Source organism: Lactuca saligna, chromosome 5, assembly GCF_052625555.1.
Source record: "Lactuca saligna cultivar CGN05327 chromosome 5, ASM5262555v1, whole genome shotgun sequence".
Taxonomy (NCBI): Eukaryota; Viridiplantae; Streptophyta; class Magnoliopsida; order Asterales; family Asteraceae; genus Lactuca; species Lactuca saligna.
Window position 1 is genome coordinate 58,629,290 of NC_136421.1, and position 72,089 is coordinate 58,701,378.

General features: G+C 38.9%; 3 protein-coding genes across 5 annotated transcripts; 2 read left to right on the forward strand and 1 right to left on the reverse strand.

Moving 5' to 3' along the window:
- The first annotated feature begins 28,668 nt into the window (after positions 1 to 28,668).
- LOC145045333 (uncharacterized) lies at positions 28,669 to 31,747 on the forward strand. The gene is made up of 4 exons (XM_078993674.1): positions 28,669 to 29,424; positions 29,507 to 30,334; positions 30,421 to 30,670; positions 30,754 to 31,747. The coding sequence occupies exons 1-4, from the start codon at positions 28,669 to 28,671 to the stop codon at positions 31,539 to 31,541; spliced, it is 2,622 nt and encodes an 873-aa protein (XP_078849800.1). The 3' UTR covers positions 31,542 to 31,747.
- Positions 31,748 to 32,828: 1,081 nt separating this feature from the next.
- LOC144998474 (Tetratricopeptide repeat (TPR)-like superfamily protein) lies at positions 32,829 to 36,148 on the forward strand. 3 transcript variants are annotated; one of them, XM_078958226.1, is made up of 6 exons: positions 32,829 to 32,992; positions 33,123 to 33,274; positions 33,719 to 33,916; positions 34,000 to 35,562; positions 35,715 to 35,848; positions 35,918 to 36,148. In XM_078958226.1, the coding sequence occupies exons 1-4, from the start codon at positions 32,984 to 32,986 to the stop codon at positions 35,426 to 35,428; spliced, it is 1,788 nt and encodes a 595-aa protein (XP_078814352.1). In that variant the 5' UTR covers positions 32,829 to 32,983; the 3' UTR covers positions 35,429 to 35,562; positions 35,715 to 35,848; positions 35,918 to 36,148. The 3 variants fall into 3 exon arrangements, with proteins under 3 accessions (XP_078814352.1, XP_078814351.1, XP_078814353.1); XM_078958225.1 differs by having other exon boundaries at positions 35,929 to 36,148; XM_078958227.1 differs by having other exon boundaries at positions 33,728 to 33,916; positions 35,929 to 36,148.
- An 8,132-nt stretch (positions 36,149 to 44,280) lies between these two features.
- On the reverse strand, positions 44,281 to 47,050 carry LA1 (La protein 1). The gene is made up of 10 exons (XM_078958228.1): positions 46,869 to 47,050; positions 46,702 to 46,780; positions 46,121 to 46,270; positions 45,870 to 46,012; positions 45,629 to 45,777; positions 45,437 to 45,532; positions 45,091 to 45,358; positions 44,869 to 45,016; positions 44,671 to 44,749; positions 44,281 to 44,581 (listed from the first exon to the last, which is right to left on the reverse strand). The coding sequence occupies exons 1-10, from the start codon at positions 46,917 to 46,919 to the stop codon at positions 44,464 to 44,466; spliced, it is 1,281 nt and encodes a 426-aa protein (XP_078814354.1). The 5' UTR covers positions 46,920 to 47,050; the 3' UTR covers positions 44,281 to 44,463.
- Between the last annotated feature and the right edge of the window lie 25,039 nt (positions 47,051 to 72,089).

Below are 72,089 nucleotides of genomic sequence, written 5' to 3' on the forward strand. Positions count from 1 at the left end.
TTTCATGCTTTGTATAAACAAGGGTTTACCTTTTCGTTTAATAATGAAGTTGGTTCTATTGATGCTTTCTTTAATAATGTTCTTTATTTTAAAGCATTACCTTGTGATGGTGTGTATGAAGTTGTGTCTGTTGTAGATAACTTAGGAAATAATGTTTTGTGTATTGATTCTACTAATAATAATAACTTGGATAAAGCATCATTATGGCATTGTCTCCTTGGACATATAAGCAAGAAACGCATAGGCCAACTCCAAAAGGATGGAGTCTTGGAGTCGTTTGACCTAAAGTCAGATGATAGTTGCAAATCATGCTTACTTGGAAAAATGACAAAGTCACCCTTCACAGGCTCGTGTGAAAGGGGTGAAGGTTTGTTGGACCTTATACACACGGATGTGTGTGGACCATTCAAACATGCCACAAGGGATGCTAATCATTATTATTTGACTTTTACTGATGATTATAGTAGACATGGATATGTCTACTTAATCAAACATAAGTCAGAGACTTTCGAGAGGTTTAAGGAATTTAAACAGGAAGTCGAGAATCAATTGGGCGGGAACATTAAGATGCTTCGATCCGATCGAGGTGGTGAGTATCTTAGTACAGAGTTCCTCGACTATCTAAGGGAATGTGGGATTGTCTCACAATTGACACCTCCCAGGACACCGCAGTTGAATGGTGTGGTTGAGAGGCGTAATCGAACCTTGTTAGACATGGTTCGTTCCATGATGAGTCGAGCTTCGCTACCAATCTCATTCTGGGGGTATGCCTTAGAGACTGCCACCCATATTCATAATCTAGTCCCTACAAAGAAAGTTGCCAAAACTCCTCACGAGATGTGGACTGGTAAAGTACCTAAACTAGACCACATCAAGATTTGGGGTTTCGAGGCTTTCGTGAGACGCGAGACTCATGATAAGCTCCAACCTCAAAGCGAAAGGTGTATTTTCATCGGCTACCCACAACAATCCTTTGGTTACCTCTTCTACAGACCTAGTGACAATGTGGTCTTTGTAGCAAGAAGAGGAGTCTTTCGAGAAAGAGAGTTTATAAGCCAAGGAGACAGTGGGAGGCAAATTGATCTTGAAGAAATTCAAGAGTCAAGTGGTGAAGGAACTTCAAACTCTAGCCCTCAACTTGAGGAGGAAACTCCTGTTGAGCCAATTGACGAATCTGTACCTCTGAGGTTTCCACGAGAGTTAGGAGTGCACCTGAGCATTACTATGGATTCCATATTACTGCAGAAGGTGAGACACTTATTAGTGATGGGACACTAGTAAGTCAAGATGACCCTAACAGCTACGAGGAATCCATGGTAGGCCCCGAGTCTGCTAAGTGGAAAGAGGCTATGGATAGCGAGATACAATCCATGTATGACAATCAAGTTTGGAACTTGGTTGAAAATATACCAGGTCGTAAGACGGTGGGATGCAAATGGATCTTCAAGAAGAAGACTGACATGGATGGTAATGTACACACTTATAAGGCTAGACTGGTTGCAAAGGGGTTCTCACAAATTCCTGGAATGGATTATGATGAGACCTTTTCTCCGGTAGCCAAGATTAAGTCTATTAGGGTTATGTTAGCCATAGCCGCATTTCATGACTATGAAATTTGGCAAATGGATGTCAAAACCGCTTTCCTTAATGGAAAATTGGCTGAAGATGTTTACATGAGTCAGCCAGAAGGTTTTGTCAGCAGCAAGTACCCTAATAGAGTGTGTAAGCTTGAGAAATCCATCTATGGATTAAAGCAAGCACCTCGCAGATAGAATCTTTGCTTTGATGAAAAGGTCAAGGAATTTGGCTTTTCTAGGAGTGAAGATGAATCTTGTGTGTATGTCAAGGCTAGTAGGAGTATAGTTAGCTTTTTGGTATTGTATGTGGATGACATACTAATCATAGGAAATGACATTCCAACCCTGCAGGAAGTAAAGTCCTGGCTTGGGAAGTGTTTCGCTATGAAGGACCTTGGTGAAGCTGCCTATATTTTAGGGATAAGGATCTTGAGAGATCGGAGTAAAAGACTAATTGGACTTAGTCAGAGTACCTACTTGGATAAGGTGCTGAAGAGATTCAGCATGCAGGACTCCAAGAAAGGAGAGTTGCCCATCCAGAGTAATGCCAAATTGAGTAAGACACAAAGCCCTAGCACTGAGGCTGAGATAGCAGAAATGAGTCGAATACCTTATGCTTCGGCTGTAGGATCGATCATGTATGCTATGACGTGTACTCGACCTGATGTAGCTTTTGCCCTGATCATGGTTAGCAGGTTTCAGGGGAACCCTGGCAAGGCACACTGGACTGCGGTAAAGAATATTCTCAAGTACCTACGAAGGACTAAGGACTTGGTCCTTACCCTCGGTGGGAGTGATGACTTGAGAGTTGTAGGGTATAGTGATGCTAGCTTCCAGACTGATAGGGATAATTTCCGCTCTCAGTCAGGCTGGGTCTTTACCCTAAATGGAGGAGCAATTTCTTGGAAGAGTTCCAAGCAAGAGACAATGGTAGATTTTACTTGTGAATCAGAGTATATTGCAGCTAGCGAGGCGGCAAAGGAGGCGATATGGCTGAATAACTTCATTGGAGACCTTGGAGTTGTACCAGCTATTAAAGAGCCAATGGAAATTTTCTGTGATAGTGAAAGTGTTGTTGCCTTAGCCAAGGAACCAAGGGATCACGGGAGATCCAGACACATCGACAGAAAATACCATTTCATCAGACATCGGATCGAAGAAGGACTCCTCGTGGCAAAGAGGGTATCATCAGATGAGAATCCGACAGATCCCTTCACGAAGGGACTAACTCGGGTTAAGCATCTCCAGCATGCTCGGAGCATAGGGCTGAAGGATGATATTAGATTTAGTAGTTAGATAACCTCGAATTTTGTAAAGTGTAATTGACATTTGATGATGAATAAAAAAATGTTTTATTTATGAGTAAAGTGTTGCTATCTCTTGTCGATCGTTTACTATATTTCTTTTGCATGTTTTGACTTCCAGAATAATTTTTGTTTGGTATAACATATTATTCAAACCTCCACAGTCAGTCATATGTTAGAAGTAGGTATGAATCAAGACTGTCATGTTTGGTTGTAGAGGTCTTGGACAAGGCTACAACAATCATGAGTGCTCATAAGTTCTGAGCATTGGACTCAACCCACGCTCACTGGAATCACTTCATGGAATTCTATCTCGAGTGATCGTGAGACGGTAATATCATATAAGTCTTCAATCCTAGAGATATGATTTGTTACTTACAAGTTGGTTATGCATTGATTGTACGAAAACGCATTGGTAACTCGATGTTATAAATCGTGCTCTTGTGTGTAATTCAATGAGTGGTAGAACAAACATATGAGTCGAAGTTTATCTGTTCCTTCTTAGATTAGAAGCTGATATCTGGGCCCCTCGATGATTTTGTTTTGACCCATGTACCGGACTTGGTTAGAACTAAGTTGATGTGTTCAATTAAGTTCTTTGTCAAACAAATCGGAAATCGGGAAACAAACTGTTGGACAATAAGTAAGACATTGTTCCATGTATTTGTCCGACTAATATCTAAGAACAGAGGATTATATGATCACTTATCTTAAATGGCGTACCATCATCTTCTCAGTTCCGAGAAACCTTGAAAAGAGCTACGATTGCCGATCGGTTCTTGAAGTCATACTTGCAGTAATAGTTATTAGACTTATCCAAGTGGGAGACTGTTGGATAAGGTTTCTAAGTCCATAACTATTTCTGGTATGTACTTGACCCGACCCGGCATGGTCCATTTGGGTTGCATGGCACCATGCAATTGGATAGACTAAATGAGAGAAATAACACTTGGAGATTATTAATATATTATAAGTTCTAATATATTAATAATATTATTTGATTAGTTTGATCAATAATTAATTTAGAATTAATTAAGTGATCAAAAGAGAACTAATTAAATATATGGGTTGATTATGTAAATCATCCATATCTTGTATAGTGGGCTAAGAGGCTCCATGGATTATCAAGTTGGGTTCTACCCATAGGATGCTCCATGGGAGTTACAAACCCATGGGTCATGGAAATGAAGAGTCATGACACATTAGGGTTTACATGGTGTAACCCTAGATGTGTCAACACTATATAAGGATCTCATTCACCACCAAAATCGGCTACACTAAGAAAACAAGAGGGCTTGGCCGATTTCAAGAAGTGTGCATTCTCTCAAAACTCTTTCCAAGAGCATTTGGTGTTGTGTAAAGCATTTGAGGCATCACACTTGGGGTGCTAGGCTCATAAGGTTTCAAGGAACATAAGCAACAACAAGATAAGTTATTCTAGCTATCATTCAAGTTAAAAATTGTTCCCCATGTATGCTAGATAGGAATATAGCCTTGGAATTCAACTTTGCATGATAATTAGACAAACATAGATCCAAGGTTATTAGGGTTGCATGTACACTTAGGAAGTCTTAGTATGATCAAAACCCAACATTTATGACCATAAACCCATGGGGATATGGTCACAAAACCGTAAACTACAAGGGAGTTTACCCTTGAACCCCAAACACAATCGAAAGGTCCTACAACCCTTAGATACAATCCTTAGGACTTATAGCACTTAGATCAAGTGTTTTTCATGTCTTAGGATGTCTAATCTTGGTTAATTAGTTGTTTAAAGAGTAATTGGATACATATATGTGTTAATATATGTTAATTAGGATCCTTGTGTGTGCTAAAGTCTTCACTTGACACTTAGCATCCTATTTAGTCAGTTCAGTCAAACCACTTGCTACAGGTGAGTTCATACCCCCTTAATCAATATTTTAAATGTTTTTAAATGCTTTTATGTGGGGGTACAAGTTGAATCATACTAGTTATTATATTATGTATACATATATAGACATAAAAGTTCTATCAGTCAATTCAATACCCTTGGGTAGCAAGGGTATACGTTCATGTTCATACGTACAGGTCATAATACTAATAAACTACGATATGCGTAGTTTAGGAAGTTACTAATACTATTACTAGAACAAAGAATCATACAACGAGTCAGTTCATTCATGAGTCAATACTTTCCAGATACAGTGGGAACACACATTACAGCTAGTACACACAATACATTTCAATACTTGCTAGATAGAGAGTGTCACACCCCAAAACCAAGAACGGCGGAAACGTTCTGGGGCGGAGGACGTCATGTAAAGTATCACAACACAATAAATGTAAATAAGCAAACAACATCATCCATTGCATTAAATATATAATTTTAATACAAGCATGTTCTGTACAGTATAGACACCAAAAGTAATGTATATCAAATTAATAAGATGAGTCTTGGATGCGCTCCATCTTCTCAAAAGCTGGCCTCAGTACCTATCTACTGATGACCTGAGAATACAAGTTATTTTGAAAGAGTTTATCAGCATTAAGCTGGTGAGTTCATAAGTATTTTAGTGTCGGTATTTGTCATCCAAAAATGTTTGAACATGTATCAAGTATAAGTTTGTAAAATGTATGTAAAGGTTTGTGAGTGTTTGAAAAGTTTGAATCTCTCAGAAAAACCTATATTTTCTATTAAAGTAGCCTTCTACCAAGGCTTAACTGTTTTGTATGCTCGTTTGATGTAAAAGTGTGTAATTTCCCAAATGTAACTATCATTTAACAAAATATAGTTTGTACATTAACGTTTAAGTGAGGTTATCACTAAAATATGTAATGGGTAAATCATTGTAGTACTGTAGTTTTGTATTATAAGAACTACTGCTGTACTAACTACCTTAAACCGGATTTATATTAAGGTATAATGTGATAAATTGCACCATGCTATCGACTGGTAACAACGACATAATGAACGGTCGTAATAACGGAATGACGTTTGGCACCCGCAGACCTGTAGGTCCGGCTATAGCTAGCAGCAAGGTGTAGGATAGTCAATCCAGTATAGATCTATATGCAAACTCACGCTCTCCCTCCAAGAGAATTCGGGCTACAACTCGGGCCATGACATTTAAGGCATGCTCCGACACAGTGGATCACAATTGTTAACGTGTTCATGTATATGTAATGTTTCTCGTTCTAGTATAGTTGTATATGTTCTGTTTCTAGTATAGTTGTATATGTTCTGTTTCTAGTATAGTTGTATATGTTCTCTTTCTAGTATAGTTGTATAAGTACTCGTAGTAATAAGTATTAACTCATGAATGAACTGACTTATTTGTCTAGAAATTGTAGTAGTATGATCCTATGTTACCCCGATGGTAACTTACTGATGATGTACTGATAAGTATGAATATGGAAGTACTTTTATGTCTATATATGTATATTTGATATATAATTAATATTGAAACGACCTTCGGACGATTACCCGAAATCCCACCAGACCACATCTCAATGCGCGAAAAGGAAATAGGGTAGATAGCCTTCCTAAGCCTTTTAAATATTTCTTATATATCTATACATATATGGGCATGCAATTTATAAGAAGTAAAACAAAGTTTAATAAAAGCATTTGATAAGTAAAAAGAGTTTGTAAAACATTTTGAAGTGAAACAGTTTGATAAACAGTTTGAACAGTGATAAAATCATTGGTTTTCTAGTTATTAATCACATGTGATTGATGTAATAACTGTAAGTGTTTAAATTGTACCCCCCATAAAGTATTTAAAACATTTAAAAGCATTTCAAAGGTTGATTAAAGGGGTATGAACTCACTTGTGGTGAGTAGGTTGGATTGATGTATCGGGTACCGTGCTAGGTGGCAAACGGAGACTTGTTCACACGCACGAGCCTAGTTATCATATAATGAGCATATATATAACTAATTAGCCAATTAATAACTTAATGAAATACGTTGGGACACTTAGGAACATGTAAACACTTTGTATAAGTGTTATAGGTCCTAATGGTTGCATCTAAGTTGATATGGGACAAGGCAAAAGGGTTTGAAGCTTCAAAAGACCTTATATAAGAGTTCACCACCCAACAAACCCCACCTTTGGAGTTTACGACCATGAACCCATGAGTTTACGGCCGTGAACTCCTCACTTGGTGGTTTTGGGTGTTTTGAAGTGCTATATTGATCCTAGAATAAGCCTAGCTTTGTTGGAATAATCCTTGAAGTAGTTTAAGGCCTTAGAATGCTCCTTTGGGGAGTTTACCGCCAAAGGACCATATCCCCTAGAGTTTACGGCCATAAACTCCTATGGGGTGTTGGTTTTAATTCTTTTAAGTCACTTTCACATGTAGGATAGCTTCTATGTTTTTGTCTAAGGCTAAAGGGGACATTAGGCACACATTTGTGCCTTTACTTGGAGTTTACGGCCCAAGAGATGTTCCTTGGCCGTAAACTCCCTTTAAGGGATGATTTTGATGTCATTTTCTCCCCATTCAAGTTACAAGTATCCAAGGTTAATTGTCTTAAGGCCTTAGGGGTGTTTAGGGCACTCTTAGCCCTTGAAAAAGGGGTTTACGGCCCAAGAGCATATCCTTGGCCGTAAACTCCTAAAACTAGATGATCTTGAAGTGTTTTGGTGTCCAAATTAGCTACAAGCATTAGAGGGTAAATGCCTTAAGCCTTAGGGGTCATTTAGGGCTCACTTTGGCCCTTGGAAATGGTGTTTACGGTCCAAGAAACTCTTGGGCCGTAAACTCCAAAAGGTTGGTGTTCTTGAATGATTTCTAGCCTCAAATGTTTATACACAATGTCCTTAACTAGTTACCTAACAAGGAAACGGGACTAGATAGCCTTTAGGCTTCGTTTTGGAGTTTACACCCCAAGAACGTTCTTGGGTCGTAAGCTCCCGGATCTTGTATTTTAGACATGTAAACAATGTTATAAAGCATATAACAAGTATTAAAACACATTTAGGAAAGTAGACTCACAATCCGGGATGAAAACCCGAAGATCCGTCAGAGAGAAAATGGCTTTTCTCTAGTTGGAATTGTGAATAATGAACTAATTAAATTCAGAAATCTATTTATAGTCCTGAAATATTTTGACATAAAATATTTTTATTCCGGAAGTTAGACTATAACATTATGAAACTTGGAATGTTCAAGTTTCACAAATCCAGGAGCATCCACTCTCCTGATATCTCCTGAAACGTAAACCCTAATGTACACAAACTTGTTCGGAAAAGTCTGAAAATCACTGAAACTGGACTAGCTTCTATTGAATAAATAATGTTCGTACAAATGGAAATCTCGGGTTGTCACATCATCCCCCCGTTAGAAGGAATTTCGTCCCGAAATTAGAATTTAAGCAAATAAGAAGTTACAAATAACTAAGCGAAAAGATGAGGGTATTTCAGTTTCATCTGATCCTCGCGTTCCCAAGTGAATTCTGGTCCTCGCTTGGCGTTCCAGCGAACCTTCACGATAGGGATACAACTTTGCTTCATCTGCTTGACCTCACGGTCCATGATCTCCACAGGTTCTTCCACGAAGTTGAGTCTCTCGTTGATCTTGATCTCGTCGAGTGGGATTACGAGAGTCTCATCGGACAGACACTTTTTCAAGTTAGATACGTGGAATGTAGAATGTACGTTACGAAGTGTGTCAGGTAGATCGAGTTTGTAAGCTACGGGGCCGACTCTTGCGAGAATCTCGAAAGGCCCTATGTACCTAGGATTAAGCTTCCCACGCTTACCGAAGCGTATCAAGCCCTTCCAGGGTGAGACTTTGAGAAGGACTCGGTCTCCCACCTGAAATTCCAAAGGTTTTCTTCGCTTATCAGCGTAGCTCTTCTATCGGTCTCTAGAGGCTTTCAATCGTTCACGAATCTGAACGATTTTCTCTGTCGTTTCCCGAATGATCTCTGGACCGGTGAGAGTACTGTCAGAAGCTTGCCCCTAGCTAATTGGGTATCACCCACCTCAGCCCAGCACATAGGGGATCTGCACTTTTGGCCGTAGAGAGCTTCAAATGGAGCAGCCTTGATGCTCGTGTGATAATTGTCATTATAGGAAAACTTGAAAAGGGGTAAATGAGTATCCCATGCTTTCCCGAAATCAATCACACATGCTCGCAACATATCTTCCAGTGTTTGGATTGTCCTCTCACTCTGTCCGTCGGTCTGTGGATGGTAGGCTGTGCTCATGTCCAACCTTGTTCCTAGGGAATGTTGCAGTGATTTCCAGAATCTTGAGGTGAACCTACTATCTCTATCGGAGATAATGGATATAGGCACACCATGTAGCCGTACGATTTCCCTAATGTATGTTCTCGTAAGTTTCTCCATCTTATCGGTTTCTTTGATAGGCAAGAAGTGTGCAGACTTGGTCAATCTATCGACGATGACCCATATGGTATCAAGTCCACCCGTTGTCTTGGGCAACTTGGTTATGAAATCCATAGTGATCCGCTCCCACTTCCATTCTGGAATCTATGGTTGTTGCAGTAAACCGGAGGGCTTCTGGTACTCAAACTTTACCTTTGCGCAAGTAAGGCATTTACTTACGAAGGTAGCAATATCTGCTTTCATATTAGGCCACCAGTATAGCTTTTTAAGATCCAGATACATCTTATCTGAACCTGGGTGGACGGAATACCGAGTGTTGTGTGCTTCGGTCATGACCAAGTCTCGGAAACCATCGTGTTTCGGTGTCCAGATCCGGTCCATGAAATATAAGGCTCCGTCACCCTTGGCTTCTAAATTCTTGTCCATTCCTCTGAGGGATTCACTCATCACATTTTCAGGTTTCATGGCTTCAAGTTGGGCCGCCTGAATTTGTTTAGACAAGTGTGAATGGATGGTTATCGACAATGACTTGACCCTGCGACCAGAATATTCCTTCCGACTTAGAGCGTCTGCTACCACGTTGGCTTTACCCGGATGATAAAGAATATCGCATTCATAATCACTGAGTAGCTCTACCCACCGTCGTTGTCTCATGTTGAGCTCTTTCTGATCGAATATGTGTTGTAAACTCTTGTGGTCGGTAAAGATAGTGCTTTTCGTTCCATACAAGTAATGTCTCCAGATCTTCAGAGCAAACACCACTGCTCCCAGTTCAAGATTGTGGGTCGTGTAGTTAACTTCGTGTGTCTTCAACTGTCTGGAGGCATAGGCGATGACCTTACCTCGCTGCATCAGAACACACCCGAGCCCTTGGTTCGATGCATCGCAATAGACTACGAAGTCTTCTATCCCTTCAGGGAGAGATAGTATTGGCGTGGTGCACAAGGCTCGCTTGAGCGTTTGGAACAATCTCTCTTGTTTCTCTTCCCAGTCAAAGGCCACGCCTTTCTTGGGTCAGGGTTGTAAGAGGTTTCGCTATTCGGGAGAAGTTCTGAATGAATCTGCGGTAGTAGCCAGCAAGACCTAGAAATTGATGAATTTCTGTCGGCGTCTTGGGTGCTGACCAGTTCTCAATGGCTTTAATTTTGGATGGGTCCACGTGGATTCCTTCTTCGCTTACCACGTGTCCTAAGAATTCGATTCTTCGGATCCAAAATTCACATTTCGAGAACTTCGCATAAAGTTTCTCCTTTCGTAAAGTTCCTAGAACTTGTCGCAGATGATCGCCATGCTCTTCCTTACTTCGGGAGTAGATCAGGATGTCGTCAATGAAAATGATGACGAATTGATCTAAGTAAGGTCGACATACTCTGTTCATCAGGTCCATGAAAACTGCGGGCGCATTGGTCATTCTGAATGGCATCTCCACGAACTTGTAGTGTCCGTAACGAGTTCGGAAGCCTGTCTTTGGAATATCCTCCTCTAGCACCCGTAACTGGTGATATCCGTATCTTAGATCAATTTTGGAAAAATAGTTTGCCCCTTGCAGTTGGTCAAATAAATCGTCTATGCGAGGCAGAGGGTAACGATTTTTGACCGTCAGTTTGTTGAGTTCTCTATAGTCGATACACATACGGAATGATCCGTCTTTCTTCTTAATGAACAAGACCGGTGCTCCCCAAGGTGAGAAGCTTGGTCTTATAAAGCCCTTGCTGAGCAGTTCGTTAAGTTGACCAGATAATTCCTGCATCTCTGCTGGTACTAAGCGGTAGGGCGACTTGGCTACTGGGGTAGCTCCTAGGACTAAGTCTATTCTAAACTCGACCTGTCGTTGCGGAGGCAATCCAGGTAGCTCTTCTGGGAAAATGTCGGGGAAGTCGCTCACTACTGGAATGTTCTTTAGTTCTTTCGTTTCGAGGCTCGTGTCGACGACGTGAGCAAGGAATGCGTGGTATTCTTTGCGCATATATTTCTGTGCTTGAATACTTGATATAATGCGAAGACTCGCACCAGGTTTATGACCGTAGACAATAAGAGTTTCGTTAGACGGGAGGTTTAAATGGACTGCTTTCTCGAAGCACATGATGTCGGCGCGATGAAGACTCAACCAATCCATGCCGATGATAACGTCGAAGCTTTTTATTGAGACCGGCATGAGGTCGATTGGGAATGAATGGTTATCTAGAGTTAGGGTACATCCTAAGTATATGCTACTGGTGTTTTCTATTTTTCCATTAGCCATTTCTACTGTGAATTGTTCTTTAAGTGTGTGTGGTTGTTGTTTAAGCATGCGAGCAAATTTATGGTTCACGAAGCTTCGCTCCGCTCCACTATCGAACAGAATGCATGCATAGGAGTTATCGAGGAGTAATGTACCAGTCACCACTGTCGGGTCAGCAACTGCTTCCCCGTGGCCTATAGCTAGTACCCTCCCTGCTCCTCCAGCATTTCTCGCTTTGGGGCAGTCCCATTTATAGTGGCCTGTTTCGCCACATTCATAGCAAGTCGGGCTTGCGCCGGAGCTAGGGACTTGTGTGATCGGTTGTGCCGGGAACGTACAGAAACGGACGGTGTGTCCTTTCCTGTTGTAGTTAGAGCACTGCATTTCACGGCAGGGGCCGTTGTGGTGGAAGTTGCATTTGTTGCACTTTGGCAAACTTCCAGCATACTGCTTCATCGGAGCAGTAGCAGCAACAGGGGTTACTGCGGCATGCACTGCCACAATTTGCTACTTTTTGGCAGCTCGCTGCTTCTTCTTGTCATCCCAGAACTTCCGCTTAGTGTCAGCGGGTTTGGAGGGTTCCGGGATGGCTAGGGTTGTTGTGGTTGCAGGGGTTTTGACACCATGGTCAATGAGTCGCTGTGCCAGTCGCTTGGCACTGTCGAAGGTAGCGGGGTTTGATGATAGGACATTCCCCTGATACGGAGGCACTAGCCCCCATATGTACCTTTCGATCTTTTTCCCTTCTGTGGGAACCATATTACGGCAGAGGGCCACCAGTGCGCTGAATCTGGCGGTATAAGCAACAATGTTGGTGCCCTTCATGGTCAGGCTCCAAAGCTCCTGCTCTAGTTTCTGGATCTCGCCCCTCGGGCAATATTCCTCAATCATGAGGTCTTTCATCGTTTCCCAGCCTATGTCGTTGGCCACGACGAGAGTTAGAGATTTAACGTGGTCGTTCCACCACGTCAGGGCCTTTCCTTCAAAGGTGCATGCGGCATATTTGACTTTGCTCGCAGCAGGGCATGAACAAATTTCGAAGACTGATTCAGTCTTCTCGAACCATTGCGAGAGATCAATGACTCCACCGGTCCCATGAAAGGACTTCGGCTTGCAGTTGGTGAAATCCTTGTAAGACCACTCTCTCGAGCGCACAGGAGTTTCAACCAGAATAGAGTTTACAGGGGTTCCACCTCTGCTGGTATCAGTAAAGTGAATTGTGCCATGGCAGTTGCCACTGCTGCAGCTACGGCAACATTTAGGGTTGCTGTATCGATGACCGGAGGTGGAGGAGGTGGTGTAGGTGTAGGATTATTCCGGGGAGATTTGCGAGGAGGCATCCTTCAGCTATAAGTTTATAAAGATGAGAAAAGTGGTAAGAATCAATTTGTAAGCAAGGTGAGAATGACACATAGACTAACTAACCATAGCCCAACAAGTGAATGAGTGTTTGAGATCATAACAAGAAAGATGTGTAGGAAAACCCAAGTGTAAAGGTTCTTCCCACGGAGTAGGTAGTTGTCAATAATACTGGTATTACTGATGTAACGAGTTCAATGAAAATTGACCTAACAGTAGGTCTTACATCATACCATACAGAAAGTTTGACAGTTCTTAGATTCCTAATTAGAGTACTGAAAGTTAGGAATATTTTACAGATAAGTGCTACTTAGAGCACAGATGTTAAAGGCTAATCCTTAATCCAAAAGATAATGATGTACTAGACATCATCTAACGGCGATGAGTATTCCTCGGGAGAACTCTGAGGTCTCTCATTTGACGGACCACCTCTTGAAGGTGTCGCTCATGAGCCCTTTGACGAGCTCGAAGTTCCATCACTTCTGCTTGAGAGGCAACCAGATGTTGCTGTAGGGTTTCATTGGTTCTCCGGGTCCGTTCCATGTCTTCTTCGAGACGGCGAATGCGGACTGTGTTGACACCAGAGTTGGCATCAATCTCCACGACCCGGTCGATGGCTGCTCGACCTTGCTCGACATTACGAGCTATTCTGCGGATAATGACAGGTAGAGCTCGGTCAGCAGAGCCACCATCGCTGACGTTGTAAAAGGTTCGGTCCCCAAAGTATGCTAAGGGTTGACCTTGTTCGTCACTCCAGCAATTCAAGTTATCTACCCACAAGGGAGTGGGACCTGGAAAAGCTGGTCGAGGGTTGTTGTTCGGGGCTTGACCTACTGGAGGTAGGTTGTTGACTTCAGGCTCAGAGTCTGATCCATCCGAGAAGCCTTCAGCTTGATGATCATCCAATGGAATTTGGTGCTCATCATCAGACTCTGCTTCGAGCCATCCTGCGTTGCCTTCATTTGGAAAGTACGGGTCACCGTGATGGAATCCAACCATTTAAATCTACGCGAGAAGAGAGGTATAAAGATATAGTATATACGTAGTTAGTAGTACAAATACACCTATAGTATTTTAAGTTTAGGTTCTACTGATCTTCTTGTGGTATTGTTGGTAAGTTTTTGGACTTGTTAACACATCACAACCATTCTAGGGCATATGCTAATCACTCCTTGGAACAACATAGTTGATCAGGCTATGCCATTCCCAGGACTAACCATATATCCCCGAGCTTACCTGTGATATTTAACAATCGTAATACTTTTGTTCTTGTCGTTGTGACACTGGTTTTAGTATGAATGCAGACTAGTATACTTAATTAAATATTTTAATATTTAAAGTATAGACTCTTGGTCAGAGTGTTTTAATCCCAAATAGGTTTATAGTTTAGTATATCTTTTCTGGGTTGATATACTTGATTCACTATAAACAATGCTCTGATACCAATCTGTCACACCCCAAAACCAAGAACAGCGGAAACGTTCAGGGGCGGAGGACGTCATGTAAAGTATCACAACACAGTAAATGTGAATAAGCAAACAACATCATCCATTGCATTAAATATATAATTTTAATACAAGCGTGTTCTCTACAGTATAGACACCAAAAATAATGTATATCAAAATAATAAGATGAGTCTTGGATGCGCTCCATCTTCTCAAAAGCTGGCCTCGGTACCTGTCTACTGATGACCTGAGAATACAAGTTATTTTGAAAGAGTTTATCAGCATTAAGCTGGTGAGTTCATAAGTATTTTAGTGTCGGTATTTGTCATCCAAAAATGTTTGAACATGTATCAAGTATAAGTTTGTAAAATGTATGTAAAGGTTTGTAAGTGTTTGAAAAGTTTGAATCTCTCAGAAAAACCTATATTTTCTATTAAAGTAGCCTTCTACCAAGGCTTAACTGTTTTGTATGCTCGTTTGATGTAAAAGTGTGTAATTTCCCAAATGTAACTATCATTTAACAAAATATAGTTTGTACATTAATGTTTAAGTGAGGTTATCACTAAAATATGTAATGGGTAAATCATTGTAGTACTGTAGTTTTGTATTATAAGAACTACTGTTGTACTAACTACCTTAAACCGGATTTATATTAAGGTATAATGTGATAAATTGCACCATGCTATCGACTGGTAACAACGACATAATGAACGGTCGTAATAACGGAATGACGTTTGGCACCCGCAGACCTGCACGTCCGGCTATAGCTAGCAGCAAGGTGTAGGATAGTCAATCCAGTATAGATCTATACGCAAACTCACGCTCTCCCTCCAAGAGAATTCTGGCTACAACTCGGGCCATGACATTTAAGGCATGCTCCGACACAGTGGATCACAATTGTTAACGTGTTCATGTGTGACAACCCAAGTTGCCCCGTTACATTTCTCCATTATCGTTAACGGAATATTCCACTGTTCAAAAGTTCCGTTAATGAGAAGTCGTCAAGTTTAATAAACATTTTAAATAGTGTATGTTTATATGCCGTTAAGTCGTGATAAAAGGAAATAAAATACAAAGCACATATTTCCATTTACTTGGAAAATATTAGTTTATTATTACGACCACTAAATCGGGTGCGACCAAAAGCCCCGTTTAACGGTAGTATCGGGTAGAATTCCAATGTGCCCCGACTCAAAACCCTATATAAGGGTGAGTGGAGTCTATTGGAGACTTTTTACACTCTCTCTCTAGACCCGTTTTCGCCCCGAAACCGCAACCAAGTGCTTCCAAATAGTAAGTCCGCTTACCCTAGCTTATTCTAAACATATTGAATTGAGTTTATAGCCCAAAAATCGGACTTAGAAGCAATGAAAAAGGAGTTTACAGCCTAAGAACCTCCTTAGGCCGTAAACACCCAAAATGAGGCCAAAATGACCCAAACTTGTCCCTATAGGCTTGGAAATAAATTAAGGGGATTGCCTAGGAGTGTTTAAACATCAAAACACAATGATTTAGGGGACAAAATAGAGTTTACGGTCCAAGCACAATCTTAGGCCGTAAACACCTCAAAATCATGTTAAAAGGCCCCAAAAACACTCCCAAACCACCCTTAGGCTTCATACATAATTTAGGGACTTGGTATTTTGGGTTTAGATCACTAAAACACATCAAAATGAAGGATAAAAATGAGTTTACGGCCCAAGCACATGCTTAGGCCGTAAACTCCCCAAACATGCCCAAAATGTTGGTTTTTGTCCCCTAAATGGCCTTAGACTATTTCTATAAAATGCTAGGAAGGATTTAAGGACTTAAACACAATGAAATGAGGCTTGATTTGGAGTTTACGGCCCAAGCAAGTGTCTAGGCTGTAAACTCCCCAAAACCCCCTCAAATGTTGGTTTTAATCACCCAAAATAGCATCAAACTTCATAAGAAAATTCCAAGAAGGCAATAGGGGCTTAAAACTTCACTAAACTCAAAGGTTGAGAGTTTACGGCCGTAAACTCCCTTGGGAGAGTCCCTAGGCCGTAAACTCTTGTTTAGTACCCTTGGAGGCCTTAAACCCACACATACCTTTTAGGAAAAGTGCTTGGAATAATTCTATGAACAAGCTAGAAGCATCAAACACCCAAGAATAGAACCTTGGGAGTTTACGGCCGTAAACTCCCTTAGGTTGGGCCGTAAACTCCTTGTTTGGTCCATGTTGGTGTTTTAAATCCATTTACACACTTGATATGTGAGTATAGCAAAGTCCCACAACTGATAAGAGACCCTTAGTACCCGTAAACGCTACCCGGGACCCCAAACACTCAACCAAAAGTGTTTTCCACTCCTTTGAGTGTGTATAATTGTTTAATTAGTATATTATATGCTAATTGTATGTGAAAATATGTTATCATATGTTAAAATAGGTCCTTGTGTGTGTTCAAGTCCTTGCGTGACCCCGAACGCCCAATCGGCACTTTCGTCGGACCTACTTACACCAGGTGAGTTCATACCCCTGGATGAACCTTTTAAATGCTTTTAAATGTTTTATAGGGGGGAATACAAGTTAAACATGCCAGTTATCATGTCAATCGCATATGATTGATAACCCGCATGCACAAGATTTTACCACTTTTACACTGTCTTACCGAGTGGGACACTAAAATGACTTTTACCTGTTTCATAACTTTTACTTATACTGATTTATTCAAATTCATCCTAAATTGGTTTATGAAAGATCCTCTAAGGTTTTAAATGTATTTTACAAAGGAATACAATTTGTGATTTTCTCTGTACATAAAGGCTTTTCATTAAAGATTTCCCTTTTTGACGTATACTTTTACTTGTTAAACACTGCTGCTTCACTTATACTTATGTTATACTCTGACTCGGTAACACTTTCACTTATACCTATAGTCGCTTATACTTGATGACGCTTATACTTATTCACGCTCTTACTTAGTGATACGATTTCTCCTTCACTTATACTGGATAACGACTTTACTCCACTTATACTTGATAGACGTTCTTACATCACTTATTGTCGTCTCTACTTCGTGATACACTTATACTTGGTACGCTTATACTTCATGGTTCGATTATCCCACACTGTACACGTATACTTCACGACTCGGATGTTCCACTGTACTCTTATACTTCACGACTCAGATGTTCCACTGTACACTTATACTTCACGACTCAGATGTTCCACTGTACACTTATACTTCACTGTATGATACACACTCAAGCGTAGTTAGATGTATGTTTATGCTTGTATAGATGCATATAAATAATGATTGAAGGACTTAGGAAGGCTTGTCCGCCCTATTTCCTTTTCTTCGTTGAGATGTGGTCTGGTGGGATCGGATGTCGATCTGAAGGTCGTTCGATTCATTAGTTATATATTATGTATACGAGCATAGACATACGAGTTTTCTTCAGTCAATTCAGTTAAGAATCTATACCTCTAGTCTACACTTACATAAGAAACCCACTCCCTCCTAGTAACACACTATCCTCTATTTGGGATGCATCTTCGGGACGCGGCCTTCTCCGTCATCTAGTTGGTAACCAGAGTCTCCTGTAGGGAGAGCGGACATTGTGTGTATAGGCCTATACGGGATTGACAACCCCGCACCCTGACTGCTAGCTACAGTCCACGGCCTACCAAGCCAAGGGGTGACAAATGTCACATTATATAGATGCTTGTAGGGCGTCTAGTACTCTAGTCAGTATGGTTACGAGTATCCTGGGTTGCCTTATAATTCATGGTTTTAAGGTAACAGTATTTCGTCAGCAATTTACACTGTATGCTGATGTCACCTTTTTCAGAGTCACACTGTTTTGACCTTGCTAGATGTATCTTTCATCTGATACCGTCTGGGGTCTGTTATCTCTGTTTGACCTTACAAGATGTATCTGTCGTTTCATACCGTCTGGGGTCTGTTATCACTGTCTGACCTTTCAAGATGTACCTTTCAATTAGTATCGTCTGTGGTCTGTCTTCACTGTTTTGACCTATCAAGATGTACCTTTCATTTGGTATCGTCTGTGGTCTGTCTTCACTGTTTTGACCTTGCGAGATGTACCTTTCATTTGGTATCGTCTCTGGTCCGTCTTCACTGTTTTGACCTTGCGAGATGTACCTTTCATTTGGTAACGTCTGCGGTCTGTCTTCATTGTTATGACCTTGCAAGATGTACCTTCCATTTGGTATCATCTTCGGTCTGCGTTCACTGTTTTAGACCTTACCAGTTGTACCTTTCATTTGGTACCTTCGGGGTCTGTTTCTCCATTTTTTAGACTGAACCAGGCGTGTCGTTAGTTCAATACTTTCCTGGAGTCTATGACTCTTTTGCCTTAGTCAGCAGTCCTCACTGCTGAGGCATATGTTATTCCCTGATGCCTCTGCTTTCTTTAATAATCAAATTCAGTATTTTGATATTATTAGCAATTAAGGGAAACTTCTTCTTACCACATTACACTGACCAGTCTTGGTAGAAGGCTGCTTTTATTAAAGAAAATATAGGATTTTCTGGAAAGAACACTAATACACTGAAATCACTTAAACTATCACTTTATTAAGTTATTTGAATGAAATGTCACTAAATGCTTATGAACTCACCAGCATTGTAAAAATGCTGATACTCGCTTTTCAAATAACTTGTATTCTCAGGTTAGCATTAGACAGGTACATCCACGGAGCTGTTGATGAAGATAGCTTTGTACTATGCTGCATTTATCCTATTACTCGTATTACTTTAAAGTGTTGTAATGTAACCATGTAAAACTATTACTATTAATGCAATGTTTTGTTGTACTTTGATTACTATAATGCATGTGTTGTGATACTTGACATGACGTCATCCACCCCAGAATGTTTCCGCCGTTCCGGTTTTGGGGTGTGACATCATGTATATGTAATGTTTCTCGTTCTAGTATAGTTGTATATGTTATGTTTCTAGTATAGTTGTATATTTTCTCTTTCTAGTATAGTTGTATAAGTACTCGTAGTAATAAGTATTAACTCATGAATGAACTGACTTATTTGTCTAGAAATTGTAGTAGTATGATCCTATGTTACCCCGATGGTAACTTACTGATGATGTACTGATAAGTATGAATATGGAAGTACTTTTATGTCTATATATGTATATTTGATATATAATTAATATTGAAACGACCTTCGGACGATTACCCGAAATCCCACCAGACCACATCTCAATGCGCGAAAAGGAAATAGGGTAGATAGCCTTCCTAAGCCCTTTAAATATTTCTTATATATCTATACATATATGGGCATGCAATTTATAAGAAGTAAAACAAAGTTTAATAAAAGCATTTGATAAGTAAAAAGAGTTTGTAAAACATTTTGAAGTGAAACAGTTTGATAAACAGTTTGAACAGTGATAAAATCATTGGTTTTCTAGTTATTAATCACATGTGATTGATGTAGTAACTGTAAGTGTTTAAATTGTATCCCCCCATAAAGTATTTAAAACATTTAAAAGCATTTCAAAGGTTGATTAAAGGGGTATGAACTCACTTGTGGTGAGTAGGTTGGATTGATGTATCGGGTACCATGCTAGGTGGCAAACGGAGACTTGTTCACACGCACGAGCCTAGTTATCATATAATGAGCATATATATATAACTAATTAGCCAATTAATAACTTAATGAAATAAGTTGGGACACTTAGGAACATGTAAACACTTTGTATAAGTGTTATAGGTCCTAATGGTTGCATCTAAGTTGATATGGGACAAGGCAAAATGGTTTGAAGCTTCAAAAGACCTTGTATAAGAGTTCACCACCCAACAAACCCCACCTTTGGAGTTTACGGCCGTGAACCCATGAGTTTACGGCCGTGAACTCCTCACTTGGTGGTTTTGGGTGTTTTGAAGTGCTATATTGATCCTAGAATAAGCCTAGCTTTGTTGGAATAATCCTTGAAGTAGTTTAAGGCCTTAGAATGCTCCTTTGGGGAGTTTACCGCCAAAGGACCATATCCCCTAGAGTTTACGGCCGTAAACTCCTATGGGGTGTTGGTTTTAATTCTTTTAAGTCACTTTCACATGTAGGATAGCTTCTATGTTTTTGTCTAAGGCTAAAGGGGACATTAGGCACACATTTGTGCCTTTACTTGGAGTTTACGGCCCAAGAGATGTTCCTTGGCCGTAAACTCCCTTTAAGGGATGATTTTGATGTCATTTTCTCCCCATTCAAGTTACAAGTATCCAAGGTTAATTGTCTTAAGGCCTTAGGGGTGTTTAGGGCACTCTTAGCCCTTGAAAAAGGGGTTTACGGCCCAAGAGCATATCCTTGGCCGTAAACTCCTAAAACTAGATGATCTTGAAGTGTTTTGGTGTCCAAATTAGCTACAAGCATTAGAGGGTAAATGCCTTAAGCCTTAGGGGTCATTTAGGGCTCACTTTGGCCCTTGGAAATGGTGTTTACGGTCCAAGAAACTCTTGGGCCGTAAACTCCAAAAGGTTGGTGTTCTTGAATGATTTCTAGCCTCAAATGTTTATACACAATGTCCTTAACTAGTTACCTAACAAGGAAACGAGACTAGATAGCCTTTAGGCTTCGTTTTGGAGTTTACACCCCAAGAACGTTCTTGGGCCGTAAGCTCCCGGATCTTGTATTTTAGACATGTAAACAATGTTATAAAGCATATAACAAGTATTAAAACACATTTAGGAAAGTAGACTCACAATCCGGGATGAAAACCCGAAGATCCGTCAGAGAGAAAATGGCTTTTCTCTAGTTGGAATTGTGAATAATGAATTAATTAAATCCAGAAATCTATTTATAGTCCTGAAATATTTTGATAGAAAATATTTTTATTCCGGAAGTTGGACTATAACATTATGAAACTTGGAATGTTCAAGTTTCACAAATCCAGGAGCATCCACTCTCCTGATATCTCCTGAAACGTAAACCCTAATGTACACAAACTTGTTCGGAAAAGTCTGAAAATCACTGAAACTGGACTAGCTTCTATTGAATAGATAATGTTCGTACAAATGGAAATCTCGGGTTGTCACAGAGAGAGAACACACATTACAGCTAGTACACACAGTACATTTCAATACTTGCTAGATAGAGAGAGAACACTCATTACATCTACTACACGTAGAACATTACAATACATACATGCTAGACATAGGGAGAACATACAATACAGCTAGCACATTCATTACATATACAGTTGTGGATATGTATTCATGCGATGATAGACTAACCCTTACTATGAATTATGAGTCCAGGCGATGTTGTGGCTACGTATTCATGCGATGATAATCTAACCCTTATTATGACTTACTAGTCCAGGCGATGTTGTGACTACGTATTCATGCGATGATCCTTAGGAAAAAATCCTTAGGAACAAACATACAAGGAAATGTGATGTAAGGAGATGAAAAGTAAATGCGATGTAGGAGATGACCCTTAGGATAATATCTTATGGGAAGATTAAAAGAAGATAATGGGGATGGGTAATTGGGTTGATTGTTTGATAATTAAATATAATAATTATATTATTGTGGGTTGAAACCCTTATATGCTCACCAGGCTCCCAAGTCTGACCCACTCAGTTTAATTGTATCACAGGTATCGATACGAAGCTGCTTTGCACTGAGAGATTAAAGGAGATGTAAATCACTAGAGTAAATGAATGTATGTTTTGTTTATGCTTATGTGTCTGTATCGGAACATGACATCCCGATTTTTTTTATTTAATGAAAATACATTCTCTTTGAGAGATGTTTTGATAAGTTTTTATCATATTTTGTTTTGGGAACAAATTCCGCAACCGTTTTCTTTAAACGATTACTTTGATTTATAAAACAAAGCATAAACAAATCGGTCTTTTCTGGCCGTGAAATTGGGGATGTCACAGTTGGTATCAGAGCATTAGTTTAAGCGAACTAGGAATTTGTAGGAAATATCTAAACTTAAACTTAGAATGCTAAGTAATGATTGTGAGGAGTTATGTCTAAAATATGTTAGGTAGTACACCTAAATTGACACAAGCACTAGTTTATTTTAGGAATGATGCCTAAAATGCTTTTATGTGCTAATTGTTTTGTGTGATAGCTAAATTGAAGTTATTATTTGTTCGGATCTATGGTCTGTTGCCGACCGGATCTGGAAATCTTATGTGTTTAGGATTCTAAGCGTACGACTACGAAATTAGAACTAGCATGTAAACATATTGGGGTGATAAGGAGATTTATACGTTTATCGTAATTAAAAATTTTCTTATCTTAAAAATTCTCGCTTGGTACACCAAATGTCTTCTTGGATGTACAAGAGGTCATTGTGAAGACTCGTAGACAAATTGAGTAAATGGAGGAAATGAAGAAGGCTTATGATAGTGGATGACACCTATCAGAAGATATCGTAAGAGTGGTATCTTGACTTTAGAGTATGTCTTATGAAATAACAGTAGATTTAGAGGAGTACGGTACGTCTGAAGTACACTTTCGATTGGCAGGATGATGGAACGACTGATGAAATTCTTGCAGTTGTTTTATCGTCTGGTATTTCCATCACCAATCGAGTTGAAGTAGAGTTGATGATTGAAGATTGAGCAATAAAGAAGTCCTAGTAGAGTCTAGGTAAAATGTTTATGATTACTTAGACACATTCGTATGTGTTAAATTGTTTTGTGATTTTCTTGTATAGTGACTTGGTCGACTGCGGGACAATACTTGGGACAAGTATGAGTAGGTGTGAAAGGTAGTAGATGCATATACTACCGGAAGTATAGGACTCACACTTGGATTAGGGAAAGTCACAAGGTTACCAAGAAGCTAGTAACTGATTCCGTTTTGTTCAAGTGTGTCATTACCCTTGTTTCGGTAGTGACTAGTAAGATGGTTGTTATTCCGACCCTAGTGGTCATATCAAATTGAGTCCGACTACGAGGAGTTTATTAGGTGGTTCATGGAACCAAGTTCAATGTAACATTTGACCTAAGTCAAAAGATTGAAATCAATGTGATCGATAGCATCGCACTCGTTGTTAAGGAAGCTTGTTGCTAGAAATTCTACATGTAAAAAAAATGTGATTATATCACGTTAGAATATGAAGGGAGGTATATTGCATTTTGGAATTTGACTCTAAGAGACTTGAGTCTAAGCGTTGCATCATACGATGAGAGGTCATTAGAACATGACCCATCGATCTATTGCAATAGATGAATGAAAGTACTTATCCTAAGAAGAATAAGGAGTCCTTAATAAGGATTTATTTTGTAACTTGAAAGTTATGATTGAAAGTACAACATAGTACGATAAGCAGATGCAAGATTGGGCATCGTCTGCGGTCAAGAAAGCCATAGAGTTAAATACTCTATCGAGGAAACATAGAAGTTACGGTTATTACCTAGGATGAAGAGATAATGTGTGGAATCATTATGTGAGCCCTATTTCGTTGATGATTCTGGGACGTAATCATCCTAAGGGGGAGATAATTGTAACGCCCGTAGATCCAAGATAGTCAATTTAGAGACAATAAGCATCAAAAATGACTTTTTGATGGAAGATTATTTAAAAGGATTAATCTTAACCAAGTTTTATTATATGTCACAAGGTTTCCGTGCATATAAAGAACGCCAAAATCCGAGTTATAACGAAGAAGTTATGACCTGTCGAAGTTTCGCGATAGAACCGGCATGACCCAGTGCGACCCAACGCGACGTAAATAGTGAATTTAAGGTAGATATATATCTATCCTTAGTGATCTAAACGAGAGTTGAAGATGTCTTCGATAGTAGTCCAATGATAAAAAGACAGACGAAAACGGAGTTCAAATGAAGGAGTTATGAATTTCGAACGAAGTTTTCCTGTCCCGTCCTACTAAAGATAATATATAAGTAATATACTTATAATATATTAAAAATAAAGTCAAAATTATCCAATGGAGTCTAAACAAGAGTTGTAGAGCATAATCTCACCTTCGCGTCGATATAAAGAACATCGAAAACGGAGTTCGTATGCGAAAGTTATGAATTTCTGAAGTTCGGGGCGCAAAACCCCAATACTGTCAGTGACCACGACGTGGCAAGCCGTGCCACGACGTGGCAAGTCTCATGACACCTCCGGGAGTCCCCCAGATGCAGCTTTCAATGAAGCATGCAGTGACGACCAAGCCCACGACGTGGTAAAAGGTTCTACGACGTGGCAAGGGCGAGTTTTGCCCTATAAATAGATTTGAAGGGCCAGCCGGTATGGTTGCTCATTCTCTCATCTCTCTCCCATATTACCTCGATTTACATGCAAAGAAGTACCCACGAAGCCCCGGTATCAACCCCGAGACCCGAAGCAATTCCCAAAGCCCGAAGATCCCGAGAAGAAAAGAGTTTCCGAGCCGAAGCTCTGCCCGCGAGAAACTGGGTGTGTCAAGTGATCCCGGTTTCACCGAAGAATATCTACTTGAAGAGTCGTAGTGCTATCCAATCATCTTCTGATCAAGTGAGTGTATAGTCCCTTTCATAAACACGATAATAATACAAGTATTGTTTGAATGTATTATATATATTGTTGTTTATATATGTGAGTGTATAGTCACTTTCATCTTACACATAGATATGAAGTATTTTATAAAATACGTGATATGTGTATATATATATATTGTTGCTTATCCGTATGAGTATGTGATCACTTTCTTCTAACATATATATATATATATATATATATATATATATATATATATATTAAGTATTTGCTATGAAATACGTGCTATGTGTTTATATATTGTTGTTTATTTGAGATGAGTGTGGAATGGATATTTTATATAGGTATTAAATGAGTTAATATCTATATGTATTTTATATCTACAAATATGTTGGGTAGAACATGGGTAGATGAATCAGATGATGTGTGATGATAATTAGGTGATGAGAAATAGGTAATGATAATTAGGTGATGAGAAATACGTGATGATAGAAAGGTGATGATAGATAGGTGATGATAAATAGGTGATGTGAAATGAGAGGAGATACCATAACCTTGACCGACGATGTGGCAATTTGGCGATGTATTCATCTACTAGAGTATAGATGGCGACCACGGACGATTCTAGATGACCCCGTGGAAACACCAGCAGGCTCATAACCTGTAGGTGATGAATTACGAGTCCAGGCGATTTTGTAGCTACGTATTCATGCAATGATACTCTAACCCTTACTATGAATTACGAGTCCAGGCGATGTTGTGGCTACGTATTCATGCGATGATAGACTAACCCTTTCTATGAATTACAAGTCCAAGCGATGTTGTGGCTACGTATTCATGCGATGATAATCTAACCCTTATTATGACTTACTAGTCCAGGCGATGTTGTGACTACGTATTCATGTGATGATCCTTAGGAAAAAGTCCTTAGGAACAAACATACAAGGAAATGTGATGTAAGGAGATGAGAGGTAAATGCGATGTAGGAGATGACCCTTAGGATAATATCTTTAGGGAAGATTAAAAGAAGATAATGGGGATGGGTAATTGGGTTGATTGTTTGATAATTAAATATAATAATTATATTATTGTGGGTTGAAACCCCTATATGCTCACCAGGCTCCCAAGTCTGACCCACTCAGTTTAATTGTATCACAGGTATCGATACGAAGCTGCTTTGCACTGAGAGATTAAAGGAGATGTAAATCACTAGAGTAAATGAATGTATGTTCTGTTTATGCTTATGTGTCTGTATCGGAACATGACATCCCGAGGTTTTATTATTTAATGAAAATACATTCTCTTTGAGAGATGTTTTGATAAGTTTTTATCATATTTTGTTTTGGGAACAAATTCCGCAACCGTTTTCTTTAAACGATTACTCTGATTTATAAAACAAAGCATAAACAAATCGGTCTTTTCTGGCCGAGAAATTGGGGATGTCACAGTGTGACACTACAATAAGTCACGATGCTTATTTCCCACACATATCATAAAAAGGGCGAAACCTTCAATACATCACCACTTGGATAGCTTTGCACCCCAACACTCTTATATTTTTGACTCTTTTCTTGTAAGTATTCCTTGCAATTTCTTCACTCCAGCTTCCTATTAATCTTCCTTTTTGCTCTTTTTTCCTTTTACTACTTTTTTTAACCTTTGTTTTATTTACGGTCTCCTACTTCTCCTCTTTTTCTAACTTTATCTCCTCCGACTCATGTTCTTGATTACTCCCACTTTTAGAAACCTTCTTAGATCCATCTGTTCCATGGATTTCCTTAGGATTTAGATTTTGTAATTGAGTGTCTAGTTTGGAATTTTTAGAATTTTTTATGGTTGAAAAATTAAACATAGATTTGTAGGAACATAGATCGTGTCACAAGCAATCGAGAGCTTGCACCACGAGTCAGGATTTACCTCGTTTCCATATTATAAGGGTTCGTCTAATCATGGCGCGGATATAAGATTGTCACATTGCGAAACTGGTTCATGGCTCTTTCTTCGAATTTCCTCTTCCATAAGCATCTTAAGCTCTATTAAATTCTTTCTACTATCTACAATGCTTTTTGTGTCCTCATCTTTTGACTCTTCTTTGACTTTATAATCTCCATTCATTTCATCATTATTTAAAGGATATCCCTCATTTGAAAAATTGATTGGCACTTTGTTGAGACAATAGGCAAAAATTTACATGCTTTTCTCGATGCTTTCCCTTTTGATGTCACCATTCGAAAGATAAGAATCTTTCCAGTAATGTTCAATAAGGTCTTCATATTACTTATCCATGAATTATTCATGTTCATAATTCTTATTTCGTATGCATTGTATTTGTATTATGATATATGGTATTTTGATGAACCCACTAAACTTTATGCTTACAATTTATGATTAAGTGTTTTCAAGTAGTTCTGCTGTCATAGAAACGTGTCCAGCCTAAATGTACTGCACGTTCATCGTTGTTGATTTCATGATTTAGACATCGTTGTTGATTTCATGATTTAGACATTCGTTGTTTTATGATGATTTTGATATATATTTACAATATGGTTTGAGGATTTTAAAACACTTTGTTACCTTGGTCTTTTATGGAAAACAATTTTAAATGTTTTACTTATGTTTTTAAAATGAAAAATGTGGTTTATAAAATTTAGGACATCACAATTAGGCCTACGATTAATGTAAGATAATACTGTTAGACAAAAATATAATAGAAACAATGAATTTTTAGAAGAAAAAATATTTTTTCATAATAGATATTCTTTGTTAGATAAAAAAACATCATAAAATTAATATAAGATAATATAATCCGTTAGATAGAAAAAATATATTACATATGATTTTTTTTTGAAAATAAAAAACAAAGGAGTAATAAAAATAAATGTTAGGGTAATTTTCAAAGTTGATGCTAAATTTAAGATTTTTTATAGCATTAAAATAATACGAACCGTTAAACAGAATATATATTAAAATAATAATATAATATTAAAAATATATGTTTTAAACAAATCTTTATATTTTGATAATATTGGAAAAAAATCATTATATTTAATGCCAAAATATAAATAAGACAAAATTGCAAAAATGGTCCCTGTGGTTTGCATTTTTTCAGGAAAAAAGTCCAAACCACGAGTTTTTTGGTTTTTTGGTCCTTGTGGACTGGTTTGTTTGTGAGAATGGTCCCTATACTTAACACCCGTTAAAAGAAATCCGTTAACCCCCTCATGTGCCTTGCACGTGAGGGTATTTCTGTCCTTTTACTTATAGGGACAACACTTCCTTCTACCTTTTATCCCTCATTTACAATCCCAAACACCCGTCAACTCCCCACCTCCCTCCTTCTTCCTTCTGCTCCATTAAACCTGCAAAAAAAAAAGTCGTTATCGAAAGAACCTAATCGAAGCAAAAGGAGACAAGGTCATACTTTAAAGTCGAAATGGTGTACGTAATGTGGCAAATCAGACCAAAAAATGAAGTTGTCGACGTATCATCCTTATATGGTAAGTTGCTCTGTTTTCTTAAACATTCATATTTTTCATTTTACCCTTGATTTATACTAAAATCCGCCAAATTTTGACTTTGTTATCATGTACAATTTTGACTTGTAGCGGGTGCACCCACATGGTTTAGTATTAAGCTTCATCATGGTGGGAAGTTTACTAAGTTACCTGACATAAAGTATACTGGAGGTGAAGTGCGTTATGTTGATTATGTGGACATAGATGAGTTTTCTGTACATGAACTTGATGCCATAATGCTTGACCTAGGTTACCCAGACCCACGGATGATTGAATTGAGTGTTGAATCCCCAGTGATATACTACCATTTCAGGATACCCAATGGTGACTTTCAATTTGGTCTTAGAGCTTTAGGGAATGATCAGGATGTTATCAATCTTTCTAAATTTATTCAAAATAACAAGTTGATTGAAGTGTACACAGAACATGGGAAGACACATCTACTCACATACTTCATGTCTCCAAATGCAAAGGGTAAAGTTGTCATTGAGGAATTACCAGAAAATGATGATCAAGGGGCTAAATATGAGGTTGAAGTTCATGTAGAATCTCCATTGAGAAATATGAACCATGTCAATGATGAACCAATTGGTGAGTACATGTCTTTGATTCTTTTGGGGAGTAAAACTGATGCATTCTCTCCAGAGTATAGAAGGGGTAGAGTTGGGAATTCAAAAAGAGAGGAAGGTTCTTGTAGCAAGAGGCTTAATTTAGAGGATATTGATGATTTAAAAGAGAAGGAAAACACTAATGAGGATGAGATGATTGATGGATGCTACAACACCCCACCCATTAATGATGATGAACAATATAATGAACTTTTTGACAACCTTATGGAAAATTTAAATGGAAGTGATGAGTATGTTGAAGAGTATGAAGGGGATGTTGAATCTGAAGACAGTGATGAAGAGTATGAAAAGGATGAAGGTGATGATCATGATGGGAAACAATCAGAAAATGAAGATAAAGTGGATGACATAATGGATGAGGAGAACAATATAGAAGATGTTGATGTGGACATGGCAGACTTCTTTGTAAATGTTGAAAGTGATGTTGAAGGAGCATGTATTAATGATGGTCATGAACGTGAAGATATGGAAGTGATCAACAATGAGGAGTTCGAATCATTGGATGAAGGATCAGACCAAGACAGAGAAAGAAGAGCTCTCATAAGAAATTTGGGAAAAGAAAAAAGGTGCAACTTTGGGTCAGTACATATACAGTCATTCTCAGTGGGGAAAAAGTTTAAAAGTAAAAAAGAATTAAAGGAGTTAATTGATGTGCACGCACTAGAAACAAGAAGGAATCTATTCTTTAAAAAAAAATGACAGTCAAAGGCTTAGGGCACAGTGCAGAGGAGTTGTACCTGTCATCAATAAAGGTCAAGTGGGGACTAAACCTACCACTTCAAAAAGCAAGGGCAAAGAAGTAAAGACACAAAAAGAAACATGTGGTTGGTATATACATGCATCTAGGTCAAACCCCGAATCTGATTGGTTTATAAGGACCTTAAACCAAACTCATACATGCTTACAAACAAGAAAACTCAGAGCTTGTACTGCTTCTTTAATCTGCAAGAAAATCATAGATCAAGTTGAGGCAGATCCGAAGATTCCTTTGAGAGCCATACAAGATCACTTTCAAAAGACCTACCAGGTGGGTATTTCAATGGATAAGGTGTTTAGGGCAAAAGATATGGCAAGAAAGCATGTAACTGGGGACTACACAAAACAGTTTGAGTTGTTGAGGGACTATGCTCTTGAACTTCAAGCTACAAACCCAGACACAACAGTCAAAATAGATGTGTGTCCTAATGGCAACCCTGCATCCCCAACAAGGCAGTTTAGAAGGATTTATGTATGCTTGGGTCCACTGAAAAAAGGTTTCAAAGCATGTCTTAGAGAATTAGTAGGTTTGGATGGTGCCTTCATGAAAGGCCCATTCCCTGGTCAGGTTCTTACAGCAGTTGGTCTAGATTCCAACAATGGAATTTATCCCTTAGACTATGCAATTGTTGAGTCTGAAAACACAGCTAGCTGGAAGTGGTTTTTAGAAAACCTTGGGGATGACTTGGAGCTTGGGAGCAACTCAAACTATACTTTCATAAGTGACAGGCAAAAGGTAAATTAAAACTCATCAATTGATCATTTAGATTGTGTTTTTTTACCAAGAAATTAATTCTAATTATTGTATGTTGAGTCATGTAGGGATTACAAATTGCAGTTGATCAATTGTTTCCCAATGCTGAGCATAGGTATTGTATTAGACATATTCATGACAATATGAGAAAGAAGTGGGGGCAAACTGAGTACAGGGACCATTTATGGAGGTGTGCATCAGCAACCACCATTCCTGAGTTTGAACATTTGATGAAAGAGTTTAGTGAGTATGATAAGGAGGCATGTCAATGGTTGAAGCAAATTCCTCCTGTACATTGGGCAAGGAGTCATTTCTCAGGTAATTGTATATGTTTGCATATGGTAAAGATTATGTGTTTCAGTTATTTATCAGCATTAATTGTATGTTATTGTAATGTGCAGGAAGAGCTGTTTCTGATGTGTTGATTTCAAACATGTGTGAAGTGTTTAATGGGAAGATAGAGAAAGGCAGGGACAAACCTGTAATTTCATGTTTAGAGTTCATTAGGGAGTATCTAATGAAGAGGATATGCAATGTCATGAAGGCAATGAAGAAGGCTAAAGGTCCACTAACACCTACAACAACAGACATCCTAGATGCAAGGAAAAAAAGTGCTTCACAATATATTGCTAGGTGGAATGGGGCAAACAAGTATCAAGTCACTGCAGCATTGCAAGATCAACATGTGGTGGATGTTAGGAACCAAACCTGTACTTGCAGAAAGTGGGAATTAATGGGAATACCTTGCAGGCATGCAATTGCAACTCTGAATGAAATGAGCAAAGACCCTGAGGCTGAGCTTGACATTTACAAGTGGGTACACAAGGTGTATTGGCTAGAGACATGGCAAAAAGCTTATTCATTTAAGGTGGAACCAATTAAAGGGAGACCCATGTGGCCTAAAAGTAATTGTCCAACAAAGCTAATCCCTCCTCCACATCACACTCAGGTGGGAAGGCCTAAGAAAAAAAGAAGACAAAGTGAGGGTGAAAGGTTAAGCAAAAGGCAGAAGGCAAGTGCAGGTGATGGAGTCAATGAGATGCAAGGAGAAAATTCCCAAGGGCCAAGAAATGATGGAGTGCAGAAGCTATCAAGGAAACATGTTAGTGTTACTTGTAGCAAATGCAAGAATAAAGGACACAACTCTAGGACCTGTAAAGGGCAAGGAGGGAATCAATCTAAGAAGTGATTGTGGTTATTTGTTGTGGTGCAATGACTATTTAGTTTCTTGTTGTTAAAAACTGTTTGTTTTTGAAAACTTTAGTTATGGTTTGATGATGTGGTTATGTATGGTGCACAGACACTTGTATGCTTAACTTGGTAATGGTTTTTGGTTCCACTCATGTGGTTAATGGAATGTTCATTTTGGTAAATTTATGACATGTATTTTGGTAATGTACTTTTGTTACATTTTGGTTCTATTTATGTGCTTATATCTGACAACTGATACACATTTTGAACACAACTGATACACATTTTGGAATTCATTACAAACATGATGAAGTCAAATTACAACAAAATTATACCATTTTTACCCTGCATCACTTGATCAACAAAAATCCCCACATTTGCCTAACCCTATCCCTTACATAGACCAAGTACTAAAGATAACAATCACAAACATAAACCAACTTGCACATAAATACATCTTCAGCTTGAAACCTTCATCCTTCAATGCATCACACCTTGCCTCCAACATGTTGTTCCTGCTCAAAAGTCCATTGCATTGTTCCTGTAACATGTTGATACTTCTTACTAGCCCATTACATCTTTCCTCCAATGTATTTATGTTTCTTAGAAGACCAGGTATGATGGTTTTACTCCTAGCACAAATAGGTGGGTCAACCCACCCGATAAACCCACAAACAGAATCCTTAGTAGGGCAAGCATAAAACCTCCTGCCGGGATTCAGTGGTGTCCAAGACGTTTTCACCAAAGCAAGCTTTCCACAAAAACAAACCACCATTGTTCGATTGCAAGTCAGGAAAGGAGAAATGGAAGATAATAGTCGTTGGGGAAGAACAGTTAAGAACGTTGGGGAAGAAGATTTGTTGGGGAAGAAGCTGGGAAAAGAAAAGAAAACGATATATAAAGGATGTTTTATTTTTCCATATGCAAAAATGGTCCCTATAAGTAAAAGGACAGAAATACCCTCACGTGCAAGGCACATGAGGGGGTTAACGGATGGAATTTAACGGGTGTTAAGTATAGGGACCATTCTCACAAACAAACTAGTCCAAAAGGACCACAAAACCAAAAAACTCGTGGTTTGGACTTTTTTCCTGAAAAAATGCAAACCACAGGGACCATTTTTGCAATTTTGTCTATAAATAATTATTGGTTTTTGATATTTAATTAAATAAAAAATACAAAAGACTGATACAACTTACAATCAATATAGTTTTTATATTTTCATTTTCTAAGTAAAAAAAAAAAAAGAAAAAAGAAAAGCCACCTAAATCGAATCGAAAAAGGAGCAAGTTACCATGGCAATATTTCAAAAACGATCCCTAACCTCAATTGACGTCTCTCTCCATCTCTTTGGCACCCGCCGTCGTCAACGGACTGCCGCATTCCGTTCGCCGGAAAACCACAAGCATCACCATTTCAGTGTACGTGGAAACCCTGAAGATGACCAGCGTAGGTTCCCAAACTGTCACCTGATTTCTATACACAATCTCTATTCTTTAGCTTCTAATTTTAATTTCGTTTGTTTCACTATGTTTGATTCATATATATTTACGTGTATATAATTTTGGACAAAAAACAGCTATTGATTGCCACTGAAGATCCGCATCTTCTATTTCATCGGCTGTTCAACAACAGTTTCCAAACCCTAGGCTTTATCAAGGATCGCATTTCTCAGATCTTTATAGACGTTTTATGCTACACACGCTCTAGCGCATATCTGACTGATACGAGGTAACTGACGCAACTTAAGTGCCTCTATTGGTTTTCCAAAGAGCTACTATGTATGATTTCGATGTCAATCAAGTTCACTTTTTATCGTCTAAAGTCATGGATTCTGAAGAAACCTATAAACATTTGTACCTTGAATCCTACAAACGCTATCAGTATAGTAGTATAGGTGTTACAATTGCTACAAATATTCGAAGTTATGCATTTGAAATGTACAGATTCACTTACAAAAGATTCAAATTTGGATTTTTCTTTCACTCTCTAGCACATTTTCATCTTTGACACCTTGTTCATTCATAACCTGCCATAAAACATGTTTGCATCATCAATCTATCTCACAGTACTTGTATTCATACATTTTGACCTTCATTTTCAAAGCATTAGGCTTGTTAGTGTTCTATAATTGATGTGAATCAATCTAAAGTGCCAAAGTAAACGCATGTGTAGGACTTCCAGGAACAATGAACTATTCCCATTTGCTTTTCAAGATCTTCTTGAAGCAATTGGAAGTAAACATCAACGGAAAACACAAGATTTTTCAGCACCTGATAAAGATTCCGGGGGTGGTGGTGGTGATCCTGAAGTGGTCTTCAATGTGTTGGATGCCATTCTTAAGTGTAGTTTAGAGAGGTTGAAACATATGAGGTCAGATTAGCTACTTTTTCTTACTATGTAACTTCACAAGCTATCCAAATCCTTCATTGTGTTAACATTGATATAATTTTCAGGGAAAGCATGTCATGGGCACATATAGGCCATTACAACTACAAATTAAAAGCAGGATACAATCAACATATAGACACAATTAGGAGTTTAAGCTTAGAGGGTAGATTAGGAGTAGCATTGAAGCTAAGAAGCAAAATGATACATCAAGGTATTTTTCCCGATGTAGTTACACATAACTACCTCATTAATGGATTCTGTAAAGTCAATGCATTTGAGAAAGCAGAATGGCTTGTAACTCAGATGAGTTTGTGGGGCCCATCTCCTAATGTTGCTACCTACAACACTTTAATGAAGGGTTATTGTGCTTTTGGTGATACAGATAAAGCTCTAGATCTTATATCAGCTATGAACTATGGGAAAGTAAAACCAAATGTAATCACTTACACTATTCTAGTACATGCACATTGCAAGAAAGAGAAGTTAGAAGAAGCTAGGGCACTTCTTCTGGAATTAACAGATGAATATAGTGAAAAGACACTTATAGCCTCAACAATTCTCATGGATAGTTCTTTCAAGAAAGGAGATACGTCTCTTGCTTTTACACTTTGGAAAGAGATTTTCAGTAAAGAAGTGGATGTTGTTGCATATAATGTTGTCATCCATGGATCTTGTTTGAGTTTGAGATATGATTTGATTCTTGCATATAAATACATAAACCAAATGCTAAAAATCGGTTTTCTTCCAGATAATTTCACCTACAACACTCTTATAAACACACTTTGTAAGATGAAAAGAATCGATGAAGCTGTTTATCTCTACAAAGTCATGTCAAAAATGGGTGTTACTCCAGATAAAATCACATACAAAATACTAATTCAAGGGTTATGTAGAGTTGAAAACGTGGTAACAGCTCACGAGTTACTTAATTCCATGTTGGAAAAATCAATGATTCCTCCACTGCTGACATGGAACCTTGTCATTGGTGGATATGGTAGACATGGAGATAAGCAAAACACATTACATATAATGAATCAAATGATGGAATATGGTGTTTTGCCTAATGTGTTTACTTATAATGCTTTGATTCACATGTTTATAAAACGTAGAGAAATATCCAAGGCTCATTTGGTGATGAAGGAGATGATTTCATGTGGCCCTTTGCCTGATATAGTGACTTATAATTTGTTGGTAGGGGCAGAATCGGAATTTGGACATCTTTATTCTGCTGAGCAAATTCATGATGATATGTTGGAAAGAGGGTATGAACCGGATGTTATTACATATACAAAATTGATAAAAGGGTTTTGTATGAGAGGTAAAATCGAAGATGCAGAGAGAATTTTTAGTTTTCATATGCTAAAAAAGTGTAATCATTTAGTGATTGATCATTTCCCTTTTCAAATACTTATTAAAAAGTATTTCAAGATTGGGAATCTTGATGGGGCTTATGGTGTTTATCAAAAGTGGTTGAGAATTGATCAAGGCCAATGATTTTATAATGAAGTACCCTAAACCCTAAACTCGAAACCCTAAACCCTAAACCCTAAACCCTAAACCCTGAACCTTGAACACATGGAGGTGCCGGCTTATTGAAGTTACAATGTGTGTTATTCTTCAGGCTGCAAGTATGCTTTTTTTTTTTTTTTTTTTTTTTTTTTTTTTTTTTTTTTTTAACTTTTGTATCTTTTTTAATATTGTGAATGTTTCATGTTTTATTTAGTGTGTAATTATTTATGTAGTTGTTTACTTGTATTTATCTTCAAATTGTTGTATACAGAAAATTTTCAAGAATTACAATTTCCAACATGTAATGTAATGCTTGAGAAAATGTTGAAGAAGGTGATTTGCCAACTGATTATTGTTCACACCTTGCATACAAGGCTTCTTATGCATCATTATAAGTGATATGAGGTAAGATTTTAGCCTTTTTAAAGTTAAAGTAAAATTGTTAAAAGTTATATATTAAATTATTAATTATAGAAATCATGTAGGGAGGTGCTTAAGCATTGAAGCTGGGGGAGATGAGATCTCTCTTGAAGGAAAAAAGAAATTCTCATAACTAAAGATCATCAACAAAGCTTTTTGATGTTCATTTTATGTATGTTAATGACACAAAATTTTCATTATTGTTATTTTCACTTTTTTCTATCATATGTTTCCTGTTGTATGTAGCCTTATATTAAGTCCAAATGTTATGTTTGGTTATGGTTATTCTATACATAAATTTGATTCTACAAAAAGGAATTGAGGGCATGATCTTTTTTGTTTAGAAATATTTTGGAATTGTAGTTAAAATGTATTTGAGCTCAAATGAATTTCTAAAATTGTAGTTCTAAAAGGTCAAAACTCAAAACCAGCCATAGACTAGCCAAAGCGGTGTGTGTGTGTGTGTGTTTTCATCACAACTTGTGGTTTTTCATCTTCTTTTAGGCTCCCACAATCCACATAATCCATCTATCTTCAAAATGAAAACCAAGGTATGATGACACCCTAATCTAAAACCCAAGAAAACTTAAAAGCATGTTTAAATTTCATTAATGGAAATGAGCTTTACATTCGATTAGTACATAAAGAAATACTAATAATCAGTTTCTTTTAAAGGGATTGTAGAATTGTATGATAATTTTTCTTTTTTCCTATTAATCCATGCTTGTCTTTTATTCATATTTTCGTAAATCACTACGCTCATTAGATCCTTGTGTTGATGCTTATCCTTGTACTTGGCGTCTATGTTCAACCATGTAGTGTATTTGATTTTTTTTTGTTTGCGTTATCCATTAATTCTTGGCTTCAATTTCTTATAGCATACACTTTCTTTCTTAAAAACTCACTCACCTTGTTAACCTTTGATTCTTTGACTAATACATCTTTCTTCATCACATTAGGAATGGACAAGGGCCCAAACTGATCATCGGAGGTTATAGGATATCTAAATTTATGAGCAATTTTAAACCGGTTGGAAAATATTTTTGGAGTAAGTTTGAGCATTATGATTAATTAGCTTTGTTGTGAAGAATGTTATGATCTTCACATCTTTATATAGTGGTTTGATAAGGTGTTACATAAGAGTTCGATATTTTTATAGAAAATTGTGGTAGGTGGATTTTAAGTAATAATTGTTTGTATTCATAAAGAGTCGTGATAGGTGGGTGTTAGGTAAGAGTTGTTTGTATTTATAAATAATTATGGTAGGTGGATGTTAGACGAAAGCTGTTTGTATTCATAAATAGTTGTGATAGGTGGGTGTTAGGTAAGAGTTGTTTGTGTATATAAAAGTTGTGGTAGGTAGGTGTAAGGTAAGAGTGAATTGTATTCACAAAGATCATTTTGGATCATTTTCCGATGTGAATATATATTAAATAAGTGGTGGTTGAAAGAAATGTAACCATAATTAAAATAAAAGCTCTTTAAACTTTTAAAAAAAATGGTTGCATGTTGGGTCGAGTCTGGAGGGTTTTTATGTTGCTCTATTGGAATGTGGTGGTAGCATATTTCATCTTAAATCCTTATATATATATATATATATATATATATATATATATATATATATATATTGTTGGGTTTTATTCAATATTGTTCTCCCAAAAAAAACTAAAAACGGTAATGGAAGCTTTGTCATTAGAATAAACTTAAAACCATTTTAACCATCAAAGATTAAATCAACCATAGAAAGAAAAAGAGTTACAACATTTGAAGACTTTGATTCCTTTCAGGAGATTGGAAGTTGATGAAGATAACAAACAACTCAAAGTGGAACTTCTCTAGAAGTATCCACCAAGCAAGAGTAAACGACAAAAGATGTTAATCTTCACTTATATATAAGTTGTTCTTAATCATTAAGAAACATACCAAATAAGTTTAAGAATAAGAAACTAATAACCACTTAATTCATGCACCAAATTGCAAAAGAGAGAGAGAGAGAGAGAGAGAGAGAGAGAGAGAGAGAGAGTATGTATGTGTGTGTGTGAGAGAGAGAGAGGACATGAAACCTATATTTTTGGCAGTCCAAAAGGGGAGAAAAAAAGATGAAAAACTAGCTAGCTTTTCACTCTTACTTTTCCTTTTATACTTAGCCACACATGTGAAGGAAAATACCCCATTAAGTGTACAAATAAGGACATGTAAGGAAAACATGGGAGCAACACAAGTCTAACCAAGTCACAATCCCACCCCTCAAAAGGGATCTATAGTTTTGGCAAGCAAGAAGGGAATTTGGGGTGATCTTTACTCAAACTCCTAACTACTTAGTTACAAGTAGTAACAAGATGATTACTCAAAATGACCAAATAATTATACATTATACATGACTTAATATATGCATACTATATGAATGTAACTAATTATTTTTTCTCTTTTATTATTATTACCTAGAAACAATAATTCTTAATATGTTGGTAAAATATTATTTTCACAAAACAATAATTTTCCCATTAATTCAAGTGTTGATTATACTTATTAATAATCAAATTACTCTAATAAATAATTAATAAGTAGTAACTTGCTATAAGGTATGACCCTATAGAATCATATGTTATTAGCGAATATCATTCTATAACGATTCTTGAGCATATAGATCTTTCATATAAATTCTCCTAATTATAGTTCTAAAATGTTAAAACCAACCACAGACTAACCGAAGCAATATGGCTCTCATTTTGTTTTTGTCGTCTTCATAACCGGCTTCGGCTTATCTTCTTTCACACTCTCATAACCAACATAATCTATCTATACTTCAAAATGAAAACCAAGATGATGAGACCTTAATCTAAAATATGTGAAACCTTAAATAAAAGTTAATGGTATATAAAATAGGTGATCTTGTGCTTTGATTATTCTTTGTTTTAGTTTATCCTCACCATGGTCGCTAATGAAACTAGTCATCTTTTTTTTTTTTTTTTTAAATTATCATTTTAATAAAGAAGGTTTATATCTTCACGAATCATCTGCACCAGGATATGTGTTTATTTCTTATTGTAAACCATAAATTTTCTTTATTTTTTCCGGGTTCATGGATGAATAGAGTTGTACAAGGAGGTAGGGTTTTCGTGCGCCCGAAGTGCTACTTAGGCGGTAGGCGGGCATCAATGGACCCATCAAGATTTAAATATGCCAATTTGAATCTGGGCCTCAAAGGAGCTATATTTTAGTCGGATTTTGGGTCGACTATCGGGTTTTTTTAATAGGAAAATATGTGAAGATTCCAACACTTAATTAAATGTAAAAGCATACTTAGATTCCATTAATGGAAAGGAGCTTTACATTTGATTAGTACATAAAGAAATAACACCAATCAGTTTCTTTGAACGACCATTCTAGAAAATTGTGTGAGAATTTTTTTCCCCATGTTTGTCTTTTACTCATTTCTTTCACAAATCAAAACACTCAATAAATCTTCATATTGACGCTCATCATTATACTCAAAGTCTCTGATCCACAATTTAATTTGATTTTTTTTTTTGTTTAGGTTAAACAAAAATTCTTGGCATCAATTTCTTCTATCATATACTATCTTTCTTCAGATTCGGGTATCAGACTCACTCAACTTTGTCAACCTTTGCTTTTTTAGCCGAAATATCTTTATTAATCACATGTTGCGTGGAAAAGGGTCGCTGATCAGTAAAGGTTGAAAGGCATTTAAATTTATGGGCAATTGTAGACTAGCTGGAAAACATTTTTGGAATAAAGCTAAGCAATAGGATTAATTAGCTTTGTTGTGAAGAATGTTATGGTCTTCACCTCTTTATATAGTGGTTTGATAAGGTGTTAGGTAAGAGGTAGATGTTTTTTTATAAAGAATTGTGATAGGTGGATGTTAGGTAAGAGTTTTTTTTATATTCATAAAGAAGTATGGTAAATGAGTTTTAGGTAAGAGTTGTTTATATTCATAAAGAGTCGTGGTAGGTGGGTGATTGGTAAGGTTGCGTTTAGTTACGGAAAACAATTTTCATTTTCCGTTTTGCGTTTTTCCTTTTCAGTTTTTGTTTTCCGTTTTCAGTTTTCATTGGAAAATTTAGAAAACGTGTTTAGTTAAAACATATTCATTTTCCATTTTTAGATTTAGTAAATTAGAAAACACGTTTAGATGTGTATTTTTCTATCGGTTTTCATTTTTAGAAAACGGTAGCGGTGGTACGGTGGGGGTGGGACGGCGGCGGCAGTGGTTCACTGGCAGTGATGGTGATGACAGGGTGGTGGTGAAAATTGTGGCAGTGGTGGCGTAGTGGGGTGGTGATGGTGATGGTAGGTTGGTGATTGTGGTAGTGGTGTTGGGTGTATGGGTGTGTCTGTGTATTTTGTGGGTGTATGTATGTTTGTGGGGGTGGGGTGTAAGTGTGGGTTTTTTTGTATGTGTGTTTGTGGGGGTAAGAGTAGGGGTGGGGCTTAGGTTAGGAGTAAGGTTAGGTGTTTGTGGGGGTGTGTGTGTATGGATGGGTGGGTGGGTGGGGGTGGGCTTAGGAGTGGGTGGGTATGGGTAGGTAGGGGTATGGTGGGTTGGAGGTGTTAAGGTGGGGGTAGGTAGAAATGGATGGGGTGGGAGTGGGGGTGTATATATATATATTAGAAAATTTTTGGAACTAGAAAAGTATGGAAAACAATGATTATCAATTTCCCAAAATTTTCTAATTTCTTTGTAATTTTAAAAGATGGAAAATTTTCATTTTCTGTGAAGAATTTAGAAAAATAGACAAACTAAACACGTTTTCAAAATACTCATTTTTTTTGGAATTTTTTTTCAGAAAACGGTCCATTTTTCTGCAACTAAACGGAACCTAAGAGTTGTTTGTATTCATAAAGAGTTTGTGCTAGGTAGATTTTAGGTAAGAATTGTTTGTATTTATAAACATGTGATATGTGAGTGTTAGGTAAGAGTTTTCCATCTACATATAAAGTTGTAGTAGGTGGGTGTAAGGTAAGAATGAATTGTATTCATAAAGATTCTTTTGGCCATTTTCGCATGTGAAGATACATTAAGTAGGTGATGGTTGGAAAAATGTAACCACAATTAAAATAAAAACTCTCTAAATTAAAAAATAAAAATAAAAAGGATGGTTGTGGTACAAAACGATATTGTTGTATCAGTTTTACCTCACCAAGTGACTTAAGTTTGGGAACATTTTGTTTTGATTCAAATGGATTTTGGGTTGTAGAGAGCGTATTGAAAAATTGTGGTGGCTTATATATGATTCATGGGAAGTCTCTCTTTACATGCCACGACACTCTTTCATGTTCATGTCTTGTCAATAACAATTAAATAAGCTCACGTTTAAAAGTATTATGTATTTGTACTTACTACTTATGTATGTTTATTGTTTTTCTCAATGTATTAGATACAATCTCCTTTTTTATTGTAACACATATAAGAATAAATATTAAACTACTTTTAAACATTAAGCTACTACTAAGTTTGTAGACTTTAAACTACTATATGGCACTTCAGCATATACCGTTTTTTTAAAAGGGATCGCTCTTTTGTAGCCCATACAAAGCTCGTGAGTCTTAACAAGATGATTTTAAGGAGGTTCCCACAGGGCGAGCCTGACCTTCCCCGAGCTTGGATTGACCAAGTGGATTTGACCAAGTCAGGCTGTTGGGCCTGCATATTGGGTTGGGTCGGGCAGACTTTTATGCAACTCCACCAGATGAATGTGATGGTTGCATATTTCATCTTAAATCCTTAAAGGATATTAATAAAATAAATTTATATTAAAAGGGAAAAGCATATTTCATGTTAATTTCTTAAAGGATATTAATGACCTCTATCATATGTAAACATGGCATATAAGGGATATGTAATGTGTACATGCAACTAGGAATTTTAGGGATGTGTAACATGAAGCCCTATGGCATATAAGGCGACCAGTAAGTATATGCAAACAATTAAACATGAGAAAAAAATAGATACATATACAATGACGAAGTGTGATACCAACAATACAACACAAAAAAAATGCAATATGAAAACGAAAATGGGTGTGGGTTTGGGTGGGGGTAGAGAAATGGAGGAAAGGTAATCATGTAGAAAAATGAAAAAACCATATCGAACGCACAACGTATGATACATACAAATATGACCTAGGATAATCCATTACACTTATAATAAACCACACCTACAAAATGTGTAATCTCCTTCATGGCTAGCCTCACGATAGCATCCTAACTTCCTTCTTTGACATCATTTCCTCTTCTTCCCATCAATCGTAATCTTTTCGACCCTTCTAATTGGCATTGATAGCCTCTTTTTGACATGTCCACCACCACATTTTTCCTTCCCTCAAAATTTGATGATCGACACAATCCTAAACGTATTCTTGATTTCCGCATTCGTTATGTTCTATCACATGTTCACCACATCATCCTAAATTTTGCTACTTCTATCTTCCTACCATGCTCTCTGCTCAACTAGTAGTCAGATCCATATATCATAAATGGTCTAACTACCATCTTGTACGATTTTCCCTTTGGTTTCTGCAACACCCATTCTTCGAAAGTGCTTATTTGGTGAATTCAAGGAAATTAAGAAAAACCTTAGTTCGCGACACACACTTTCGAATGTCGCGTCGTGTGTGGTGTTAAATGTCACGATGCGGAGCCGAGTAGAGCGAGCCGAGTAGAGCGCAAACCCTAATCTCGGGCCTTGAGTCCTATATAAGGAAATTAACTTCTAAGGTTAGTCATTTCCTTTAGCATCCATCTCTAAAAATCCTTAAACATCAAAACCTTTGCCTCTCTTCTTCCTCCTTGTGCCTTGGTGGTGTATTGGTGACATTTGGTGAAAAATCAAGTGCCTTTGTGCTCAAGATCCAAAGTAACCTCCTTCTGGACCTTTGTAGGTCATCAAGTTCCTACCTTTTTGTGTTTTACTTCAAAGACCTTTGTGTTTTACTTCTCTTTTTAGCTTGATATCTTATAGATTTCATTTTCTTTTTATTTTGTATCCAATCTCCTATTTATCTCCTCGTGTGTCATGACCTACGTTATTACTGCCACTTTCTTTGACTCTCTTTTTAGGCCTCATTCTTCCAATGTCTCTTCATTGTCTTCACTACACTCAAAAACTCCTTAAAACAAGTTTGTTTCACCTAAACCTTAGCTTGACCATCTCGCTCCACCATAGCAATTGTTCGTTGGCGACATACTAAGTGTGTCTTTGGCTACCTGTTCAATCTTGACCCATACTATTCCATAGTTGCTTTGCATTCCTTACATGTTTAGCACTAGCTTTGACTTCCACGATCACTTTATCTCTAAAAGCCTCGATTGTTTCATTTTCAAGTTTTTTCAAAGAATCATTGGTCTATGTACTCCTTTGCATGCTCCTCTAGAGAAATCCATAACAAACAATTTGTTGTGATGCATAAGCTTTCTAAAAATAAGATCACCTTACAATCTTTTCATACCTACGCGGTTGCGTATGTTTTCAACTTAGGTGTTATGTCTTTCTCTTTGGAAGGTAATAAAAAGAACATCCATTTGTAAACGAGCTTACGACCAAATCATGTGTCGTAGCAAACTTAAGAAGTGAGCGACCCTCATCATTCCTAATACCGAAATTGTAGCCTCTATGTAAGTCCGTATGCCCGACTATCTATGTGTCTACAAATTGTAGACACGGAAATTATAGCCTCCACGTATGACCATCACATCATGTGTCAAGACACCAAAATTATAGCCTCCACGTATGACCATCACATCATGTGTCAAGACACCCACTTCATTCCTTAACTTTTCTAGTTCTAATACTACTACTTATACCCATTACACTATCTAGCTTTTACCCTCTTCCATTTAGTCTCTTAAATACAAGCTATGCCACTTTCATTTCCTTAAAACCTTCATTACATCTGCCGACTTCCCATTCGAAGAACCTACATTTATGGTATATCTTCTCAACTTAATATCCTCTAGGACCTCTACCGTATACACCACTACCCCTTCCCCTAGAAATCCATGTCTCAATACTAGGCGGACATGACCTTGATCTACAAAGATACTAGGATGCACAAAAGGAAAGCAAGCTAGGATAAATGAAGACCTATAGTTACTTTAGGAAATAATAATCATACACAACTTCTATATGCCCGTGTAGAATCCTTTTACTTTAATGAACTTTTAACATGATGTTGATATTCCAAATCATACTATACATGAATTCAACCATCTATAGGTAAACCGATTTGATCTTTAAAATACAACCATCTACAACTACGAAATCTAGCCTGAAAAGGTTATTTAAGACATAAATCAAAGCATGTTATATTATATATGCAAACGTGTATATAAATCACAACCAAAGTAAAGCATGGTCAAGTAAAAGGAACAATAGTCCCCATATACACTAGAAATTGAAAACAAAACTTCAACTTGCATTAAAAAAAATACGTTGCTATAATAGTTTTATGATATAGTTGCCACAATAACAAAAATAACATATTAATACGGTTTTATGGTTGAAAAAGTAACCATGTCCTAAATTAAACATTAAAACAGACCCAAGTTAGGCTCCATTGATACCAGATTTACCAGGTTCAAGCAGCTGCAACTTTATGAAACTTGTTTGGTCGATTTCCAGAATTATTATTGTCTCTTGATCGATTATTTTTCCCATTAAATTGTCTTCCACCTCTGTTGTTCTTTCCTCCTCCCCTAGATTTTTTATAATTTGCAATTACTAAAAAAAGGCAGAACATTCAATGTGTAAAAAGAAATGTTTTTAAAAAAATATATAAATTAACCTGCTCCAATTGCCTTTATTATTTCCTCGGAATTTCTCTTGACCACGGAGCATATTCCAGTACTCCTTTTCGGCTTCCCCTGAAAACAATTTACACATTTACCCTTACTTTTCCATATTTCTCATACCAAAAATAGGAAAAAGAATAAATAAATTACGAAAGATTTTTGCATTTAAAACATGAAATGTCTTAGCTTACCTGTTACTGTATCTAAAATAGCAACATAATTTTTCACAATCAGACCACCTTCTTCAGCAAGAACAGCAGCAGCACGTGCTTTCTGTGAACCCTCTGCTTCTTCAAACCTAATGTATCCTGATTCCTCCCCCATCTTGAAATCAATATACTGAAAAAAAAAACAACATTTTATAAAAATAAAAAACTAAAAAAAAAACTAAGATAACAATAATAATGACATACCTTAACTGTACCAAACTTCTGGAAAACACTTTTAAGATCCTCACGTAAAACAACATCCTTATTGTCTTTGTACATGTCAGCAGACAATTTCTTAGTCTCTGTTTTTTCCTCACTCTCAGGAGAAGACTCCTTTTTATCTTCAGTACCCAATTCCATGGAATCAGGTTTCCCTTCTGTTTCCAATTTTACCTCATTACCCTTTTCAACTGAAGGATCTTCGGATGTAGTGCTCTTCAACTTAAACGCAACAATTAACCCTTTTGGGTAGCTGTTAACATCATGATTTAAAAGATATTTAGACAAATATCTTGAATGAAAAGTTAAACAAGACTTTATAGTTACTTACTCTTCTTCTTGAGGAGTGTTTTTACGATTTTGTAGCATGTTTCGGCGAGTTGACTCGGCTTCTTCTTCTTTAGCTCTCTGCTCATCGAACTCTTTCCTTAAATTGGTAGAAGGAAAGGTAAAGACACAAAGTTAGGATCTCGAGAATTAGAGATACTTTTCAATTAAGAAATGACAGAAAGTTATTGCTTACTTTGGTTTTAGTGACAACTCAGCACCTCTAAAAGTCAAGCTTTGTGTCAAAATCTTTGTGGCATCCTCTTCACATGAGAACTCAACAAGTGCAGTTCCACAAAATACCCTTTTATCACTAACATGTCGAGGTAATCTCACACTGTTAACCTGAATTAGGAATAAGAAAAGTATGATGAGATTCAGTAAAAAAAGAGACATAGGAAATAGGAAGAAGATGTGATATGAAGCATGCTTTTTACCTTGGCAGATTGTCCAAAAAAGGATTCGACCTCTTCAAGCTTTACATCATACTCAATTGGTGATGCAGCAATTGTTCTACTATCTAATTGCTCAATTGCCACTTCTTCTTTTGGGAGTTCTGTGGTCCTTCCAACCTTCTTTCCTGAAAGATAAATAGTCGTATAGATCAATACATAAGAAATCAAGAATTAATAATTAGAAGAAAGATTTAATATCAGAGAAGCCATGGCATCTGTAAACTCATACTCACCATCTTCAGAAATTTTAAGAGTAGTTGAGTTCTTTAATGTCTCAGCCACAGCTTCCACCGTATCTTCTGGAACATCTTCAGCCTTTACATCTCCTAATCCGAGATGACCTCTCATCCGGGAGAAAGAACATATCAATGCCAAGCTTACCACTGTACTTTTGGTTAAGAAAAGCATGAGTATCCAACACAAGTTCACGTTTTTACATTCAAACAGAGACAAAAACACAACAAATGACAGTATTATAGCAATCCTTTTCTGCGTTTTAACTTAACATCTAACACGAACTTCAACTTCAGCAACATCGATTTAGATATTTAATCGGTCACACTTTCAACTTCTCATGTTCATATAGATAAACTATACAACAAAAGGTAGCCAATACCTTAACCTTATGACAAATACCACAAATACCATAATGATAGAACTAGATTTGCTACAAAATCAATATTAAATGAATCTGAACTAGGCTTGACCTCAACGCTAAATATGTCTCTTTTTACTGCGTTTTAACTTAACATTGAAAGGAGCAGATGGATTATAAAGAACAGGTAGACAAGCATATGCATAGGAAAAAGGATACTGCCATCTTCACTCTCAGTAATTGTATTCTTAAGAAAATTATCCCTTGGAAGGTTACTATCACTGAAATAGAACTCAACCTGCGAAAAGATTATCAATGGTTAACAAAAAAAAAGGGACTTAGTGAAGTTATTCAACTGTATTAGAGATAAATCTCCGAGCTCAAACCTGTCGAATCACTTTCTTAACGGTTTCTTCATCCAATTGCTTCGCTACCATTTTCGCAATCTGTGTATGAGAGAGAGAAAGAGAGGCAGAGGGAAAGAAGATGCAGCGGGGAGTGCGGGAGCGGTTTTAGGGTTTTGATTTGTGAAGATGAGGGTTTATGGAGGGCGTGGTTGTTTCAGTTAATTAGGGAAAATTCGAAAGCACGCCTCCACTTTTAATGGTTTGACCAAATGGACCCTAAGAAATAACCATTAACAAAAATATCGTATATCAATAATGGAATCATTTATTATATTTTATTGTTGTCTTTTTAATAAGATTATAAATATAAAAATACCTTTAGTCTAAAATTGTCGTTTATCCATAGTCATGACACATTCGGAACTAGTTTTTCATTCATATGGTCTCTTTGATTTAAGTTAAAGAAATGGATTTTCAAATTGGGTCTGCTTTCAGCAGGTTCTGGAATCATCAGCATCTTGGTAAATACACATAACAACAATCAGCAATAGCAATAAGATTCAACTAGTCTAGCATGCGCCATATTATGACACATGTAATATAGTGAGGAAACTCACTTGAATCAAAGACCAAAGGAAACACAACATCTTCACTCCCGCCCCAGCGAACCAATAGCACCAAACAAAGATAAATCATTAATCAATAATACAAGTCCTTCGAGTTTAACCCAAAGTCAGACGGGTTAACGATTAATGGTTAACAAAAGTCAACGGTCAACCAAGTCAACACTCACCATGACGTGGAGACCTCTTGGCCACATTGTGTGCATGTCAGGTTAAAACAGTCGACATGCAGGACTCTACCACGATGTGGCAAGCCCTTGGCCACGTCGTGGTCCGTCGCCAAAGGCCATATTCTTCATTAAGAGCTTAATCCTTACATATCTAAACCCATAACTTTAAATTTAGTCCTTTTCAATGACTTAATGGATAAAGTTTCCAACTTTATCCATTAGAACCTCACCCCAAGGCAAGATCTAAAACTCTAAGTACATTAAGTCTGTAATGAGGCTATAACTTAATCATACATACAAGGTACTTCGAACATGCCCATTTTTCTTATTCATCAGAAGCCTAATGACCTTAGAAAGCCATCACAAGCTCTGGAGTTCTTCAAACTCCAAGAGCACCCACGGAAGGGACCAAAATCATACCAAATGAGCTTAAACTTACATCAATAAGAAAAAAGGTAAATGTGAGATCTTTATGCCTCCAACAAAAAATCTGAAGGGGATGGTGGTACCAAGCTGGTCCCTTGCTCCCTTGCACCAAAATGATCTTTTACCTTCCTCAAACTCCACCAAGATCCAAGAACAAGCTATTCAATTAAGCAGACAATCTCATAAATATCCATGGAGGCTAGGGTTTTGTTGTTGGAGGGTTGAAGGCTGAAGAGGATGCCATAATCATTGAGATTAGGTGCTTAAATATATATAAGAAACCCTAAAGATCATGGGCTTAGGCTGCAGTTGCTCCCACGTCGTGGCATTCCTCTTGCCACGTCGTGTCTGCCATTAAATGCGTGTTTTCATGCATTTAGCATGCTACATCGTGGTGATCCATTCACCAGATCGTGACACTTGATTTTTCCCTAAAAAATTTCCTTTGATCTATCTAAGTCCCCAACTGATCCATCCTGAAAAACATGTGTTACATACTTAAGGAATTAATGTTATTTGACATCACAACAAGGGTGCATGATGTATTTAAATAGGGATTGCATGAACTATAACAAATATATTATATGATATATCATGAAAATGATATATTAGTTACCCAAAGAAGTTATGTGGATTAATTATGTGCTTGATGTATATTAATTACCCAAAGAAGTTATGTGGATTAATTATGTGCTTGATGTTGTATATATAATTTAAGGATTATAGTTGGAGAGTTTAAATTAAATAAATTATTACTACAAAAGTCCAAATTTGTGTGGTGGTTTATCCAGAAGTGAGTTCACTATACCAGTTATGTCCTTTAACACGTATGGGCTATATCTTACCTTCTTAGAAGTCTTGACCCATTATCTCGTGTCCCTCGGTTAACAAAATGGTAACATCAAAACATTCCCACTAAACTTTCTCTTAAGCGTATACCACGACACCTGTCACACCATTTCTCTTTATCTTCATGCTTATTTTATTTTCCATTTTGGATTTCTTTTAGTCAATGCTATCATCGTATCATCAAACAACACAATTCCCCTAACTATTGTCCACATACTAGGACACAACATCACCTTTGATGCATCATTTTATCATGATAACTATGATATTAATCCCTTTTTTTACACTTGCAATATATCTTTACGAAGAGAGCCAATTCATATGTCATTTTGCAAAAATGACATTTCGTTCTTACACAAGAGCAAACCTTGCTATAACTCATATGACCTACTCATATCACTAGTAATGATCACTAGTAATGGCCCTAAACCACTATGGTTCCTTCATCCACCTCATAGTTTAAGCCTATGTATGGACATCCCAAACCTAATTTTCTTAAACTATGACTCTAATACCAACTTGTAACACCCGATATTTTATACATTAAAATAAAATGGTTTTATAAAACATTTATTGTCAATGGGTCTCATTTATAAAATATTATCTCAGATTTTCCTCATTTCATTTACAAATACATTTGTAAAAATTTTCTTGTGGGTATTACAACTGATACAAATAAACCATAGTAAAGTTGAAAGGTTGCTTACGTCATGGAAGTTATGCCTAATTTCTGTCCATTGACTCTCTACTATCTATCTCAATTAAGCTCTTTAGGTTCTATCTCAATACTTGGAGTACATAACATTTAAACAAATATGTAACACAATCATTGTTTCATGAGCTACATGGGTTTTAACTTCAACAATATAATTCAAAATGTGTTTTTAAAACCAGTATGAATAAAATAAACCATTAATAAATTACAAGCAATTCAAATCAGAATATTGCAAGGCTCAAAACTCGTAAGAATCTGATTAGAGGGCTTTTTACCCTAAAATTAAGAAACCGAAATCATACAGATATCCTACATTCATATGGAATTCTCACTTCCTAACCCTATGAGAGAACCGGTCACCTTGTAGTCCTATTGGAGTCTTACAACCCTTGTTTACTAAATCCAACTGGTCGAGAGAACTAATCATCTCGTCATTCTCCAGAGGCTCAATACATTGTATATATACCCTGCTGGCAAACCCAACCACGATGCTACCTCACGACGGGTGGTACCACCCTGGTAGTGTTATGAATCCTTTGTTTCTTACACCAATCAAAGCACAACATAACATATTGTATGGTTATATATATAATAAAATCAATGTCAGCTGAACAAAAATTACAATTTTCTTATCTCACTTAAGGTGGAAAAGACAAAGACTCAGTTTTAGCATTTCCTCTATACAACCTTATCATTAACAACCAAACTAAACCCAACTATATAGTATTAAATAAAATAAATTTTGTTCACTTACACAACCAACTAAATTCAATTCCACACCTATTACAAACATTTTTTTATTAAATAAATATAATTCATAACTATTTATTATTCTAATAAAAGTGACTATAAATATTAAAAATAATTAATTTATTTTGAAATAGAAATTTGTTTATTTTAGATATAAAAAATAAATAAAAATAGATAAAAATATTTTACATTCATTAAACATATTTTACAAAATAGATAAACTAAATTACAATCATAACATGAAATATAAAGTACATATATGAAAGATGCAAATTACATAATTACTCATCATTGCCAACAAAAAAATTATATATTTCAATCAAAATGTATTTAAAGTGATACAAGTTTCCATTGTGCCCTATTATTCATATAACTACATAGGTTTACAATTTAATGGGTCGAATATTAAAAAGGTTGTTCATCGTCTTTAGTAGAGGTTTTTTGTTGTCAATTTATAGGCATGTTGTTTGAAATAAAATAATCCTAAATTATTTTATCTAAATATATCCAAACATCCAATAAAAAGTCGACGAATGAAAATGGGGGTAAGTAAGATTTGCTAGATCATAAGATGAAGCCGACAAGTCTATGTTCAATAAAGATGATACTGACAACTTCATGTGTAATAAAGAAAATAACTTCATTCTCAATATCCTTTTGACTCATTCCACTTCTTCTTTGGATATACCAACCCACTTTTAGTCATTTTGCCAAGTCTTTTATAACGACCTCATATTTGATCTATGTTCCGACTATTAAGATTTTATGGGGTTTTCCCCAAGTTGCATCATATATTGCCTTCACTCGTGCCTACAATGTTGTTTCTTTCACACGAGTGATATCTTCACTAGCCATACACTATTATCATATTAAAGTGATATCTTCGACATCTCATTTATTATCTTTCATGGTAATTTTTCAGTATTTTGTGATGTTTGGAGATTTTATGTGACATTAACTTAATTTGAATTTGGAAAAAACAGAAGGTTTTCATATTATTGAGAACTTGTGAATCTTTAGAGCCTCCAAAATCCAAATAAACATTTACATATTATCCCTCAAAATTAAAAGAGATTAGAAATATAGAATCTGGATGGGATTTGAATTAACTCAATATTACACTTTATTTATAAAGAAAAACATTTCTAATTGTTATTTTTAAAAAAAGATAATTATAGATTTTATAACAACTATATAATTATATAAAAGGAGGGTTCCCAATTTAACAGTTCTTGCTGTTGATTGGACCACTTCTATTTTTAATTTTTTGTTTTTTGTTTTTTTCTTCAACAATTATAGATTAGTGTCATCAGACATAGTTGTTTCTACATGCTACATCTTCACCGTTTGACGTTGGCATCGTCATCCCATCGGTTGTTAGGATCGAAGGGTAGGTCGGGCATCCCAGATACACCGACAATATGTTTATGCTATGTTTATGTGATTGTAGTATGGGTGAAATAGTCCCTAGTAGTCGGTTGAGATAAATCGACGAGTACGTCAAGCACCCCATAATGGCTTGACATGGGTAGTTTAGGCACCCCAGAATTGTCTGGCAATATGTCTATGTTATGTTATTATGTGGTAGTGGGAAGGGTGAAATAGTCCCAAGTAGTCGGTTGAGATAAACCAACGGGTAAGTCAAGCACCCTATAATGGCTTGACATGGGTTGGTCAAGCATCTTAGAATTGCTTGGAAGTATGTTTATGTTATGTTATTATGTGGTAATGGTATGGGTGAAATAGTCCCCAATAGTCGGTTGAGATGGACCAACAGGTAAGTCAATCACCCCATAATGGCTTAACCTGGGTAAGTCTAAGTCGAGCACCCCAGAATGGCTTGACATAGGTAGGCCAGGCACCCCAGAATTGTCTGGCAGTATGTTACTGTATGGTGTGTGGTATGATGGGGTAAGTCGCTAAGCTTGGTGCATACGATTTTCAGTTTTTGTTTCAGGTACTTCGTTTTCAAAGGAAAGGAGTCGGATCGATTGTAGTGCATCACACTATGTCTTCCGCACATGAGATCTTTAGGATTACACTCTGATATTATTTTATGATAACATGTTTGACTATTGACATGAGATGTTATTATGGATGTTTTTATACTTATGGTTTTATAATAACTTAATTTTAAAAAATGAAATTTTTGGTCTTAAATTTTAGGATGTTACAAGTTGGTATTAAAGCCTTGGTTTAAGGGATTCGGGCATACTCTCGGGTGTGTCTGGACTCAAACTAAGGACTTGGTATGAAAAATTTTCAAAAGTAAAATCGTTTTATAAAAAGAAGTTTGAAAAGAATTTGAAAAGAGAAAAGAACTTTGAAAAGAACAAGGTGTGTGATGCGTGCAATTAGCCGAGCTCAAGTAAATTTTCCCCAAGATACCCATACATGTTATAATGTGTTATGTTATGATATGATTATGAGAATTGCATGCTAGATTAGGGCTGAGGATCTATGAGGATGCCTTATATGCTTATTGTATATGCTTGTAGACTTGCATGCTAGTACTGATCAGTCAGTGATAGGATGGCCTGTTTAGGTTAAGCCTGATTGTATGAGCCTTTGAATTGCATGTATAGATTCCTGATTAGAGGATAGAACGGTTTGATTGGATTATGATGGTTAGATTTTTCAATTGTCCGAATGTTGTTTGCTTTGTGCTTTGTGGGACTCTTGGTGATGTGAGTTAGCTACTAAGTGAATATGCTAAGTCACATGGGATGTAGGCCAGATAATCTCAGAGTGATGGATTTTACCCTATTACGCAACTCTTTTCTGAGTCCAACCGTTCTAGGGATAGGTCTCTTACTCGAAGGATTATCTAATCTATGTTGCATGTGGCTATATTCATGAGGTAGCTAGTTGGCATTACTAGGAATCTTTCAGCAGCTGAGGACTGGGTGCGTTCAGGAACCTAGGAAAGCCTAGGATATGCTTTAGTGGGTTAGTAGTGAGGTTTAGTGAGACTTGGGTGCATTAGTTTGGGGAAGTGACTTGGAGGATTCGGGAGGATTGATGAGGAAAGTATGGATATGTGTGGAAGGTAGTATTGGGCCAGTACTACTGAAATCATAGGATCCATACTCGAATCGGTGAGAGTCTTGGAGAATCTATGAAGCTTCGGGGAGAAGTTTGTGACTCAGTTTGGGGACATAGGATGTCCCAATTGTTGCAGCTTAGCCATTAGCAAGTGACCTAGTGAGCGTGATAGGGTGTCACACCCTGGAAGATATGACTTTTAAGTCTGAGGATGCGAGATCGATTTGGAGCACTTTGAGAAAAGAAGGTTGTGCCAAGTGTGTTTAGTAGAGGGTCCCAGGAAGAGACCCATGACTTTTGATCATCGGGTGAAAGGACTGTAGGGCCGGAGTCAGTGCAGTACATACAGGAAAGTGCACAAGGGAGTTTGTCGCTCCAAGGGCTTAGGCTGCTACAGGTGTGGCAGGGTTGATCATGTCAGCTGAAGGTGATAAGTATTCCTCCAGATGTTGCGGGTATGTCACCCTCTACTGCTGCTAGATGGATGTTGGGAATACATATCGCTTTGGAATCATGAGTGAGATTGGATAAGTCAGATCTCAGGTCGGTTTCCTGCTAGCGTCTGGGTTATCAAGGATCGTATGCCATTATGCATGTCGAAAAGTCCTTGATGAACCCATAGAGGGACACATCTTGCGGAGTGGGTTCCACGTGCATCGTTATCATTTCGGATCTTTATCAGGATCTGTGTAGGAGTATTATTTAAAGGATAGTCGGCCAGGGTTAGAGCGATAGTTCTCCAGTGAAATCAGAGTTTAGTGGTCCTATCATGGTTTAGGTATGGTCGACAATTCTCTAGGGATGAACTTCGGAGTTCAAGGCACTATCGTTGCTAGGGGAGGATTGGTAGCATGAAGATAGTGGAGTCAGTTGTGAGTGTTAGATGCATGAGTGTTTGGTCATTGGATGTTCAAGAGAATTGCATTTCTCGCATGGGATGTGTCCGGTTAGAGTTCAGTGGTGTTGTGGGAACGAGGACTCGTCAGCCAGAGTGAAGATTAAGGCCTCTAGTTGTCAGCATGGGAGATGGATTGAGGTGTCAGACTGGACCATATCTCAAGGGTACTCTTTAGGATTTCAGAGAATGGGTGATCTTGAGGTTTGATTGGTAATTGATCGTTAGCATTGGTAAGCTCAAATTATTGACAATGGACTATTAGAAGTAAGAAGGATTGGGAACCCTTCGAATCTCACGTGTAGTGAAGACTTAGTTGAATCTAAGTGGAGGAAAGACTTCTTGTAAAGTTCTCCAAACATGAGTTCTGGTTGAACGAGGTGCAACCTCTTAGGCACCTTGTCAACCAGAAGGATATTTTGGTCGATTCGGCCAAGATAGAGGCCGTGATGCAGTGGGAGATTCCGAGGTCTCCAACTGAGATTCAGAGTTTCTTGGGTCTAGCGGGTTATTACCAGAGATTTATATGGGACTTCTCTGATATTATGGTTCCTTGACCCGACCGACCAAGAAGTCGGTAGCCTTTTGCTGGGGGTCTGAGCAACAGAAAGCCTTCGAGACTCTCAGACAACAAGTTTCGGGAACCAGGTTAGAGCTCTAGTTAGGACTCAAGTTTAGTTTTGTATTAGGTCGAGTGCGTGTTCGACAGGTATGGAAAGTGTTGTAAGACTACAGGGGTAGTCGTAGCATTCGCTAATGATCAGGTAGTATGGAAGGTGTTGTAAGACTGCGGGGGTAGCCGTAGCATTCACTAGCAATCAGGTAGTATGGAAAGTGTTGTAAGACTTCGGGGGTAGTCGTAGCCTTCACTAGCGATCAGGTAGTATGGAAAGTGTCGTAAGACTGCGGGGGTAGCTGTAGCATTCACTAGTGATCAGGTAGTATGGAAAGTGTCGTAAGACTGCGGGGGTAGTTGTAACACCCAAAGTTTGGAAGGCCAAGAAAGGAAAGAAAACCCTAATTTTAAGGGGTGACTCGGCGAGTCCAAGGAGGAACTCGGTGAGTCCGAGCGGGATCCAGGTTGAGGAGTAAGTGACCGACTCGGCAAGTCAGCCAAGGTGACTCGGCGAGTCTGGTCTGAATGAGGAAAACCCTAATCCTGGGAGTTGTATCCTATTTAAAGGGTGTTATGTCCCTCCCTCAGCCCCCATATCATCCTAGAGAACCAATAAACCCTTGATTTCGTGTGAGCTTCCATCATTTGAGAGAAATAGCTTGGAGGAAGGAAACTTTGGAAAGGAACTTGAAGATCAAGAAGGTTGCTTCAAAGGAGGAGGTGTAGATCCGAGATCTACTTCGGTTGTGTTCATCTTGGAGGTAACAAGCTGCTATCTTCCCTCCTTTACATCTAGATCTACTTTTGTTATAAGATTTGGGGGTTTTATGGTTGTTTGAGACCCAATTTGAGTTTGGGGCCTAGATATGTTGTTGCCACTTCAGATCTAGTATTGGGATGGTCTAATATGTCATAAAGCATCAAAAAATGAGGAGTTGGTGAAGCCCTTTTGTCCCAAAACCTAGCCCTAGAGTGTTTTGAGCCTAGATCTCTCTAGTTATACGTAAAGTCTGCAACTTTACGTGAGGATTGAGCTTTGGGAGTATGGATCTATGAGTTGGAACCCCTGCATGACTCAAAAGCCCTCTGCATGTAAAGGGATTTAAATGGACTCGGCGAGTCCTTTGAGTGGACTCGGCGAGTAGCATGAAGGTGAGGAGCAACTCGACGAGTGGGATGAACAGCTCGTCGAGTCAGATGAAGATTTCCTTGTACTCAGCGAGTCTGTTCTTGGACTCGGCGAGTCAGGTTGCGAAACCCCAAGCCATTCGAGTTAAGACTCTAATCAGTGAGTCGGGTGGAGACTCGGTGAGTTGGACAGGTCAGGACTCAGAAATCGGTAGACTCGGCGAGTCATGGACTGACTCGGCGAGTCGAGACGCGAATGGAAGGAATCTGAACATTTGAACTCGGCGAGTCAGTAGGGTGACTCGGTGAGTAGGGTTGACCTGGAAGGTTCACTTTGACCATGGCTTTGACTTTGACCAGAGTTGATTTGGTTGTCTTTCGGGGGTCAGTTAGGCTTAGTGTTGCTTTGATATTGGTAGTTCGGGGAGCAAGAGGAGCAGGAGTTCAATGAGTTGCCGGGCAGCAGCTAGTGAGATCATCAACGAGTTGAGCCAGTGCAGGTGAGTTTCCCTTTTGTGTGAATGGGTCTAAGGCCACAATGTCGGCCTATGTAGTTACGAGTAGAAGAACCGGGGGTTAGCCCTAGGCACAGTATGCTAGTATGATATTCAGTACGAGGTCCAGTAATAGCGGGCGGGTGCCCCAGGATTTGTTTATATGATAGTTTATACTTGTTGTCTGTGTGATACATGTATATGCCTGGTAGGGAGGTGAGTGTGGGCGAGATCCCGTATCTTACCAATAGCAGAGTGTGGATGGGGTTCCATCTCTCATTAGTAGCAGAACATGGGCGAGGCCCAAACTAGAAAAGGAGTGAGAGTGGGTTGGGCCCGTATCTCACTACCAGTAGGAGCGTGGACGGGGTTCCATGACTCATCAGTAGCAGGACAAGGGCAAGGCCCATGATTGGCGAGGCCTTAGGACAAGATCAGTTGTATGAGTTTAGCTTATGTGTTGTGACATGTTTATGTGATATTATTTGTTGGCGGGCGGGGCCCTGTGACAGGCAAGGCCTAAGTAAAACAGATCTGTATCCGAGCGGGGCTCGAAGCCAGGCGGGGCCTGGAGCGACGGGGCCGTTGTAAGGGGCGAGGTCCAAGGTAGGGCGTGGCCCAGTATATGCAGTATGTGGTTATGCATGGTATGTGGTAGGGTGGGGAACTCACTAAGCTTCGTGCTTACGGTTTTCAGTTTTGGTTTCAGGTACTTCCGGTAACGGAGGGAAGAGTTGGGGGTGATTGCATGGCACACACCATAGATTAGACAACTTGGGAATGTTTACTTTGATAATGAACATGTGTTTTGAAACTTATACTCAGATTATGTTTTGGAATGATGAGTTTGCTTAAAGTAATGTTTTATTAAAAGAATTTTTTGGTCTTAAATTTTGGGTCGTTACAAGTTGTTATCAGAGCCTTGGTTTGAGGGATTCGGACATGCCCTCGAGTGTGTCTGAACTCAAACTGAGGGATTGGTATGGAAGTTTTTAAAACGAAAAGACAGTTTTGTAAAAAGAGAGTTTTGAGAAAGAAAACGGTTTTAGAAAAGCAAAAAGAATTCAGAAAGAAAAGAACTTTGAAAAGAGAAAAGAGGTGTGGTGCATGCAATCAACCAAGCTCAAGTAAGTACCCCAAAATACCCATACAAGTCTATGTGTTGATTATCAGTTAATGAAACAGCATGCTAGATTAGGACTGAGGATCTAGGGATGATGCCTTATGTGCCTATTATATGTGCTTTTGATCTGCATGATAGTGCTGACTAGATAGTAGTGGGATAGCCTGTTTAGGTTACGCCTGAGTTTATGAGTTGTGTTGCATGCTAGTTCAGATTCTTGCTATGTGGATATGATTGCTTGAGTATGTTATGGTTAGATTTTTCCCTTTTTCTGAATGTTGCTTGCTTTGTGCATTGTGGGATTCTGAGTGATGGGAGTTAGCCATTAGGTGGATACGGTACTTCACATGTGATAAGGGTTGAATAATCTCAGAGTGTTCGATTTGGTTGTAACACATAAAGTTTTAAAGGCCAAGAAAGGAAAGAAAGCCCTAATTTTAAGGGTCGACTCAGCGAGTCCAAGGAGGGACTCGGCGAGTCCGAGCGGGATCCGGGTCAAGGTGTAAGTGGCCAACTCGGCGAGTCGGCCAAGTGGACTCGGTGAGTCCGGTCTGTGCGAGGAAAACCCTAAATTAGAGACTTTGGGTGCTATTTAAGCTTCTTATTCTCTCCATTAGGGTTCCTTATAGCATCCCTCGTTCAGAAAACGAAGCCTAAGCCTCCATTGTTGTGCATCCAAGCTTCCAAGCCATTTTTGGGTGATTTGAAGGAAAAAGAGGGAAGGGAATCAGTGAAGCTTCAAGGATTGGCTTCAGATCTGGAGTTTGTGGAGTCTTTCTGAGGTATTGAAGGTATTAATTCATTTCCTTCCCTTAGATCTATTTTTGGTTGTGAGTTTTGGGCTTTTTAAGCCATTATTAGCCACCCTTATGGGTTAGAAGCCGGATCTGGAGTTGATACTTCAAATCCAAGTGTGTTATGGCTTGGAGAAGCAAAAAGTATCAGCCCTTGAGTCAATTTTGAAGCCCCTTGGCCTTAAACCCTAGTTTATGGCATATTTCGCCTAAATCTCCTTCTCTACACGTAAAGTTTGCAACTTTACGTGAGGAATAGGCTTGGGAAGGGTAGATCTACAATTTGGAGTCCATGCATGACTCAAAAGTCCTATACATGTATGGAGAACTGAAGGGACTCGACGAGTCCTTTGAGTGGACTCGGCGAGTAGCATGAAGTTGTGGAGAAACTCGACAAGTGGGATGAACAACTCGTCGAGTCATATGAAGATTGCCGTGTACTCGGCGAGTCTGTTCTTGGACTCGGCGAGTCAGGTCGCGAAACCCCAAACCCTTCGAGTTGAGACTCGAATCAGTGAGTCAGGTGAAGACTCAGTGAGTTGGACAGGTCAGGACTCAGAAATCGGTAGACTCGGCGAGTCATGGACTGACTCGGCGAGTCGAGTCGCGAATGGAAGGATTCTAAACATTTTGAACTCGACGAGTTAGTAGGGTGACTCGACGAGTAGGGTTGACCTGGAAGGTTGACCTTGACTAGGACTTTGACTTGGACCAGGGTTGACTTGGTTGTCTTTCGGGGGTCAGTTAGACTCAGTGTTGCATTGATATTGGTAGTTCGGGGAGCAAGGGGAGTAGGAGTTCAGTGAGTTGTCTGGCAGCAGCTAGTGAGAGCATCAACAAGTTCAGCCAGTGCAGGTGATTTTCCCTTTGTCTGAATGGGTCTAAGGCCACAATGTCGGCCCATGTAGTTATGAGTAGAAGATCCGGGGGTTAGCCCTAGGCACAATATGCTAGTATGATTATCAGGACGAGGTCCAGTAATAGCGGGCGGTGCCCAAGGATTTGTTTATATGATAGTTTATACTTGTTGTTTGTGTGATACATGTATGTGCCTGGTAGGGAGGTGAGTGTGGGCGAGGTACCGTATCTCACCAATAGCAGAGTGTGGATGGGGTTCCATATCTCATTAGAAGCATAACATGGGTGAGGCCCAAACTAGAACAGGAGGGAGAGTGTGTTAGGCCCGTATCTCACTACGATTAGGAGCGTGGACGGGGTTCCATGACTCATCAGTAGCAGGTCATGGGCGAGGCCTTAGGACAGAACCACTTGCATGTGTTTAGTTATATGTTGTGATATGTTTATGTGTTATTATTTGTTGGCGGGCGAGGCCCTCTGACAGGCGAGGCCTAAGTAAAACAGATCTGTATCCGAGCGGGGCTCGAAGCCAGGCAGGGCCTGGAGCGGCGGGGCCGTTGTAGCGGGTGAGGCCCGAGGTAGGGGGCGAGGCCCAAGATAGCGGGCGTGGCCCAGTATGTGCAGTATGTGGTTATGCATGGTATGTGGTAGGGTGGGGAACTCACTAAGCTTCATGCTTACGGTTTTCAGTTTTGGTTTTAGTACTTCCGGTTGCGGAGGGAAGAACTCAGGGTGATCGCATGGAACACACCATAGATTAGACAGCCTGGGAATGTTTACTATGATAATAAACATGTGTTTTGAAAACTTATACTCATATTATGTTTTGGAATGATGACTGTACTTTAAGTAATGATTTATTAAAAGAAATTTTTGGTCTTAAATTCTGGGTCGTTACATTGGTCCTATTACGCAGCTCTTGTTTGAGTCCAACCGTTGTAGGAACGAGTCCTCTACTTGAAGGATTATCTGAGCCTCGTCACATGTGATGGTATCCAGGTGATGGCTAATTGGCATCACAAGGAGACCTTCAGCAGCTGAGGGTTGGTTTGAGTTGAGTCAGAGGTTTCCCTAGGGTAAGCCTAGGATGAGGTAGTGTTGGGAGCAGTAGTAGTAGAAAAGGGACCTGGTGGAGTCGAAGCAGTTCTTGAGGAAAGTACGGATAGATGTGGAAGGTAGTATGGGCCCGTACTACTGAAAGCAGAGGATCTGTACTCGATTCGGGAAAGGCCGAGACAAGACCGGGAACCTGGTAGTGAGTATGTTTGGTCTCGCAGCAGTGAGGAGTATTCTGATAATGGTTATGTTATATGTTTCAGTATGGTGACATTGCGAGAGAGACCAGCGGGCGGATCAGGCGCCGGAGAGGGATCAGGCCCGGGTTTAGGGGTCGAGCAGCTCGAGGAGCGGATGAGAGAGTTGATATCAGCTGAGGTTACACGCAGTATTCTAGCTCAGACTCCTGTGATCTTTGGTACGGTCAAGGAGGGTATATTGGAGATTTTGGATGAGAGGTTGGGAGCCTTCCGTACTGAGATGATGGCATTGATGGGAGCGCGTACCTTAATATTTCAGGAGTTTAGGGCTTACGGGGCACCAAATTATCATGGGGCTAGGGACCCCATCGCTAGCAGTAGATGGTTGGCTGATGTTGCCAACGCGATCCGTACGAGCCGGTGTCCTGAGGAGGACAAGGTCAGACTCGCTTGCTGTCTTCTGAAGGACATAGCGAGGGATTGGTGGGAAGAGATTGGTCATGCTTTAGGTGATGATGCCGCGTTGGACGCGATGACTTGGAGCGATTTCTCAGCTAGGTTCAGGGCAGAGTTATCGCCGATTATTGAGGTGCAGCAGCTGGACCGGGAGTTTCAGGATTTGACGCAGACTACTGAGATTGTGGCGGAGATCACCGCCAAGTTCAGGGAGAGGGCTCTTCTCGTACCGCAGTATGTCGCGGATGAGGAAATGAAGAAGGCCCGATATCACGAGATGCTAAGGGCTGACATCAGCGAGTTCGTGAGCAGGTCCGGTTGTAAGACGCTGGAAGATATGATTTCTCGGGCCAGGGAGAGGGAAATTGATTTGGAGCAGACCCGGAAAAGGAAGCCGGATGAGTTTCAGGTAGCCGCGAGTTCGGGCAAAAGGCCCAAGGGATCGGATTCGAGATCGAGGGATTATCAGGACCGCAGTCGATGCAGAAAGTGTGGCAGGGCGCACGGGGGCGCGTGCAGGAGTGGTAGTGGTGGTGAGTCTGGCTGCTTCAGGTGCGGTCGGACTGGTCATTTTAGCAGGGATTGTACTGTTACCATCACTCAGGGATCAGACTTGATATGTTTTCACTGCAATCAGCAGGGCCACAAGAAGGCCCAGTGCCCCAGTTTGTTTTCAGCAGGACGGGTGATGGTACCTGCCCCTGGAACCTTGAGGATCACGTACGGCCGTCAGGGTCGTGCAGAGGAGCTTACGGTAGGAGGCGGGGCTTTTCAGATGGCTACCTTGGAGACGCGAGCAGCGCCGGACGTTGCAGGTATGCGATTTCCATTTTCAGTTCTTTTGTTTGTGCATGATGTTATATTGTTATGGTTTCTGCATCATTATCGGTATGAGCATTTCATTTTGAGCGGTTTGATTGTGATCGATTTATATGCCATCTGCATACCTTGGATATTTGGTTAGTAGTTAAGGGATGGGTTCTATCGAAGAAGGTTACTTAGGGTGCAGTAACTGTAGCATGCCTTGGAGGGACTCGGTATATCCCGCTAGTTCAGAGCCGTATAAGTTTTAGAAATGGACTGGTTAGATCCCTAGCTATGGTAAGCGTGGGATTCCTCAGTAGATTGATTATGGAATGGTAGCAAGGATTGGGATTTCTATTCATTGAGCAGCGAGGTGTAAGCAGGATCGGAGTGGGGGAGAATCCTCCGAATGTACCAGGATAAGAGCACGTAATCCAGAGTGAGTACGTGATTTCTGAGAAGGAAAAGAGGTAGTTCAGCATTTGATGGATTGGGTAGTTCAAGGTTGGGAGTTTGAGAAACTCCCCATCAGTCCGTGCGTGTAAATGGTGATGGTGAGTATGTGGTTCGGATTCAGGTTGAAGGGTCGTCTGTAGGACTCGTGTGAGTCGGAATGAAGATCTTGAGGTCCGTATGAGAATAGTAGTATAGGTGAGACCTGAGAGCAGGGTTGCTCAGTAGTATGGTTGGGTAAGACCCGTGGGTGAGGCCCGTGAGTTTTAGCAGCAAGTGGGACCTGGTAGGGATCTTAGTGTCTGGATAGGGGATCGGGGATCCCTGGGAATTGTAGTGCTTGTATGGCAGGATAGATTGAGAAATTTTTAGGTGGTTGAAGTCTCTTCGAAAGTCGCTGGGAGCGACTAGTAATTGTGTTGGGTCAGCAATCGGTGGGAGTCGGTAATCCAGATATTGATAGGATGGTAGGGACCAGCGTGGTCTCAGTTCATCCGGAAGCCCGATAAGGAATAACAGATTTTCCAGTCAGTAGTAGTGCGAGTATGCAGCGTATGGTGGAATTCAGTTAGTTGATCGCGGGGGTGCTCGACACCAAATGATAGTAGAAGGAATGCCCAGTGGATACTGGCCAAAATGACCCGTACTGGGAGTAGCGGGAGTAATGGATTGGGTGAGGATAGGGTCTTCATAGTGGCAGAGGGGACAGATGGTTATGGAGCATTGCCTTGGGAAGGCAAGGAAATCGCGCAAGGAAAGAAGGGGTGAACCCCTATGGGGTCAGTGCAGTATTCGGAGAGTATCAGAAGGATTGTCGGTTAGGTAGGGTTTTCTTCCAGGATGTTCTGGGTCAGGGTTGACCCGAGATTATTATCCGCAAGGGTTGACGTTAGTCTGAATGACTGAACGGAAGGCCATTGATGGTAGGCAGCTGGTGTTAGAATAATTGGTGGGGTATCGGAGCCAGATCGCAGGCAGTGGAGCATAGCAAACTTCGAGGACGACATTTAGTTTAAGTGGGGGAGAGTTGTAACACTCAAAGTTTGGAAGGCCAAGAAAGGAAAGAAAGCCCTAATTTTAAGGGGCGACTCGGCGAGTCCAAGGAGGAACTCGGCGAGTCCGAGCAGGATCCAGGTCGAGGAGTAAGTGACCGACTCGGCGAGTCTGGTCTGAATGAGGAAAACCCTAATCCCGGGAGTTGTATCCTATTTAAAGGGTGTTATGTCCCTCCCTCAGCCCCCATATCATCCTACAGAACCAGTAAACCCTTGATTTCGTGTGAGCTTCCATCATTTGAGAGAAATAGCTTGGAGGAAGGAAACTTTGGAAAGGAACTTGAAGATCAAGAAGGTTGCTTCAAAGGAGGAGGTGTAGATCCGAGATCTACTTCGGTTGTGTTCATCTTGGAGGTAACAAGCTGCTATCTTCCCTCCTTTACATCTAGATCTACTTTTGTTATAAGATTTGGGGGTTTTATGGTTGTTTGAGACCCAATTCGAGTTTGGGGCCTAGATATGTTGTTGCCACTTCAGATCTAGTATTGGGATGGTCTAATATGTCATAAAGCATCAAAAGATGAGGAGTTGGTGAAGCCCTTTTGTCCCAAAACCTAGCCCTAGAGTGTTTTGAGCCTAGATCTCTTTAGTTATACGTAAAGTCTGCAACTTTACATGAGGATTGAGCTTTGGGAGTATGGATCTATGAGTTGGAACCCCTGCATGACTCAAAAGCCCTCTGCATGTAAAGGGATTTGAATGGACTCGGCGAGTCCTTTGAGTGGACTCGGCGAGTCCTTTGAGTGGACTCGGCGAGTCCTTTGAGTGGACTCGGCGAGTAGCATGAAGGTGAGGAGCAACTCGACGAGTGGGATGAACAGCTCGTCGAGTCAGATGAAGATTTCCTTGTACTCGGCGAGTTTGTTCTTGGACTCGGCGAGTCAGGTTGCAAAACCCCAAACCCTTCGAGTTAAGACTCGAATTAGTGAGTCGGGTGGAGACTCGGTGAGTTGGACAGGTCAGGACTCAGAAATCGGTAGACTCGGCGAGTCATGGACTGACTCGGCGAGTCGAGACGCGAATGGAAGGAATCTGAATATTTGAACTTGGCAAGTCAGTAGGATGACTCGACGAGTAGGGTTGACCTGGAAGGTTCACTTTGACCAGGACTTTGACTTTGACCAGAGTTGATTTGGTTGTCTTTCGAGGGTCGGTTAGGCTCAGTGTTGCTTTGATATTGGTAGTTCAGGGAGCAAGAGGAGCAGGAGTTCAGTGAGTTTCCGGGCAGCAGCTAGTGAGATCATCAGCAAGTTCAGCCAGTGTAGGTGAGTTTCCCTTTTGTGTGAATGGGTTTAAGGCCACAATACCGACCCATGTAGTTACGAGTAGAAGACCCGGGGGTTAGCCCTAGGCACAGTATGCTAGTATGATATTCAGGATGAGGTCCAGTAATAGCGGGTGGGTACCCCAAGATTTGTTTATATGATAGTTTATACTTGTTGTCTGTGTGATACATGTATGTGCCTGGTAGGGAGGTGAGTGTGGGCGAGGTCCCGTATCTCACTAATAGTAGAGTGTGGATGGGGTTCCATATCTCATTAGTAGCAGAACATGGGCGAGGCCCAAACTAGATGTCACAACTAGAAATTTTGTGTCTTGTAATCACTATACTCAAGTAAAATGTTGAACCAAAAACTAAAGAGCGTGTGTGATGCTTTCAAAAACTTCAATCAAATACATCATACAAGTACTACAAATAGTCATCAAGCAATTGGAAACCCTAGAAGTTCTTGTTTAGTTCCATTTTGGACTAGGACTTCCTTATTGGACCCAGAGGGGCCAATAAACTTCCAATTTGACTATCATGGGTTTAGAACCTTTTAATGGGCTCTAATTGAACCTACTTTCATTTATTCCAACAATTTGGGCCACATTAGGCCTAGAATGGAATAAATCAACTTCATGAAACATTATGGGCCATAATTAACTTAAACTAGCCCAACAAGGTATAAAAATCACACTTATATCTTATAATCATCCAAACTAACTCTAATATTGGGCTTAGGGGCATTAAAGCCCAAAACTTTCCTTTCCTTTTAAAATTTCGGCCCAAAAGCCCAAGACCAAAGATGAAGAGTTGACTTCATCATGCCACCTCATTATTACCTCTTGGTTCTCCATGCAACATGTCTCATACTTCCATGCATATATCACCTCAAGGTCTCTTCTTCTTCCTCTCTCTCATTCTCGGCCAAACACACACATATACACTCACAAAATTCATTTCATCCTCCCTAAGTTGTGAAGAACATCTCCTCCTTCCCTCTCCTAAAATTTTCGAGGTTTAAGTGCATTCCAAGGAGATTTTTCACAAAAATCACCATCCAAGGTAAGGTTATACTAAATTCTATGATCTAGGTTCCTTGATCAATCTAAAATATCTTCTTAACTCTCATGAAATCATAAACTTGTGTCTTAGAACCCCTCAAACTCGAGATCTTCAAGAAAAGGGTGCTAAGGCCAAAAATCACTTCATTTCTTCCATCTTTTCTCCAAAAACCGAAACCACACCCTAAGGTGAGCTTCATACTCCCTATTTTTCTGTTTTATAAGTTTTGTGGGGGGGGGGGGGTGGGAATACAAGTGAAAGTGTAGATCTATACGTATTTGTATGCCTTGTATGATTTCTATGCTCATATGTGTGTTTTTGTGTGATTATGATGTTGGATCTAGCCATAAACCCCTAAAAATCGAGATATACTTTATGTTAAATGATACTAGCATAAATTATATTACTACATACAAAGTATTCCAAGAAAAATAGCTAAGTGGCTTAATAACATCTTCTTTGGGCTAAAAACTCATTTTTGGACACAAAATGTTAAAAATATAAAGTTAAAGGGCCCAAAATGACATATTACGAATTCTGATGGGTGAGATGAGTCAAAACAGTTTCAATATTGTATTTTCTGGAAATATACTCTTTTGGAGGATTAAAAATATAAATTTCAAGCTTAATGGGCTAAAAATGACATTTTCGGCCCAATATGCGAATTTTTCCAATTTGAGGGGCTGAAACTGTGTTTTCTGTAAAACAGTGGACTACTAGTGTTCTAAGCCCTTTTCAAAGGTTAAAAATGCTTTTCATAATTAAAAAGGACCAAAGTTGCAAAAAATTTCCAATTTGGGCCAAAAGTGTAAAAATTGCGAAAAAGAGAGGTTACAGCCGAGAAAATTGTATTTTGAGGGACTAAAACTGTTTTCAATTAAAAATGTGCTGAAAAATATCAATTTCAATAAGTTTTGATGTTAAAATGCCAAGAAAAATGGTCTAAGGACTAAACCGGAAATTAATTTATTCAAAGGGTTGAAAAAGCAAATTTACAAAACAAAGAGGGGTTGTAAACAGAAAAATTTCAATGTTAATTCAATACATCCGTTGTGATCAAATACTGACACTGCGACTACCGACGAATTACAATACACAACAACACCAAAAATCGTTATCAAACGAATTGATTCGATCTCGAATCAATATCAAATCCGAAACTACTAACACGACGACAACCCGATTCATACATGGAAAATTTGGGAATTCAATACACACGTGAGAGTGTACAGACGTCGATACACCATCTTTGGGCTCAAAAGTGTAAAATCTTGTTTGTTGGGCCTAGCTAGCCCAATGACCTGATCTTTAGGCCCGCAGACATCAACCTTACGAGTTGTTGGGTCTTACATGATCCAACACAACGTAAAAGGACTTTCGATGGCTGTTACACTGTTGGTCCCCAAGGGTCCTTTGGTACTGCTAGTAAAGTCGAGAATTCACCAAATGCGAGTCGGGCCAAGGGTCCTTCGCATTCACTATAGCCTCGACCGACTAATGGGATTATTGAGATCTTCGTGCCCTCTCTTCTCCTCGGTCGTGGGGCTACACGAAGTCAGGGCGGTTGGATTACGTGAATAGTACGGACGACGCCTAAGGGATCGTTAGTATAGTTGTAAACTGGTCGTTTGTGTAACGCGTGTTTATAACAATTCACCATGCGCAATAATCCAACATCGCCTGGAATCAATGACTTCACATACCGCGATGGTACACCAACTACAGAATTCAAAGTGTTAGGAAAACATCGGGTTTTCCTAGGGTTATTCAATACATACATTTACGAGACGTACACCAAGTTTAATAAATTCTTTTTACAATTATAGAAACAAAACATTTACGAGATGTACACCAAGTTTAATAAATTCTTTTTACAATTATAGAAACAAACAAGCATACCTATGGATCTTCACAAACTTTTTCATAAACTCTTTTCAGAAAATATCGGATTTTCTGGTAGTTTCAAAACAATACAAAACATTGGCTTTCAAACACCGCTTATGAACTCACCAACATTTCATATGTTGACGTTTTTCAAAATACTTGTATTCTCAGGTAACAGGTAAACCAAGGGGAAAAATGTACTCAGTGATGGCTTGCAGTTTGTTTATCTATTATCGAACAATTTCTTTTTGGGAATGTAATGTTAAAACAATGTACTAAGTGTAAACCTTACCAGTTGTACTATCTCAATGCATGGTGATGTATGATGTTATGTTTCATATATATTCAATGTTATGGTATTCAACTGAGTCACGACAACCCTCGGACGTTTCCGCCGTCTGGTTCGGGGGTGTGACACTAGAAAAGGAGTGAGAGTGGGCTGGGTCCGTATCTCACTACCAGTAGGAGCGTGGACGGGGTTCGATGACTCATCAGTAGCAGGACAAGGGCGAGGCCTTAGGACAAGATCAGTCGTATGAGTTTAGCTTATGTGTTGTGACATGTTTATGTGATATTATTTGTTGGCGGGCGGGGCCCTGTGACAGGCGAGGCCTAAGTAAAACAGATATGTATCCGAGCGGGGCTCGAAGCCAGGCGGGGCCTGGAGCGGCGGGGCCGTTGTAGCGGGCGAGGCCCGAGGTAGGGGGCGAGGCCCAAGATAACAGGCATGGCCCAGTATATGCAGTATGTGGTTATGTATGGTATGTGGTAGGGTGGGGAACTCATTAAGCTTCGTGCTTACGGTTTTTAGTTTTGGTTTCAGGTACTTCCGGTAGCGGAGGGAAGAGCTCGGGGTGATCGCATGGCACACACCATAGATTAGACAACCTGGGAATGTTTACTCTGATAATGAACATGTGTTTTGAAACATATAGTCAGATTATGTTTTCGAATGATGAATTAGCTTAAAGCAATGTTTTATTAAAAGAAATTTTTGGTCTTAAATTTTGGGTCGTTACAGTAGTCGTAACATTCACTAGCGATCAGATAGTATGGAGAGTGTTGTAAGACTGGTGGTGTAGCTGTAGCATTCATTAGCGGTCAGGTAGCATGGGAAGTGTTGTAACTATGTGGGTGTAGCCGTAGCATTCACAAGGGTTGGCAATTAGTGTTAGAGTGTTGTACGTCTGCGGGTGTAGTCGTAGCATTCACTAGGTTGGTAGATATCATGAGCGCGTTGTTAGGACGCGAAAGGAACATGAGTACCCGCTAGTTCGGGTGTAGCAGTGAGGATATAGAAATCCATGGATTGGATTATGGAATTACCCAAATGGATTAGATCTAGTGGAGCCATTGATAAAGACTGTAGGGACGCCACTACAGTTATGAGATCAGGGAAGCAATGTATTGCTTAGGTTTGTGTATGATATAAGGCTACCATTAGTCATGTAGCCATCACTCTTAGCCTTGGGTTTGGAGACGTCAAGATTCGATGCATGGACCCGATCAATTGGATCAGGAGGTTGTTAGAGCCATAGTGGTAAGATAACTAATGTCAACTATTGATAGAAAAGGATTTCGTGTGGAGCGACTGCGTGTGGGTCCTTTGGCTTCGCAGTCGGGCCGGAACCCGATATTTTAGATGGTTGGCAAACGAATTGAGACCAGGAAGGTCTCGGTAGATTCTAGAATGCTTCAGGCAGTTCAGTGTTCGGACAGTTTTAGCGTTTGCGCAGTGTTAGTATTTATGTTTTAGGTTGCAAATACGGACAAAATAGCTGGTTGATTAGGAAGTGACAAGTCACTCACAACGGGATCAGTTGAGCCCTGACCAGGTATAAGTGATATGGAGGGATAATTAGGTCTATAATCCTGTTTTATAGTGGGAACCTCAAGCTATCAGAAGTTGAGTAGTTAGTTGAGGGATAAACGGACTGGGTTCAACGATAATGATTCAGTATGAGTGGTTTGTCAGGGATTCAGACCATCTCGAGAAAACATATTTCGGACAGAGTACATGTGATCTTGTTGCGAGGAATTTGTTCAACTGCGGATTTTAGGGCTTTACGAAGATTGGTCACAGTTACCCTAGGAAGGCTAGGGTGTGCCCAATATGGTGACCATGTTACTAGAGTGGTTGGGCATGTAAGGAATGATAAGGAATGATTTCGAGGATGAAATCTAATTTAAGTAGGGGAGAGTTGTAACACTCTGTTTATTTAATAAATAAATAGACGAATTAATAAATGAATAATAGCCCTAAAAGCGGAATAGTGTAGCAAGGAGTTAGTTTTGGGGGTTAAAAAGTTATAATTGAAAGTTTAGGGGGGTTAAAATGTAATTTCCGAATTTGTTTGTAAAGTATTTTGAAGGTTGAGGGCAGTGGCGAGTCTAGAACAACAACCTACGTGGGTCACTATTTAAGTGATCCCGATAGAAATGACATGGCTAAAAAAATACTAGTAATGGGTTGATTCATATAAGCAATTTTTTTAAAGATATTACAATTGTATCCGAAAAGGTCTGATATCTTGATATATATCCACAATCATATCATTACTAATACTATCTAAAACACTTTTTCAATATATGGCACTAAACTATCCACTAAGTTGGGAAACAAAAACCATCAAATAAAACTATATTGATTTCACGATAGATTGAATCAAAGGCAATATGTATTAAAACATACCACATGAAGTGATGAAACCTACCATACAAAACCTATTGTGCAGAAGTCAAAATAGATGTTGTTATCAATGGCGCCAAGATTAGAGATTACGTATTAAATTGATTATATCTTGAACTTTTGATTTAATTATATTTATTCGTAACTATGAAGAAGATTAGAAGAAGTGTAAACCCGTTGAATACAATCATTATCAATCACAAGTTCACAATTGAGAACCTTCAAAGTTAAAATTCGACATGAAGAAGAAATCAATGCGGATTGTAGGTCGGGACTAATGTGAATGTGAGGTTGTCAGCAGCCGGAGGGAGGCAAACATATGGCCTGAACGAGTGATCGATAGGAGTGACTTTTGTTGGTTCCTTACGATTTGTGTGATTGCATCATGCATATTTACTAGAAACGAACGACCAATTCATATTCAGTTTGTATATTTTTTCTTTATTTAATTTTAAAAGGTATTGGGTTACTTTTTGATGGACAATATTTGAAATAAACTAAAATTAAACAATTCATATACAGAAGATGGCTAAAAGTCCATGACAAATAAATTAAGGTGGGCCATCTACAAATTTTAAGGTAGGTTATAATTTTTTTATTAATTACTTGTAATATAATTTTTTTCTTTAGGTGGGTCATTAAAGGGATGTTTAGTAAATTATGGGATGTTTAGTAAATTATGAGCTTATTATGAAGGGATTTTTGAAGTCAGAGACTGTTTGGTAAATATTAGATTAAAGGTGAAAATATTTTATGGGGCCAGGGGATAAAGAGTAAGTTTTGGGCTTGATTTGAAAAGAATTTCAGAGGGCAGGGTTAAAAAGGTAAAATATGGGCTGAGTTGAAAGAAAAAGGGAAAGGAGGGGCCGAAGGTGGCATTATGGGATAAGTTTGATAGAGTGGTCGGGTATATATTCTACCAAGTAACCCTAACCCTAGCTGTGAGTCCAGCCACCACCTCCACTCTCGAGATTTCCAGCGCCACACCACCACCTCCGTTGAGGTCATCACCGCCGCCGTTAAGGCCGAAGACCACTAGAAGCGTCGTCGTCGTCTCACTGCCAACGAAGAGGGGGAGTCGTTTTCCCGACATGATGTTCAGAGCGTTGGGTTGCGTTCGCTGTGGCTGATGTTGTTCCTTCTTCCGTTTCTCCCGTCGCAACATGGTAGTTCGCGACCGCCGACGCCATCACCAAGTGTTCGTCACGATCGGGCTGCATCCGACCATCTCTTGCCATCAGAAAAGAAGGCCGACACCGGTACAAACTCAATCACATAAGCTCCATTGTAACGCTACTGTTCCGCCGTTCTTCGAGCATGTTCGTGTGGCCGTGTTGGAAGGCTGGGAAAGGTTAATATTGGTGTTGGAAAAATGTTGTTTGTTGGATAGGGGAACCGGTTTTGCTTCCTTGTCTCCCATTCATCGTTTGCGTTCGTTATCCGGAGCATGAGGCTCAACTAGCACGACCGAAGACGAGATACGGGGGTGGTGTGCAAGGACCACTTTCATGGCCATGTAGACCACAAACCGGATCGTGACGATGGTCTAACACCAACTTGAAAGAAATCCACCAATTAGAGTAGTCTTAGAAAACTTGTTAAGTCTGTTGTCCTTTGTATCCACAATCTAAGTGAAATGCCACATTCAAGCAACGTAAGCATCACATACTTAGTGTAAAAACATAAATGCCTCTTTTCATCCTAATCATTAAAAATAACCCTCCTAATCATTAAAAATAACCCTAAAAAGTAATTTATTTTGTTGTCCTTGTAACCAAACCAAGTTCAGACATGTAAAACGTAAATCTCGCTTTCATCATTATCATTGAAAACAGTCTCATAAAGTGA

What these genes read in the sequence shown, in the direction of transcription:
- LOC144998474 (XM_078958226.1), top strand. An exon ending in GCATATCTGACTGATACGAG is followed by an intron (nt 33,275 to 33,718) that starts GTAACTGACGCA and finishes ACGCATGTGTAG; the next exon opens with GACTTCCAGGAACAATGAAC. An exon ending in GAGAGGTTGAAACATATGAG is followed by an intron (nt 33,917 to 33,999) that starts GTCAGATTAGCT and finishes TATAATTTTCAG; the next exon opens with GGAAAGCATGTCATGGGCAC.
- LA1 (XM_078958228.1), bottom strand. Translation starts at nt 46,919, where the DNA reads ATGGTAGCGAAGCAATTGGATGAAGAAACCGTTAAGAAAGTGATTCGA. An exon ending in TACTGAGAGTGAAGATGGCA is followed by an intron (nt 46,271 to 46,701) that starts GTATCCTTTTTC and finishes CCAAAAGTACAG; the next exon opens with TGGTAAGCTTGGCATTGATA. An exon ending in TCTTAAAATTTCTGAAGATG is followed by an intron (nt 46,013 to 46,120) that starts GTGAGTATGAGT and finishes TTTATCTTTCAG; the next exon opens with GAAAGAAGGTTGGAAGGACC.
- LOC145045333 (XM_078993674.1), top strand. Translation starts at nt 28,669, where the DNA reads ATGTCTCCAAATGCAAAGGGTAAAGTTGTCATTGAGGAATTACCAGAA. An exon ending in AAAGGTGCAACTTTGGGTCA is followed by an intron (nt 29,425 to 29,506) that starts GTACATATACAG and finishes TGCACGCACTAG; the next exon opens with AAACAAGAAGGAATCTATTC. An exon ending in GGCAAGGAGTCATTTCTCAG is followed by an intron (nt 30,671 to 30,753) that starts GTAATTGTATAT and finishes TGTAATGTGCAG; the next exon opens with GAAGAGCTGTTTCTGATGTG.